This window comes from Ictidomys tridecemlineatus, chromosome Y (assembly GCF_052094955.1).
Source record: "Ictidomys tridecemlineatus isolate mIctTri1 chromosome Y, mIctTri1.hap1, whole genome shotgun sequence".
NCBI lineage: Eukaryota > Metazoa > Chordata > Mammalia > Rodentia > Sciuridae > Ictidomys > Ictidomys tridecemlineatus.
In genome coordinates this window covers 1,235,404-1,307,492 of record NC_135494.1, presented here as the reverse complement: position 1 = coordinate 1,307,492, position 72,089 = coordinate 1,235,404, and the positions used below count along the sequence as shown (strand labels likewise).

Sequence of the window (72,089 nt, the reverse complement as noted above, 5' to 3'; positions counted from 1 at the left end):
TTTTTTTTCTTTTTAAAGAGAGAGTGTGTGTGGGGAGAGAGAGAGAGAGAGAGAGAGAGAGAGAGAGAGAGAGAGAGAGAGACAGAATTTTCAATATTTATTTTTTAGTTCTCGGAGGACACAACATCTTTGTTGGTATGTGGTGCTGAGGATCGAACCTGGGCCGCACGCATGCCAGGCGAGTGCGCTACCGCTTGAGCCACATCCCCAGCCCATAAAATATCATTTGAGATTATGTCATCATATGGGAGAGTTAACTACAGATCAACAAATATAGAGAGAAAAATAAAATCTAACAAGAAGAGATATTTAACAGGGAGAAACATGTTGCTTTCACATCTTCATGCTGACACAATTCAGACATCTACTCCAGGGTGCATTCTCCTTACCTCTGAATAGAAAGAAATGAAGGCACACACCCTTTTTAAATTCCTACACTGGTTTTCTCAGAAAGAGAGGATTCTTGCTGAAGGGGCTGCATGACTATAATTCCACTGGAAAAGCAGGCTGAGGCAGGGGATCTCAAGTTCAAAGTCAACCTCAGCAACATAGTGAGAACCAAAGCAATTCAGTGAGACCATGTCTAAATATTTGAAAAAAAAAATAGAATGTGGCTCAGTAGTTAAGTGTCTCTGGGTTGAATCCCTGGTACCAAAAAAAAAAAAAAAAAAAAAAAAAAGGAAAAGAAATTAAAATAAAAATTCTCAAGAGTATGTAAGTCTGAATGGCTTTTCTCCAGAGTGCTTCCATGATGTTCAAAAAGAACATGGAAAAGTGAAAGTGTCATCACATTGTTTAAAGAACAGAAGGGTTATCCCTGATGTGAATCCCTTAATGTCTTTGAAGGAAACCATGAAAGCTGAATACTGCCCCACACGGCTTTTCCACAGGATTTTCCACAGTATGAGTCCTTTCTACAAGTGAACAAAACTGAAACACTTGAACACTTACTTGCATATGATTTATTCATTTTGGCATGAATCTTTCAAGAAAAGTCTTCCCAGAACTTATAAAAACTCGGAAAATTAGAAAACTTCCCACATTAATCACATTCTCAGGGCTTCTCTCTGTATTGTCATATATGGGAAGGAAAGCAGGACTGGGATGGGAAGCTGACAGAATGTACCCAATCTTCCACATTCTGAGGGTTTTTTTTCCTGTGTGAGTGAAATGACTTTGAAGGCAACAGGAAAAATGGAATGATTTTCCAAATTCTCCACATTTAATGCTTTATTCAGTTGGATCTAGTAGTGTTTGCCTTTAATCTCAGAGACTAGGGGTCTGAGGCAGAAGGATCACAAATGTGAAGCCAAACTCAGCACCTAAGCAAGGCCCTAAGGAACTCAGCAAGTCCCTATCTCAAAATAAAAAGGAAAAACGTTGTGGCTCAGTGATAGATGACCCCCAAACTAAATTCACAGTACTATTTATAGGTAGGTAGGTAGGTAGGTAGGTAAGTAGGTAGGTAGGTAGGTAGGTAGGTAGATAGATACATTTGGACATGTGAGCACTCTCTTCTCTTTGAATTTGACAAGAAATATTGATTTACCACATTTCACATTCAAAGAATTTTTCTACAGAAAACTTACTACATGTTAAAGAGTGAAACATTATTAACAGACGACTTTGCCAATTGGTTTCATGAGTACGATTTCTCTGCACTATGGGATCCTTCATGTAAGTGAAGCTGAGCAGATGTAACAAAGGCTTTTACACAGAGTTTACAACCATAGAGCTTCTCTCCAATATGTGTTCTCCCATGTCTTTGAAGGTCACTGGAACTAGCAAAGGCTTTGCCACATTGTTCACATTCATAGGAATTTTCTCCAGTATGAGATTTTTCAAGTTTGGGAAGGTAACTGGAACTAGCAAAGAAATTGCCACACTGCTTACATTCATAGGGCTTCTCCCCACGTATGTGTTCTTCTATGTCTGTGAAGCCCACTGGATGTAGCAAAGGCTTTGCCACACTGCTCACATGCATAAGGCCTCTCTCCAGTATGGATTCTTTTATGTAAGTAAAGGCCAGAGGAACGACTGAAGGCTTTGCCACACTGCTTACATGCATAAGGCTTCACCCCAGTATGAATTGTTTTATGTGAGTGAAGGCCAGAGAAACTACTGAAGGCTTTTCCACACTGCTTACACTCATAGGGCTTCTCTCCAGTATGCTTTCTTCCATGAATCTGAAGGAAACGGGATCTAACAAAGGCTTTCCCACACTGCTTACATTCATAGGGCTTTTCTCCAGTATGAGTTTTTTCATGTGAGTGAAGCTCACTGGATCTAGTAAAGGCTTTGCCACACTGCTTACATTCATAGGGCTTCTCCCCAGTATGTGTTCTTTCATGTCTGTGAAGGCTATAAGACCTAGGAAAGGCTTTGCCACACTGCTTGCATGCATAAGGCTTCTCTCCAGTATGAATTTTTTTATGTGAGTGAAGGCCAGAGAAACAAGTGAAGGCCTTTCCACACTGCTTACATTCATAGGGCTTCTCTCCAGTATGAATTCTTCCATGAATCTGAAGACAAGTGGATTTAGTAAAGGCTTTGCCACACTGCTTACATTCATAGGGCTTTGCTCCAGTATGAGTTTTTTCATGTGAGTGAAGGATACCGGATGTAGCAAAGGCTTTGCCACACTGCTTACATTCATAGGGCTTTTCTCCAGGATGAGTTTTTTCATGTCTCTGAAGTTCACTGGAATTTGCAAAAACTTTTCCACACTGCTTACATTTATAGGACTTCTCTCCAGTATGTGTTCTTCTATGCCTTTGAAGGTCACTAGAACTAGCAAAGGCTTTGCCATAAAGCCTACACTCATAGTACTTGTCTCTAGTATGAATTTTTTCATGTTGGTAAAGGCCAGAAACATTAGCGAAGACTTTTCCACACTGCTTACATTCATAGGGCTTCTCTCCAGTATGTGTTCTTCCATGTATTTGAAGGTAACTGGATGTAGAAAAGGCTTTTCCACACTGCTTACATTCGTAGGGCTTCTCTCCAGTATGTATTCTTCCATGAATCTGAAGGTAACTGGATGTAGAAAAGGCTTTTCTACACCACTTACATTCATAGGGCTTCTCTCCAGTATGTGTTCTCTGATGTCTTCTAAATAAACTGGGGTAAGCAAAGTCTTTCCCACATACCTTACATTTGAAGCATGCATTCCCCATGTGTGTGATCCTCTGCCTTTGAAGACTTGTGTGTAAAATAAAGGTTTCACGATCTTGTTTACATTCATAGAATTTCTCTCCATAATGAGTTCTTTTATGTCTTCTAAATAAAGAAGGGAAATGAAAGGCTTTCCCACATACCTCACATTGAAAAGGTTTACCTCCACTGTGTGTTCTCATGTGTCTTTGAACACGTGTGGAAGAAGATGAGGCTTCACCACATTGTTGATATTCATAGCGTTGCAACCCAGTATGAGTATATTCATGTCTTTGAATGTCACTAGAATAACTGAAGACGTACACGCATACTGTACTTTCATAAGGTCCCTCTCCAGTTTGTATTAACATTTGTGTGTGAACATTTTTTAGAGAAACCAGGGATTGCCCATAGTGTTTAAATTCATGTGGCTTCTCTTCACATTCCTCGTGGTTGTAGCATTTGTGTCCAAAGTGAGATGTGATGTGCCTATGGAGTAATGAAGGGCATATGAAGTCTTTGGCACACATATAATAACCACATGGATTTACTCTATTAAAATTTTTCTTTGTCCAGGTAAGAACTGGAATTTCATTGAAACTTTCCCCACACTATCTTCTTTTTTTTTTTTCCCACACTATCTTCTTGGCCATTGAAGTTTACCACATGGCTTCTTTGAAGAATGACCAGCACATTATCAATGCTTGATTCATTCATGATTTTATACTTATTTATAGGACCTAGGCTTACATTACTATCAACATCATAAGGTGAGGTTTCCTGATGTGTTTAAATTGCCTCAAAATCAAGAAATTGAAAGGAAACAATCCTTTGCAATGCAGCTTCCCTATGGTGATTATCCAAATAGTGATATTCACTTGCAATTTCATATACTTTTGGCATGCCAAGTACTTGGAAAAAAACTGAATATCTGTTACAGTTAAGTAAATATTTCTGGTAAAAAAATCTTATAAGAATAAATATATTTCAAATTGTGCATACTTCTTGAGTGGGTCTTTTTTAAAAATTATATGACCTTCTCAGATTCCCTCAAATACACCTCTTGTGGGTACAATTACCTTAGAATGCTCTCAGAATTTTTGATCTCATCTTCAATATTATTTTCATCCAATTTGTTTTCTAAAATGAGAAACCAGAACAATCTGTATGAGTTCTTAGAACACAGAACTGCTTTGCCAAATTGTAGGTGCCTTTTATGCTGCAGTAAATCAACAATGTATTCCCTGTTCATGTTGTATATAAATGACCAAAATAAACATGAGTTCTCTATTTGATTAATTTTAAAAACATCATTATTACCTATAGAAGCCAGGTTTCTGAGGACTTCTAGCATCACATCTCTGTAAAGGTTCTTCTGGGAAGGATCCAGCAATGCCCACTCCTCCTGGGTGAAGTTCACAGCCACATCCTCAAAGGTCACTGAGATCTAAAATATCCCACAAATGTTAACTAGAGGTCAGGAGAGATTGACAGCAGAAGAAATATGTACTCAACATGCTTGATGTCCACAGGATTCTATGAATTTTTATTAATTCCATGGTTTGGTCCATCAAATCCTTCCTGCACTCAATTCCTCACAAACATTTCAACGCTAGAATTGAGCCACTCAGAAGGCAAGCAACTAAGTGTTTTCCTCCCTTCCATTGGTGAGTTCACACGAAGTAAGGCAGTATCATGAGTCACGTTGTTGGTTACACCTCTATTACTTGTCCTAACAACCTTCTCTGCAGTGGAGAGCTAATATTAGGATCCCCAATAGTACTTACCCTTAGGAAAGAAAGCTGACTGAGTATGAAATTGTTGCAATCACAGAACTCAGCAATTGAGAGAGATTCTGCCAACCACAGTGGGTCACTGTGCCTGCACTCTTAATATAGACAACACTGCATCCACTGATCTCTTGATTCTTTCTGAAAGTCTATTGTTCCTTCTTTAAGGAAATGCCTAGAACATGACTTCTGAGCATGGATCACAAAGAAGATTCCCCTAGAGATAGCATATAGACAAATTGACACTCAGGTTGCCACAGTTTGTGAACTGGGGATTGTGTTATCTTGTGGGATTACATGAAGAGAAAACTAGATATTTGCAAGTGCATTTCTCCTCAACAAAATTAATAAAATAGAAAACATGTGAGGCAAGCAAAGCTGAAGACGAAACCAGAGGCCGAACTCGGGATCTGACAAGATGGCCAGGCTGCCCCGCAGGATCATCAAGGAAACCCAGAGTTTCCTGGCAGAACCAGTTCCTGACATTAAAGCAGAACCAGATGAGAGCAACGCCCGTTATTTTGATGTGGTCATTGCTGGCCCCCAGGATTCCCCCTTTGAGGGAGGGACTTTTAAACTTGAACTATTCCTTCCAGAAGAATACCTAATGGCAGCACCTACAGTACGTTTCATGACCAAAATTTATCATCCTAATGTAGACAAGTTGGGAATAATATGTTTAGATATATTGAAAGATAAGTGGTCCCCAGCACTGCAGATCCGCACAGTTCTGCTATTGATCCAGGCTTTGTTAAGTGCTCCTAATCCAGATGATCCATTGGCAAATGATGAAGTGGAGCAGTGGAAGACCAAGGAAGCCCAAGCCATAGAAACAGCTAGAGCATGGACTAGGCTATATGCCATGAATAATATTTAAATCGATCCGATCATCAAGTGTGCATCACTTCTCCTGTTCTGCCAAGATTTCTTCCTTTTTTGTTTGCATTTAATGGACATAGTCTTAATAGAAACATTACAGAATAAAAGCCCAGACATCTTCAGTCCTTTGGTGATTAAATGCACATTAGCAAATCTATGTCTTGTCCTGATTTACTGTTGTAAAGCATGAGCCAAGGCTAGAAATATCATTTGGATTGTTGCAAAACGTTTAAAGCAGTGGCTCTCTGCTTTTATTCATTTCCCCCATCATGGTTTAAGTATAAAGCACTATGAATGAAGGTAGTTGACAGGGTTAGCTGCCAGGGGTATGGGTGTGTTTATTTTTTACTTTATTTTTTTGAGGGGAAAGGTAGTTTTATTTTAATTTTATGGACTCCTTTCACTCCCCTTTATGGTGAGCTAATTGCATTGGTTAAAAGCAGCTAACCAGTTCTTTAGAATATGCTCTCTAGCTAAGTCTAACTTTATTTAGACTCTGTAGATGGACAAGCTTGATTGTGTGAATCAAAATGGGAACATTAAACAAACATCACAGCCCTCACTAATAACATTGTGACTTTGCTGTCAGGTGTAGATTTCCCCCCCCTTCAAAAAAAGAAAAAAAAGAAGAAAAAAAAAACTTGGGACCATTTTGTATGGCTTGTATGGAATTCTGTAAATCTTATGTTTTTTTTAAATATTTATTTTTAAATTATTGGCAGACACAAAATCTTTGTTTTGTATGTGGTGCTGGGGATTGAACCCGGGACGCATGCATGCCAGGTCAGCGTAGTACCGCTTGAGCCACATTCCCAACCAAATCTTATGTTTTAGTAGAATATTTTTTGTTATTTGAGTTTGCCTTTGTACAGTTTATTTTACTTTGTTTATTTCATTTCCCCAATGTGACAATCATATTTAAAAATTAAAAAACTCTGATGAAACATTCTGTTTTGGTCTTCACCATCTGACAAATTGAATGGCAAGAGATTTTGCCAGTTTCTTTTCATTGATTCAAACTAATATTAAGAATTACTGAATGGGGCTGGGGATGTGGCTCAAGCGGTAGCGCACTTGCCTGGCATGCGTGCGGCCCAGGTTCGATCCCCAGCACCACATACAAAACAAAGGTGTTGTGTCCGCCGATAACTAAAAAATAAATATCAAAATTCTCTCTCTCTCTCTCCCTCTTTAAAAAAGTTAAAAAAAAAGAATTACTGAATGGATTATTTCTAAATTGGCCCTGAGCATGCATAAAGCATCAGTATCTGACTTTTTTTTTAACCGCATAAAAATTAAAAATAAATGTTCGTTGTCTGACTTAGTTAGGCTATCATTCGTATTGCCACAATGTTTGACAAATTACTGTACAGGGATTGTCACAGCAAAGAAAGCATTAGTGACTGACATGTAGGACTTTCACATGTCGTGCCACATTTTTACCTCAGATGTGGAGTATGACCTTTCTCTTGGTTCCTGTCTTTAAACTGCCTATGTGGCCACTGGTGTGTGTTATTAGGAAACACCAATCTGGTATTCATTCGGGGTTTGCTGAGGCATTTGAGTCTTCCTTATAGACCTAAGAGTGTATCGCAAGCAACCAGCTTGCATAAGTGTCATCAGAAAGGTTTCTTCCTTTGAGAGCATCATTAGTTAATGTGCTTTCCCCTCCCTAGTATTTGCTTTGGAGCTCCTTTTATTCTTTAATTTGTTATTAGTAAATTTTTCTTCACTGACAGTTTCTTCCCTCACAAAACTGTTCTTTTCCACCTCTCTCCACATCCAATGCCTGATTCTTATTTTCAAGTCATAAATGTAGCCAGTCATAAATATGTAAATGTTAACCTTCACTTTGGAATCCTTTGTCTCTTGCAGTTTAAGGTAATGGATATTGTAGCCCCATCTGAATTTTCCTCACTTATTCTTATAATTTCTGGAGTTTCTTCAGAATGTGGTGTATTTTATTGTGCTCCTATGTAAGATGAAGAATTATCTATTAAAATTACGTTTTCAACAATCAGAAAAAAAGGAAACATGCACAATGATTAATAAACACAAAAATGTAATGATTTCTCAAGATTACTGACAAAGCAGAATGAGGTAAGTTGAAAGATGGAACATGTCTTACATATAACTCAATGACCCAAAGATGTCACCTTGTCCAAACAACAACATTGCAAAGTTTTATAAGTCTCAAAACATTTTTCTTAATGAACAGCAGACACGAATTTCTAAATCTCACAGCAACAGTGAATGTGCAAGGATTGTCAATAACCTACTGAAGAGCAGTCACTTCACTACCATAAGATCATGTTCCACAAAGCCATGTTCCACTCAAGGACACTTTGGTCAAGAGTGGGCCACATGTGCACTGGTGTCTGTTGTGAAAGAATTTCCTCCTGCCTGTAATGATGGTGGTCCAAACAAACCTAAGACAGAACATTTCCAGGGTGTGTAAAGCAACAGGGTTGCAACCCAGAATCCTCACCTATCTAACACAGTTTGGGTGTGAAACACGCCACTCCATGTATAATTATAACAATACTATGATGTCTGCTCCATGATGGAACAGCCAAAAATATCACCTACCAGAAGGTGTCCCTGCCACTGACATATAACCATTCTCAAGGACTTAAAACACGTGATATCCTAAGCAGCACAGTATCAGCAGAGGTGAGCAAGAGACCATGAGGAAGGCTTCAGGGGGCTGGCCTTCACAACATGGAAAGATGAGTGAGAGCAGGTGTCTTGGATACAGATTCCAATGATGGTCCAGGCAAACTGGAATCTGGGTGGCCAAAGGCACTATATCCTCAATTCTGTAGACAAAAATCCATTTACTATACATTCAAATGTAAAACACTAAAACATATTTAATGAGCTTACAAGAAATGTTATTTTATTTATTTATAGGGCACTTAATGCCCGAGCCACATCCCCAGCACATATGCCATTTTGACACAGTACTCAAAAACTTCCTCAGGGCCTTGTGAGAGGCTGAGGGTAGCATTTAAATTTATAATTCTTCTGCCTCATCCTTCAAGGCTGCTAGGAATACAATCATGCAGCATTGCACCTGTGGAAATTTAGATTTGTAGAAGAACATGTTATACAATTCCCTAATGATTAGAAGAAAGAAAAACAATTCAACACTCAGAGCAAATGACACATCAGGGAGCCTGGAACCATCTCAGTACAGCCATGAAATAGAACAGAAGTGGAAACCAAGCCAAACATCAGAACAACAATGTCATCATGCCCCAAAGCCCTGAAAGTTTCCCAAAAGCTCCGTGAAGCAGTCATATGGAAGAGTGCAGTGCAGCAACCATGGTTTGACCTTCATGATCCCTTCAGCCTGACCCTCTATGACTCCAGACTACACATGGCACATCTTCTTCAGTTTGGGGCAATTCATACTCAAATCACCATGAAAATGTATCTTTTTTAAATATTTTGTTTTTTAACTGTAATTGAACTCAATGCCTTTATTTATTCATTTATTGATTTTTCAATGTGGTACTGAGGATTGATGCATGGCCTCACATGTACTAGGTGAGTGTTCTACCACTGAGCCACAACCCCAGCTCAACCATGGAAATATATTAACGCCTAAAACCAACTCTCACTCTTCTACATCAGAAGTAATCACTATAAAAAATAGGCAGAAATTCCTTAAATGGATTTAAGTAAACAAACAGCCTGCATCTACCGAGAAAGCAAACTATTGTCTACCCACTCAACCATCACCTAAAATTTGACCAAGAAAGCTTCAGAGAGTTTCTTTTAAAAATCAGGTTTTAAAAACACCCAGGTTTAGGAAGCTGAGGCAGGAGGTTCTCAAGTTCAATGCCAGCCTTAGCAACTGAGTTAGGCCCTAAGCAGCTTGGCAAAATCCTGAATGAAAGTTAACAAAAATAAAAGTTAAGGGGGAAGGTGCTGCGGATTTGGTTCAGTGGTTAAGCACCCGAGGATTTACTCCACAGTATGCCCCCCAAATAAAACCACCGAGATATGCTGATGAAAGAAGGAAGTTCACACAGACTAGGAGGAAACATTAAAAAGAGGACCATGACCCACATGCTCAGCACTGGTTGCTCTCCAGGTGGGGATCTGCAGTGCAAAGACACAGCAGAGTTTTAAACAGCACCACTGTGTGTTAAAGCACAGGCCCCAGCACAACCACTCACAAAAACCAGACAAGTGAGGTTTTGCTGTTTCTACTGTTATTCTCTAGTTTCTGGTATATGGAAAAATGAGGCCAAGGGACACTGAGATCTGGCATCAACAGTCTATTAGTGGCACTACAGCCCAGAAAAATAATTCCCAAAGTGTGAGCCCAGAGAACATCAGAGCTTTTACTTTTATACATAAACAAGCTTTGAGGACATCAAGAAAGAAAACTGGGGCAATATATTGGAGAGTAAATTTTTTATTTCTTATATGGGAACAAGCTTGCCAATAGCCTAAAGACTCATACACATTTGGGACTTTTACTATGCTCAACCTGAAGAGGGGTTGTTCTTTCTCTGCTACTTTGTTGGCTGCATCTGCTACTGCATTATAGGTACCTGCAGCTGTGGCCAGCCCTCATGGTGAAATGTCAGACAGCACAGCTGCTGGGTGTCCGTCTGCAAATCCACCGCCTATCAGCTCTGAAATGGCTACAGTTTTTACTTTGTTGGATGATCTAGCATTCAGGGAAATTTTTCAAAGGAGCTGAATACAAAATAATTTGCTAAACATAGCTCAGACACCTAGTCTCTAGGCAAAGGCATGAAGCCTTCAACAAACAGAAACCACAGAATAGGAAAAAAGGAAGAAACACATTTTCTTTTTTAGTTGTTGATGGAACCTTTTTCAGTTGTATGTGTGTTGAGAATCAAACCCAGTGCCTCACACAGACTAGGCAAGCACGCTACTACTGAGCCACAACCCCAGCCCCAAGAAACATATTTCATTAACTTAAAAAAATATATAAAGAGTACTGAGGAACAGCAAAACATAACTCATGCATGGAAAATAACAGACGTGAGTTTGACCATGCCTGAGTAAGATAAGACTCCAGAATCCCTGGGATAAATTATGTTTCTATTCATTTATTCATTTGTTTGCTTATATTTTGTACCAAGAATTGAACCAAAGGGTGCATAACAAATAAGCCCACATTCACTGCCCTATTTTATTTTTAATTATTTCTATTTTTGAGAGAATTTCTCTAAGTCGTTCAGTGACTAACTTGATGAACCTTCCTTTGAAGTTGTGATCCTCCTGCCTATGAGTCCTGAACTGCTCGGATTAAAAGGATGCGGGGGCCCTAGGCTAAATTTTCAAGTAACTGTCTTGAATTATTAGTAGCATGCACCTGAAAAAAAGTCAAAATACATCAGGCAGAGACATACAAATGTCCCCAGGAGAAGGAAGAATAAACTGCTACATTGGGAGACCTCACCACAACACTGCTGGGTCTGTGATCACGTAGCAGAGCAACAGACAGGAGGGCTTCCCTGGCCATTAATCAAAGTAAAACACAGCCTTCTCAGGATCACAGTACCACCACCCTGAACAGGCCACATTCTGAGCCATGAGCCTCACCTCAACAAGTGTGCAATGCCAGTGAAATCCCAAGTAGGCTCAAAGAACATGGGAGTTAAAGCAGAAATCATATCAGAAGCAGCTGGAAAACCTCTAAGCAATGGGAGATGCAACACAGGGCTCTAAACAGACCCAGGAGGAAGAGGTGACTTAAGGGCAAATGTGACCATGTTGAGAAAAATGAAATATAAAAGTCCAACATGAAAAACCAGCACAGATGGTGCACTGAGGGTCTCTACAGCATCCAAAGCACATTCCAGGAAAGAAGAGATGAAAGCAATCATTGACCCTTGTACTTAAAAAAAGGAGAGAAAAAAGAGCAAGGTAACTATTCATTAAGCACAGGCGGGTAAGAGGGGGTGTTGGTGAAACCACAATCAAGAAATCAGCAGGGGCTGGTGCTGGGGCTAAGCTGTAGCTCACTCTCCTTGCATGTGTGAGGTACCGGGTTTCATTCTCAGCGCCACATATAAGTAAATAAAGATCTATGAACAATTTTGAAAAATTAAGATAAAACAATTAAAAAAGAGAAATCAGCAGTCAGCAAAACCAAGTTCTGCATGAACATCACCATCTCTGACAAACTAATATGTGGCTAAGGAAACAGAGGACAGGAGTGAGGTTATGGCTCAGTGTAGAGAGCTTGCCTACCACCAGTGAGACACTGGGTTGAATCCATACCAGCACATCAAAGTAAATAAATAGAAGAAAGGTATGAGAAATACAATAATATTCACAAATAAGAAACCCAAAGACACAGAAACTACTCATTAGAGTTAAAATAGCCACCATTACCATCCATGGGCTCGTCAATAATATCATGAACATGCACTTGACACAAATCTGATAACTTAGAGGAAGTAGCCCAATAATTTAGAGAGACCATCTCCTACAACGTACACAGAAGGACAAATACACAAAACACATGAGCCTGTGCCTACTGAAGAAACTGACTCAATAACTCATTACCATCAAAAAAGTGAAATGTAGGACTTTTAGACATCCTACAGGCTGCCACCAGACACTCCAGAACTGCCACCAATTTTCTACATTTCTTTTGAAAATGCAGAAGCAGAGAAAACACCTTCTAATTCCTTTGGAGGCATAGGTTACATTATTATCAAAATTAACTTGATAAAATGAGGAAGCTATAAATTACTCTCATGATCACAAATGCAAAATACCTCCACAAACATTACTTAACTGAATCTAAAAATAAATAAAAAGAATTGCATACCAAGTACAAGATGTTGAAAACACTAGAGACTATAAGCTAAAGAGAAGAGGTGTATCATACTATGAGTGATGGTTCACTTGAATGTTCACTTCGATGGAATTAAGAGACACTAATGATTAATAGGCTTCTGGGTGTGTCCATGAGGCTGTGTCTAGGAGTGATTGGCATGTGGGTTAGCAAACTAGAAAACCTCCCTAAGTGTGGGTAATGTCATCTAAATAGGATGGTGGCTTGCATGGAATAAAAGTTGCAAGAACATGGTAGCAGCTGCAGATGCAAGCTGGATTCTATACAGAGTTTTCCACTGCTGCTGTGATTGCCTGAGGATATCAACTTTTCCTTCTTTACTCTTCCAAAGCTGATTCTGCCAGTGATTCTCCAGGGAGTTTCCAGAAGCATTAGATCTCAGACTAGGGTAGCACCATTGATCCCTCTTGTTCAGAGGCTTCAGCATCTTGGGCGGCACAGCTACTACTTCTCCAGCTCCCCAGCCAGCAGACTGCCACAGAGGACTCCCCAGCTTCTAGTCACCTAGGACATCTAACAAATCCCCTTTTTGTATTCATTCTTCCTGTTGATTCTATTCCAATGGAGAACCCTAAAAAAATGTACTATATAAGACTACAATTGCTCTGAAAAATAAATTCAATAAAAAATGAATCAACTACCACACCATGGAAGATTCACAAATATATATAGAAGAAACAATATTACATACTGAATACCTTTTCCATAATAATGCAAGAGTAAAGGAAAGAGGAAGAGTTGTATATGCAAATTTCAAAACTATAAAGAAAAGCAAGGAAACTGATTTTCAATACTGTTTCCATTTTGAGAGAAATGGGTGAGTTATCTTTAAAAGTCATTATAACTCCTGGTTTGGTGGAGTCTACTTTAAATTTTGCAACTAGAAAAGTCAGGGAAGGAAGATGACAAGACTAAAGCCAGCCTCAGCAATGGAGCAAAACCATCAGGAACACAGTCAGACTTGGTCTTCATCAAAAATTACAATCAGGAAAAGAGGCTGTCACTCAGTGACAGAGCACATTTCTAGCATGTTTGAGGCACTTGGTTTGAAACTTAGAGCCACAAAAAAATCAACACAATTAAAGTATTCTGTCCATCTCAAACTATAACAAAATTTAAAATAAATTAAAAAATAAAAATAAAAAATGCTGGAGATGTGATCAGTGGTCAAGTGCCTCTGGGTTTAATCCCTAGGGAAACACACACCCACCATCAAAAAATGCTTTCAGCAACTTGAAAGTATTTTTTGAATGACAACAAGCAGGAGCAAGTCCCTGGCTTAAATCCCACCACTTAATACATAAGTAAATAAATCAATAATTGTCCACGTTCTTGGGCTGGGAAATAGCTCAACAGTAGAGCATTTGCCAAGCATGCATGAGGCCCTGGGTTCAATCTGAAGCAGGACACAAACACACACACTCTCATTCACACACACACACACACACACACACACACACACAAATATAACTCTACTAAACTACATCATATGAATGACAAAAAATTATTATAATAGGAAAGTTACAAAATGAGAGGCATAAAATACAATGAAATTAATACAAAGACAATATAATTTCTTACCAAGGAGATTAAGGAGACTGAACTTTCCCATGATCTACACTCTTTGAAAACCCCCTGAGCATTTTAATAAATCTGTGAAATCCAGGGACAGTTGTGCTGTGCTTCTTGGTGAACTTTAAAAAAAAAAAAACTATTTCTAATAATGGAAATAGGACACCATATTTCAGATCAGTCAAAATCTTGTTGTGATCACGGTGAGAGTACACAGAGTATTCATGTAACTCCCAAATTTCATAAGCTAACAGTCCAGCTCCCAAAGGGGTGGCCCAAGGATAAGGGACATTTTTTTTTTGTTTTTGATACCTTGGATTGAACCCAGAGGCAGTTGACCACTGAACCACATCCCCAGTATTTGAAGTCTCACCAAGTTGCAAAGGGTCTCGCTAAGTTGTTAAAGCTGTCCTCAAACTATAAATCCTCCTGCCTCAGCCTCTGGAGAAGCAAGAAGTTCAGCTCTGCACTTTGCCATAAACTAGGATGTTTACCAAATCGAAATGTAATTTGTGGGCTGGGGATGTGGCTCAAGCGGTAGCGCGCTCTCCTGGCATGCATTCGGCCCGGGTTCGATCCTCAGCATACACATACAAAGATGTTGTGTCCGCCGAAAACTAAAAAATAAATATTAAAAAATTCTCTCTCTCTCTCTCTCTCTCTTAAAAAAAAAAGAAATGTAATTAGGCTTCTTAAATCCACTTGTTTCTTCCCTCTTTCCTAATATTTCATCATATTTGGTTCTGAATAAATAAACTTGGGCCTCAGATAAGTGAGCCGATCATTTCACAGTGATAACCACAGATGGCTGGTGCTGAGGGAGCAAACATATCCGGCTCAAGAGGCAGGGAAGTTCCCCCTGCCAGCTGGGACATCCTCACACCTTGTCATACCCACTGAAACACTCCTTGATCACTCTCCCAGGAGACCTGAACCATGACACCAGCTTATGAGGCTTTTCAGGTTTGCACAGCACTGCACTGGGGTGTGTAGATCTTATCCTCTGTGAGCTTTTGCTCTTTCACACTGTGAGAGAATGCAAGGGTCAGGAATCACTGGTGACCTGGCCCCTTAGCACCAGCATCCACAGGCTGACTGAACACCTGTCTCCAAGGAGTGAGGACAGGGCTTGGGGAAAACAAGGTCCCATGAAGTTAGCTGTCTAGATGAGGCTTGTTCCAGGAGATTCCTTAGCCCCAAGACCTCAGGTGAGCCCCCAAGAGGCTGTACCTCACAACTTAGGCTGTTGTGTAAGAGGAGCTGACCCAGGGCCTAAATTTCCTTATACCATGCAGGGCACAGGACAGCTGTGGGCACATGGTAGCAACCCAGAAAAGGATAGTGGCTGGGGACATAGGACTCTGCAAGGTATCCAAAGAAAAAGTGCCTGAGAAATCTGATATGCTGTCTATACCTAAGAAAGATAAAAAGGGAAGCACAGGAAATTTGCAGGTGTGAAATGAAGTTCTCTAGGAACTTGCTCTATATCAATGAACCTTCAGACCACCTGACTTTGGGGAACTAGAACACCATGAGGGTAGTAAGACGGGGTTCTGGATGCATGGCAAAAATTCTCTTGGGTAATCTTAAGCCCTTTAAAGCCAATTACCTTAATTTCTGTATTAGTCCAAAATTCTCAAAACAAACTTCTCAAACTTACCTGACATATAATCACCATCTTCCAAAGCTAACAATGTAATAACTGAAGAAATTCCCCCCCCCTTTTTTTTTACTGTAGACACCCATCTGATGATCCTACCAATGCAATTAGTTAATATACTCATACATAACATTTTTACAAACCTTGTCAGCCAAGCACAGTGGGGCACAACTGTAATCCCAGCAGCTTGAGAGACTGGGCCAAGAGAACTGCAAAATTCAAAGTCAGTCTTAGCAACTTTGTGAGGCCCTAAGGACTGTAGTGAGATCATGTCTCAAAATAAAATATAAAAAAGGCTGTGGATATGGCTCAGTGTTTCAGTACCCCTGGGTTCAATCCCTGTTATCTAAAAAAAAAAATGTAATCTCTTCCAGAGTAGGACACATACATCATTCAGGATAAGTTAAATCCATGTTCCTGAGGATGGTCATTAATATTTGGGTCAAGATAAACTATTTTCCTCAAGTATGATGACCAATGCCTTTAATTCCAACAGCTTGAGAAGCTGAGGCAGGAGGATCAGATATTCCAGGTGAGGCTGGACAACAAAGCCAGATCCTGTCTGAAAATAAAATTTAAGAGAGCTGCAGGTGAAGGGCAAGAAAATAAATCAGACATTATTATCCTATTTGTATATATGACCACATGACCAGTGTGAATTAGGTACAACCAGAAAAAAAAGAGAAGTTACACTATTCATGTATGATGTGTCAAAATGCATTTTACTGTCATAGATAAGTAGTAAAAACCAAGTAAAATGAATAAATAACTTCTGCCAAAAACAAACAAACAATGAAACAAAAAAGGGCTGGGGATGTACACCAAGATTCTATATCCCTAGTACCAATAACCCACTGCCTTATTTCATTTAGAGGAGCTATTTTACCAGAACACAGGATGTGTCAAGTGACTATTCTTTCCCCTCAAGTATGATATTCAGAAACAAAACAAAAGTGTTATTCTTGCCAGGGACAGTGACACAGGCCTGTAATTCCATGGACTCAGGAGGCTGAGGCAAGAGGGTCACAAGTTGGAGGGCAGTGTCCAAAACAACTGAGATAGGATCTCATTTATTTTTTTTTTAATTGGGGGTTGGTACGCCTGAGGATTTCACTGATAAAGCTTCTCTAGTTTTGATCCCCATTACAAAAACAAAACATTCTTTCAATATATTATTAGAGGAAAAGTGAAAATTAATAGACTGTGTTCATTTGAAACTTAGGAGGAAGACCAGACATTTGAGAGTGATGGGAAGTGGAGAGGAAGATGGCATTTTAGAACGCAGCAGGCAACTGCAAATGAAGGACCTACAGCAGCCTTCAGAGACTCTGAACAGGGAAAAGATTTGGGATCCTGCTTCCTACACGTTTGGATGAGTGGGGGCGGGCCACCAGCAGGGAGGGGAGGGGAAGCCAGGGACCTGAGCCACTGTTCCACAATGGAAGCCAAGGGACAGGGCCCAAGGGCACCTGCCAGTGGAACTGGACCTCATGCTCCACAGCTGACCTTAGGGACCAGCCCAGCCCTCAGGCCCAGAGAGCAGAAGCGCAGGGCCATCCGCCATGGAGGATGAGGCTGGACCCTCTGCACCAACCTCTGGCACCCAGCACCCAGCTCACCCCGCGGGACAAGTGGACGGAGGCTTAGGGTCAGCCGCCAGGAGGTGACTTCAAGGTTGTACCATCCAGCCCAACCGCCAGGACTAGGACACAGAGACCCAGGGCAACCTCCAAAAGCGATTCCCCACGCTCTGCAGCTCACCCGTTTGCGGGGCCCCAAGGCAGGTGCTGACCACCGCGTACCTTCAGCCCTGGTCACATACCCACCATTTTTGTCTTCCTTGGGGACCTGGTGTTCTCTCCAGGAACTTCCAGGCACCAGAGATCTCGGGGACACAGGATGCTCAGAGTCACCTTGGCCTTTTGAGTAGAGCACATGGGGGCGGAAAGGGAGGAGCTGAGTTGATGAGAAAGAAAAAGCCCGCGAGATTGCAAAAGCCCGCCCTTCCGCTCTGTTCAGGAACGTGATTGGACAGCTCGACCCCAGCATCCGTAATGGGCCTCCTCCAGGAACTCCTCTGCCTTATGACTGACAGCTAATGTTATCCAATCACTTCCTAAAACTCCCTAGAGTGACAGATCCTTGGTCCCAGTCCTTTTCAGGTGGGGTGCCTTTGCTGGGCTGGAAAAAAATCCCAGTTAGAAGCCTTTGCTTGGAACTTGGTGAGGATGGGATTGAGCTATGGCTCTGGGAGACTGCTTTCCCAGCATGGGTGATGCCCTGGGTGTGAACTCCACCACAGAAAAAAAGAGCAATTTAAAAAAAGTTACTTAAGGAGGTTGAGGCAGGAGGAGCCCAAGGTTCAGGTCAGGATCTACACTGTTAACCTGTGTTTACTGTGACGGGTCCTTGCTTCCCCAAATGCTGAAGTATAACACAGAGAAGCACGTGGAGAGTGGAAAGTGGAAGGCTCAATTAAGGGAGAGCAGAAAAGATTCACCCCCACCCCCAGGAAGAAGGGGATCTGAAGGTAGGAATCCCTGGAAAAGGGAGATCTTCTCCCTTTTATACCTAAAGTTGTCTTTTGTCCTCCACATTCCTGTCCTTTATTTCTCTTTATTGTGCACACGATGGGGGCTGTAGTTGGGAAGGCCAAAGGGTGGGAAACTGGGGTACTGGTGGGGCTGGGAGCTGAGATTTGGGCAGGAACAGCCTAGGGTGGTTTGACTAGCTACTCCCTGTTGTACTGGGAGCTACTTCATTAACCCTTATTTAGGACCTGCCAGGGAGATCCTAGCTAAAAATAAATAAAGAAAGAAAGAAAGAAAGAGGGTTGGGGATGTAGCTCAGAGGTGGAGCCCCACAGGGATTATTCCATAGAACCTCAAAGAAAAAGATACCTATATACATATATAGTATCACCTGGTGTGACCTCAGACAACTTAGCAAGACAGTCTCAAAATTTTTGAAACAATATTTAAAAATGGCACATATATCACACATGTGTGATATTGTTACCGCTGTTGACCGGTGACGAGCCCTTGCTTCCCCGATGTTGAAGAATAACACCAAAGAAGCACGTCGAGGCAAGGTCAGAGTAGAGATAGGAGTTTATTAAAGGACAGCAGAAAAGACTTCTCCCGGAGGAAGAAGGGAACCCAGGAGGTGGAATCCAGTTATCAGGCAAATGTGTTCCTCTTTTTATAGTTTTGATGATGGAATGTAGGTTGGAGGGCCCGAGGGGTGGGACACAGGTGGACATAATTATCACCTTTTGGGATGGGATTATCACTTCTCTGGGATGGGCTATCTCCAAATCTGTTGGGGCTGTTGGTTAATACTTCTTCCAGGTGGACTTTGGCCTAGGGCCTTTTCGGGACTTCATTCACATTCCATGAGTTGTCCTGTGTTTTCCCTGAGTCATTCCCAGCATGGCCTCCATTTTAGATTTCACTGGATGTTAGACCCGATTTACCTAACTACACTGACTTCCTAACTTTAAATCTGGCTTCAATATCTAAAAATAAAAACAGTTTGACAATTATTTCTGTAATTCTCAACACCTTCTGCCCCCTGATCATTTCAGGAGATAGCCTGAGCTAAGGAAGTAAGCAATTGGTGTTGGTGATTTGGCCCAGTGCTCTGTCCCCAGCAGAACAGGAGAAAACGGAAAGGGGAGTGGATCCTCCAAGGCAGCAATGTGCACTGGAAATAAAATGGCTGCTTTGTGCTTAATGTCCATTGTCTAATTTCCACTATTAGGGGAGTTGTAGGAAGCGACCTGACTCTGGTGACCCCACCCATCAGGTCATCTTTTTACCCCAAATCCAAACAGAAAAGGTCATGATGAAAAGCAGAAAAGGAACTTTGATCAGTGAAGCTACACCAGGAAGACCAGGGCACCATGTCCTTAGCTGTCTCTTCAGGGCTGTCTAGGACTCTCAGGTTTTATAGAAAGGGCAGTCAGTCAAAGGCATGTGTGTAGAGGGCACACTGTATGTAAGTTTGGTGTCATCTGTGGTTTCAGGAATCTATGGGTCTCTTTAAATGTCTGTGAGCTCATGGTCACATGCCCCCTCAACACACTTCACCCCACTGCACAGGCTGACCTGAACTGACCTCTCAGGAAGGGCCCCCCTTCCTTGCGTTCGTTCCATGTCAGTGGTTCAGAGGCACCAACATTTTGAAGAAAAGCCACAAGCCCACCTGCTCCTGCCTGGTAAGCACCAAATCCCTAGCTGCTGACCCAGGGCTCTCACTTCCTGGGTTTCAACTGATAGTTAAACCAGAAAGAAACAATAACCCTGCTCAGCTGGGCCCATAAAGCCTGCATATGAAACCCCACTTGGGGCACATATGGCCTGTGGCATTGATACCACTGGGTACTGGGGAGGTTTATTAAAAAGAAGTAACATAGACTTTTCCCACAAGGGAGAAGGAGGCCACAGCTGGTACCCTGGTATCCCCAGAAGCCAGGTGTTTTGTCTTTTAATGAGTCCTGGGGTTTCTTGGTTCTCCATTACTTTTCTGCTTATCTTTCTCCTTCCTGCATACTTGATTGGGCCCAGGAGTGCTCTGTGGGTTGGCTCAAAGGTGAGAAACAGGTGGGCTGAAGGGGCAAGGGCAGGGTGGAGTAGACAAGGACACAGGAACAACCTTATAGCTCCCTGTAGGGAGGGGGAAATTCCTGGAGAGGCTACCTTGGCCACAGGTTGGAACAAGGGCAGGTTCTTCATCAGAGTGGAGGAAAGACTGAAGAAATTTACATTTTAATCCCTCAGGGACAGTCTCCAACTTGCCAGACTCACTCAAAATTGGCCTCCTTGATCTGACCTGATTCCATTTACGTATCTGTAAGGACTGCCTGTCTATTTCTGGCTTCAGTATCTACCCCTTCCTGGAAAGTAAATACAATTCTATTCTTTTCTCTTAAGTTGGACTTGGTGAAGTCTTTCACATCCTGCACACTGGCCCAAAGTCATTCTACTGAAAGGGTAAAGTTTCTAAGCTGGAAGGCTTGAATTAAAATTAGGTATTATTGAGTTCCTCTGTTACACCCAGATTCCTGAGATAGTTAAGACAACGCCCTACTGGCCATTTAGCCTAGGGCCCTGTGCAGTTTGTCACAGGGCCCGAACCAATCAGTTTGAATGTGTACCCCACTTAGGAATGACCAATCACCTCCGCCCGACCTGTTTCTGCCAATGAATGTGCCAATCACGTCTCAGAGTTGTTGTTCAATTTTCCCGTGCCTCATGATGATTTGTTCTGATGTATGCAAAGCCCCCTGCCCTCCCCAAAAAGTGTACTTAAGCTCTGCTTGACCTTTGCTCTGGGCTCTGGGCTGCTCTCCCTTCTTGAGTGGGCACAGAGTCTCAGCGCGCTGGAATGGATCCCCAATAAATCCCCTTTTGCCAATTGCATGGAACCAGTCTCTTGTGTGGTCTCTTTCTCCGACGTTCCGCCAGACCCTTACACTACCTAGGAATATCACACATGGACAATGTCGGGGTGGGGGGGGATAACAAATGCACAGTCATATTTTCACAAATGTGGAATAGTGGCCACATACCTTTTGAAGACTGAGGACACAACCCCAGGTGCTTTTTTTTCACCCTCTGGGCTGGGCATTGAATCCATGGCAGGAGCATAGTAATCCTGAGGAACACTCCCAGCCCCCTTTTTATTGTGGTACAAATAACGTGGGTGGGAGCATAAATGTGATAAATTTGAGAATAAAACTCTGATGACCCCAGCCTAATTCCATTTTAAGATTAGGAGCCATCTCATCATCAACTCAGGAAAAGTTAATTTCTGTTTTACTATGCTGCAATTTCTAAACTTGTTTGGAATCCCTACCCAGGGCTTCTACTCACCTATGCCTGGCTTTCCGTGACCAGATAACAATCCTCTCTAGAACCTTTGTGGTTCTTAATAAAGACTGCCTCCCACTGACCAAATACCAAATCTCTGTGAAACCTCAGTGGCACATCATATATTCTGAGGTTGAGATCTGAATTTATTCTCTACCTTGAAATGTTAAGCCATGTTGATTATTAAATTTGTATCTGCCTTTGTATTAGGCTTGTCCAATCCTGTGATCTGTAAGTTCTCAAGACATCCCATTTTACAACTTTTGTGCTATAAAATTGTGTTCCTAGAGAGCTGGGGTATCTTTAGCCTGGGGTTGGGGAGAGACAGACATGGCCAGCTCCTGGGAACATAAATATAAGTTTGCTTTAATTTCATACAAATCGGAGGCTGTGGTCTTTTCCTTGTGTTGTGGTTTTACAGTGCCAGGTCTCTAACAAGGCCATCTTTGGGTTTGGCCAAGGGAGCAAATTTCTCACACTTAACCATATCTCCAGGCCAATACATTAAAAAACTGAAAAAAATGATTGAATGCATTCTTTCTTAGAAAACAACAACTACAACAACAAAACAAAACTAGAGCAGTATCCTGGGATGGTGGTGCAAACCATGCCAGGGGAGGTCAAAAATTCTAGGCCAGCCTCTGAAACGTAGCTGCACCCTCTCAAAATACAACTTCAAAGAGGCAGGGAATGTAGTTCAGTGTTACAGCACCACTGGGCTCAATGGCCAGTTAAAATAAATAACACCCTGAAGAGGAACACAGGGAAAAAAAGACATAAGAAAATGAAAGAGTGTAAAAGGGCAGACATAAATCAAACTACATCAACAGTGACATTATATGGCAATTGACTGGACAATCCTATCCTAAGGTAGAGTTCAGCAGTCAGAATGAAAACAAGTTCCAATTCTGTGCTATGTGCAGGGGTTACTGCTGGGGTACAAATGGATAAAGAGTCTGAAAATAAGATAAGGGCTGGGGATGTGGCTCAAGTGGTAGCGCACTCTCCTGGCATGTGTGTGGACTGGGTTTCGATCCTCAGCACCACATACAAACAAAGGTGTTGTGTCTGCTGAAAACTAAAAAAAAATAAATGTTGAAATTCTCTTTCTCTCTCTCTTTAAAAATAACACATTTTTAAAAATTTAAATAAAGAAAATAAGAGGATGTGAGTCCTACACCATGAAAACAGACACCATGAGTGAGCTCTACTATACTACCTCCCCAACATCAGGCAAAATGTTTCAAAACCACAATTTATTGAGAAATAACAGCTGTGAGACATGGACACATGAGGTTAAGGAGTTCCTGAATGCTCCGTCTTCTTTCCCAATGCCAATTCAATAATGAGAGCGCAGCTGTGAGATTACAGGGGAAAAAATGGATTTGCTAGCAAAAGAGCAGCACAATGACTACTGTCCCAGAGACTGGGATTCTGCCAATCAGAAGAAACAGTTGGCTTTTTTTGCAGGGGGAGATGGGGGTGCCAGGGATTGAACTCAGGTGCACTCAGTGAGTCACATCCTCAGCCTCATTTTGTATTTTATTTAGAGCCAGGGTCTCTCTGAGTAGCTTAGCATATTGAGTTTGCTGGGGCTGCCTGTACACTCTTGATCCTCCTGCCTCAGCCTCCCTAGAGGCTAGGATTAAGGCATCACCACCACACCTGGCACAAAGCAAAATATTTCATTAATGAGATGGAAAGTTCTTAGTTTGAAGTCAATTAGAGTTTAGAATTTGGTTATTCTGGGTTTGTTTGGGTTGGCTGTTGAAGAAACCCAAAACACAGTCCAGGAGACACAAAAGCCTGTAGAGTCCACACAATGTTAGGTGATCCAACCTTGTAGCCTCCCTGGGACGTAAAGGCAACCTGTCTGCTCCTTTCACATTCTTACCTATATGAACCATTCCAGGGTCAGCTGAAAATGCAAGCTGATTTGGCACCTGAAAGAGGACCTCATGTTTAACAGAAGAGTCGGGTGTCATGAGGACAATGAGTGGGGAAGCAATGACAGAATGACAGACATGTCATTTTCCTCCCATGTGAAGGCTGAGTTCTGGAGGATGCTGCCATAGTCGAGCTGCAACAAAATAATGGGGGTGGGGGAGGTGGGGGGGGTGGGGGGTGATGAGCAACTTGTGTAGATTGATACAGCAGGAGTGGGAGCCTTTTATTGTAGGACAACAGAGGTATTTAACAGAGGTATTTATACATTCCACACAGCTTATCTTAATTAACATAAACTAGATACAGCAGTCAACCAATAAGAAATCTCCACACTTAATGGCTCCCTGGTGCCACCTCACAAACCACTCCCCCTGGCAAAATGCCAGGCACTATCCTGACTTGTTTACAGACTCTAACAGGCTGCTCCTGCCAAGGGGAGGGACACACACAGGTCTTGAACTGGGGATCAAGTCCCAGGCCACGTGGGTTGCAGATGTGATCTGGGGTCCTGCACAGACCTCTCAAAAACTCATTTCCAGGACAGTGACAATCCCAGGCCTAAGTCCCTCATCCTCATGATTCATCCGCCCTTGGGACCCAGAACAAGAAATATGGTGAGAAGTGGACCCAACTCTGCCCCAGATCTTCTTCCTGGCTGCTTGGGTGCATACAGCTTTGGACTCTGGCTTCTTCAAAGAATCGAGTAGGAAGGTGAGACCCAGACAGATGTCAGGTAGCCCTGCTATGACCAGCTTTCCATGCCAGGACAGCCACAGAGGGCTTGGGGTTGAGGTGGGGCTGTCCTCTGGCAGCAAGGGCAGCACAACAGCTGAGACACAGGGGTTTCCCTGGAGGGGGATTTGGAGTGGGAGGAGAGGACTGAGACTCTGCTGCCCACCCCAGTGCCAGCTCATTCATACTAGATACCTGGGCAGAAAAGCACCCCGACGAATCCTGTCATCCCCCTTTTTCTAGTTTTAAAGTGAAAATTAGAGGGACGTGCCGAAGTCTGGCTAGGCACAATTCAGGAGCCACTTGTCAAAAGAAACTAACTTTATTTTTAGAACTACAAACGCCAAACAAAACAGCTCCTCAGGGAAAAAACCCTCAGAGCCCAACTGCCATCACCGGCTTCCACAAGCCTCTCACCCCCACACCAGCCTCTCAACCTCCCACAATCCTCCTGCTCTTGAGGCCGATTGGCTGGGTTGCGTGGGCGGAGCCAAAGAAGTCCCCCAATGAGCAGCTCCGTGGAGGAACCAATCAGCTAGATGTTGCTGGGGCCACTGTGAGCCAATCATCAGCTGGCAGTCTGAAGGGCAGGGAAACAGCCCAATGAACATCACCGCAGAGGAGTCAATCAGCTAGATGTTGCTGGGGCCGCTGTGAGCCAATCATCAGCCTGCAGCTGGAAGTTTGCTGGCAGCTGGAAGTTTGCTGGGGCCCCTTTGGCTGTGGCTCTCAACATCTCCCCCTCTCTGTTTAAACAACAAGTATGTGGCTTAGGGACCCTGCCTGCCTTAGGTTGTCCAATACTACATATAGTCCTTACCCGTCTTCGGATGAGCTGACCTCAGGGCGTCAGCCTCCTGTCTTAGGTTGGTACCATTGTAATTGGATCTTACCCATCATTGACTACCGGTCCAGTATACAGCCACACCTGTGGAGAGGTCTTTGTACCAGCGGGGGGGTGAGGTTTTTTGCCTCACCTCTGTTGGCCCCCAAATTTTAGCTGAATGATCATGACAAGCAGAAAGGAGGAAGATACACCAAGCCAATTGACGCCTCTTGTTGGAAAAATTGTACCACCAATGACACCATCAGCAAAAATACCCCAACACTACCACAAGTTGATGCACTAACAGATAGTTCACAATGCATACAAGTGAGTTCACAATGCATACAAGTGACACATAGTCTAGGCAAGTTCTGCAAGCAGTTCAGTGATGGCTATTGCAGAAGCTGTAGATTAGTTTTATCTTTGTCTTCACTGGCACTAGGATGAAGATAGGAATTCTGGCAATAATGGCTAAAGAAAAAATTATGTAACATTCCAGAAGGCACTAAAAGAAAACAATTTTCTTAACAATTTACATTATCTTGAAGAGAATTATTAAATATAATGAAAAGGAAAGGTGAAAGTAAACAAACAGATCTGTTAACTTCCTTTTTTGTTTACATATTAAAACAATTCTTAACAGTTATTTACCCAATTTAAACCATTTAAATCACGTGAATAGGCCTGGGGATGTGGCTCAATTGGTAGCACACTTGCCTGGCATGCGTGCGGCCTGGGTTCGATCCTCAGCACCACATACCAACAAAGATGTTGTGTCCGCCGAGAACTAAAAAATAAATATTAAAAAAAATTCTCTCTCTCTCCTTTCTCACTCTTTCTTTAAAAAAAAATTTTAAAAATAAATAAATAAATAAATAAATCACGTGAATAAAAAAATATTTGCATCCATTTTTTTCATGAGTGCTCATCATATATGATATATGGACATATTTACGTTCAAACGTATAACACAAAACACAAGTGTGCACACATAATATAATACATACAACACATAACATAATAGTAAAGGCCTTATAACTTTTTAAAGGTAAAATCTCTATTGCAATGTTTAAAAACTCTATAGTCAAAAAAAAAAATAGAACTGATCAGCAAAATATTAACCTAGGTCAGTATGAGCTCAAAAAAAACAAAATAGAACTTCATGATATGGGAAAGGGCAATAATAAAATAGATATTGAAAAAGGCATCCTGGTTCTGTCGCAGATGTAAGGATAGCCAAATTGGAGTTTTGGATATCAGCTATTATGGATTTGAGCTAAATCATCTTCTTTTTGGTCTATAGAAATCGCTTTAGTTAATCTCTCTGGAATCCAAATTGGCTGCTGTTCTCCCTGTGGAAACACACAAACAGACCCCCGACTCCAGACAATCACTGGGTCAGGATTTTAGTTAATCTCTCCGGAATCCAAATCGGCTACTGTTCTTCCTGTGGAAACACATAAACAGGCCCCCGACTCCAGACAATTACTAGGTCAGAACCTTGGTTAATCTCTCTGGAATCCAAATCGGCTGTTGTTCTTCCTGAGAAAACACACAAACAGACCCCCGACTCCAGACAATTACTGGGTCAGGACCTTTCCATTGTCCTGTTAGAATATCTTTCAAAAGTACCTTGGGCTTATGTACATTTTTTGGACACATATGCCTTTCTGCAGCACTAAGTCCTGATGAATCCAAATTTTAAAAGTTTAGAGTAAAAAGGGTTATTTTAAGTTTATCTTTGGGGAATATATACCCCTTCCCAATTCCGTCTTTTTGCTTTAATAAGTACATTTTAATAGTTTGATGAGCTCTTTCAACTATGCCTTGTCCCTGTGGAATTGTATGGGATTCCTGTTATATGAGTAATGCCAAATGATGAGCAAAATTGTTTAAAAGAAGTAGACGTATAACCAGGGGCATTATCTGTTTTTAACTGTTTTGGAATGCCCACAGTGGCAAAATTTTGTAAGCAATGAGCTATAACATCTTTAGTTTTTTCTCCGGCATGAAGGGAGCCCATCAAAAATCCAGAAGAAGTATCAACTGTAACATGCAAATATTTTAATTTTCCAAATTCTGGCAAGTGTGATAGGTCCATCTGCCAAATATGATTAGGTATCAATCCTCTAGGATTGACTCCAAGATTAACTTGTGGTAAAAAGGTCACACAATTTTGACATTGTTTTATTATTTGTCTATCTTGTTCCTTAGTTATTTTAAAATGCTTTTGTAAAGTATTAGCATTGACATGGAATCTTTTATGAAAATTTATAGCTTCTTCTAGTGTAGAGAAAATATGTATGTCATGTGTAGTTTTATCTGCTAAATCATTGCCCATACTAAGGGCTCCAGGCAATCCTGTATGTGCCCTGATATGTCCTATAAAGAATGGATCTTTTCTGTCCCAGATTAGACTTTGTATAGTGGAAAACAAAGAGAAAACAGTAGAAGAAGGGGAAATCCTACCAGCATCTTCAAGGGATATTATAGCATTTAACTATATACTGACTATCAGAAAATAAATTAAATACCGAATCTTTAAACATCACAAAAGTTTGTAATACGATATTAAGCTCTACCTTTTGAGCTGATTGTTTGGGTACTAAAAATGTAAAAGTTTGATCAGGTGTAACTATTGCTGCTGTACCATTATTTGACCCATCAGTGAATATATTTGGAGCATTCATGATAGGTGTTTTTCTTGTCATTTTTGGAAAAATTACAGGATGCAATGACCAAAAAGACAATAAAGGATTAGATGGTAAGTGGTTATCAAATGAAACATTAGATTTGCACATGATTATTGCCCAAGTATTTAACTCATTAGCTAATTCATCAATTTGATTCATAGTATATGGAGTAATAATTTTATTGGGAGAAATTCCAAACACTCCCTTTGCTGCTTTTATTCCTTTGAGTATTAATTGTCCTACAGCCTCAGGATACCTAGTAAGAATAGTGTTAGGAGAATAAGATAAATGTATCCATAATAATGGACCTTTTTGCCAAAAATACTCCTGTAGGAATAAATTTTGTTGGTAGTACAATAAATAATAAAGGCAAACATATCAATTCTATCCAAATGCATATTTTCCATATATGTTTCAATGATTTTTAATGCCTTTCTTGCTTCAGGCATTAACATTCGGGGTGAATTTGGATCTGATGGACCTTTTAGGATATCAAATAAAGGTCCCAACTCTCCTGTTGGTATGCCTCGATAAGGCCTTATCCAATTTATGTCTCCTAATAACTTTTGAAAGTCATTAAGTGATTTGAGTTGATCTACTCATATTTGAATTTTTGGTGGACGGACCATGGTTGAGGATAATAGAACTCCTAAATAATTAATTGGAAAATTTAATTGTACTTTATCTATTGCTATATCTAGATTATAATTTTTTAATAAGTTTGTAAGTGTGGCATAACATTCTAGCAACGTGTTTTTAGCTTTGTGTGCTAATAATACATCATCCATATAATGAAATATTTGTAGTTCAGGATTTTGATTTCTAAGTGGCTGGATTACTTTGTTAACATAAATTTGACACATAGTTGGGCTGTTAGCCATCCCTTGAGGGAGTACTTTCCATTCATATCTCTGATCAGGACCTTCATGATTTAGTGCAGGGATAGTAAATGCAAAACGTGGACTATCTTCAGGATGAATTGGAATTGAAAAAAAACAATCTTTAATATCTATAACTAAAACATACCAAGTTTTTGGCAAAGCAGACAATTGAGGAATCCCCAATTGAGCAGGTCCCATAATGACCATTTCATTATTAATGGCTCTTAAATCTTGCAATAATCTCCATTTACCAGATTTCTTTTTGATGACAAAAAATGGGAGTATTATGGGGAGATACAGAAGGTTGTATATGTCCTTCCGCTAATTGTTGTTTGACCAGATCATGGGCTACTTGTATCTTTTCTTTAGTCAAGGGCCACTGAGGAACCCATACTGGTCTTTCTGATTTCCATGTAATTTTTATTGTCTCAGTGGCCCTTTGTGAAAATCCAACCCATGTCTGTCTGTTCCTTGATCTATTTGTCTTGGTGCTGCTATACCTTCTTGTTTTTCTAATCTTTTTCCTTTCCTAAAACCTTGTTTAGCCATAATAGTGGGTGCATTTTGATTGATATTATTTGTTAATGTCAAACCTAATTGATCTAGGACATCTCGTCCCCATAAATTTACGGGAAGATGATCCAATACATATGGCTGTATAGTTCCTTCACATCCTTCAGGATCCTTCCAATCTAATACCATTGCACTTCTATTGGTATTAGTCGCCACTCCTAGGCCTCGAAGCGTTTGAGTGGCTTGTTGTAATGGCCAATGTTTTGGCCATTCTTGACAAGAGATAATGCTAAGGTCTGCACCTGTATCCAGTAGCCCATTAAATTCATGTCCTTGAATATTTAGTTTTAGCATGAGGCGAGAATCTAAATTTAAAGAAAGCATAGCCCAATCTACACCTGTGGAGCCTAATCCCTTGGAACCTCTTTCTACAGCATGACTGAAAAATTTATCATGTAGGCTTGGTATTATTAGTAACTGTGCTATTCTATCTCCTGGTGAAATTATTGATATACCCTTTGGAGAACTGGCTATAGTTTTTATTTCACCTTCATAATCAGGATCAATTATCCCAGGACTTATCAAAGTCCTTTTAGAGTAGAAGAGCTGCGTCCCAATAATAGGCCTACTGTTCCTTTGGGAAGAAGTCCTTTTACCCCTGTGGGAATGATTTGAACTTCCATCTCTGGAGTTAGTACTGATTTGGCGGAGGCACAGATGTCCAACCCTGTGCTCCCTCCGGTTTGTCTGATGAGGGATCTGATGTCCTGGGCACTGCCCTGATGGGGTTGCTGGGTTCCTCCAGTGCTCCGTATATTTGTGGTTTGGGGCCTCGGAGCATTGGGGCCCCCCTGTCCATTTTTTGGCAATGGAGCCCGATGCCTTTGTCCACGATATTGTGGATAAACACCTTGTCCTTGTTCGTTTTTTGATAATGGAGTACCCTCTATGGTGGTTTGAGAACGGTATTCATTAGCCCAATGTAATGGAGTACCCTCTATGGTGGTTTGAGAATGGCATTCATTAGCCCAATGTCTCCCTCTACTGCATCGTGGGCAAATACCTGGTATTCTACTTGTTTGATACCTAGTTTTGTTAAACCCTCCTCCTATGGGGCAATTCCTTTTAAAATGTCCTGTTTGTTGACAATTGTAGCATGTTCTTGGCCTGGCATCTAAAGCCTGTTTGACTGCAGCTGCCACAATTTGCCCTTGTTCATTAATGTCTCTGGCATCTAAAGCCTGTTTTACTGCAGCTGCCATGACTTGCTCTTGTTCATTAATGTCTCTGGCATCTAAAGCCTGTTTTACTGCAGCTGCCATGACTTGCTCTTGTTCATTAATGTCTCTACATAATTTAATATATGTGTTTAAATCTTCCTGTTTCCATGGTCTAATGATATCTCTGCACCAACGATTCGCTTGGTCATAAGCCAGTTGTTTTATTAATGGCATTGCTTGTTCTGTATTCCCAAAAACTCTGGTAGCTGTTTGAATAAGCCTATCTACAAATTCAGCATAAGGTTCATTAGCTCCTTGTATTATCTTAGATAATTGACCTTGTAAACCTCCATGTCCTTGTAAAGTCTTCCATGCCGAAGTCTGGCTAGGCACATTTCAGGAGCCACTTGTCAAAAGAAACTAACTTTATTTTTAGAACTACAAATGCCAAACAAAACAGCTCCTCAGGGAAAAAACCCTCAGAGCCAAACTGCCACCACCGGCTTCCACAACCCTCTCACCCCCACACCAGCCTCTCAACCTCCCACAATCCTCCTGCTCTTGAGGCCGATTGGCTGGGGTGCGTGAGCAGAGCCAAAGAAGTCCCCCAATGAGCAGCTCCGTGGAGGATCCAATCAGCTAGATGTTGCTGGGGCCGCTGTGAGCCAATCATCAGCTGGCGGTCTGAAGGGCAAGGAAACAGCCCAATGAACATCACCGCAGAGGAGCCAATCAGCTAGATGTTGCTGGGGCCGCTGTGAGCCAATCATCAGCTGGCAGTCTGAAGGGCAGGGAAACAGCCCAATGAACATCACCGCAGAGGAGCCAATCAGCTAGATGTTGCTGGGGCCAGCAGGGACGGGTGCATGGGACCTGTCTTGGCCTGGAGGAAGCTCAGACTACATAGGGACTCGAGGAGTCAGACAGCTGGACAGGCTCCTGGCTCCATCAGTGGCCCTTGTGATGGGTGTGTCTCTCCAGAGGCTTGGTTTCCTTCTGTTTGAAGGGGCAGGGGTCAGAGGAGGAGGTGGTCACACACACGTTGCTGTGCTGCTCTGGCTGAGGACACCAGAACTGTGCAAATGACCATGCTCTGCCCAGGGTTGTCTCCTACCTTGGGCTTGGTCAGAGAGACTTGGATGGCTTCAGTCTCAGGCCTCCTGGTTTCCAAGCTAAATGACTTGTGGCCTCTTCCACTTGTTGGCAGGTGATGCTTGGGACCCTTTTCCACATAGAGGGTCACATGTGGTCACTGTTGAATGATGACAGCTGTAGAGCAATGAGTCGCGAGGATGAGGAAACTGGCCCATGGTTCTGAGGAAGGCCCTGTGAACACCCAACCTCCCTCACAGTCTCCTGGCCTGCAAGTCAAAGCCCTGTCAGTGGAAGAAGCTCCTCACACAAGGTCAGGTGCACCCTCTTCCACAGCAGCAGGTGAAGCTGGGGCTTAAGGAGCTCCAATGAGTCCTTCCAGCTCTGATGAGATGGGAAAACTGGGAGCCTCTTCCTGGGATCCCAGGAAGGTTATGAAAAGGGCACATGGCCCCATCCCTCAACCCTGACAGCCCTTTCCCAGATCCTCTCATTCTCATGAGCCAGGGAAACCTTTAATTTTCATAACTAGTTGATGCTGTAGTTGGACATGATACTAAAATGTGTCCTCTAGAGCTTTGGAGTTGTTCTGTAAGCTCACTTGCAGTGGAAGCAGAAATGAGAGTCAGACTCCATCCTTCCTCCTACATTAAAAAATCCTGCAGGAGGAGTGGGAAGGGCGCCCCCTGCCTGGCTCCTGTGGGATCAAACGACTGCTCTGCTCTCAGCATTCATGTTAGCCTCAGACTGTGTCACCTGAGCAGGGAGCAGAGATGGGACCCCAGATTCCCCAGGATTAAGAAGTGCTGGGTGTTTGCCCAGAGCATGTGGATAACCTCGGGAAAACAGGGGAGATAAAATAACACAGCCGGACTCAGTGAGACCTAGTCTGTGGGAGGCCAAACTATTATGTAGCTGTTTCTGTCTCCCCTCTGATGTGTGTGACATCATCATTGGTCACCCTGTGATCTGGTCGCCTATGTAACCCAAAGAATGACCAATCTTCAGGGTGGTGTGACGGTGTCCTCGTGCATGGGTGTGCCTTCCTATATCAACATGGGTGAAGCTATGCTCCTGTGTTCCTTTGTAGTATTACCTTTGCCCTCTTTGAAATAGAATGTTCCATGGAGATGCCTTTTGTGTGTCCCCTTCTCTTGCTCTCCCCTTAGGAGTGTTATTCCTGGATGTCAGTCAACCTGCTGACACAGACGTTGCCGAAGTCTGGCTAGGCACAATTCAGGAGCCACTTGTCAAAAGAAACTAACTTTATTTTTAGAACTACAAACGCCAAACAAGACAGCTCCTCAGGGAAAAAACCCTCAGAGCCCAACAGCCACCACCAGCTCCCACAAGCCTCTCACCCCCACACCAGCCTCTCAACCTCCCACAATCCTCCTGCTCTTGAGGCCAATTGGCTGGGTTGCGTGGGCAGAGCCAAAGAAGTCCCCCAATGAGCAGCTCCGTGGAGGAGCCAATCAGCTAGATGTTGCTGGGGCCGCTGTGAGCCAATCATCAGCCGGCAGCTGGAAGTTTGCTGGCAGCTGGATCATTAGCTGGGGCCCCTTTGGCTGTGGCTCTCAACAGACGTCAGGAAGCTAGACTCAGCCCCCTAAAACCTGACCCTTTGCCTCATTTGAATGACTTCTCCTTAATAAAATGGTTCAACACATTCTCTCTCTCTCTCTCTCATCATAAGGTCAGAGGAGCTCTCACAGCACCCCCATAGAAAAAGGTATTTCTGTCTCTATGTGGTTATTTTGCCCAGCCCAGTTAGCTCAGTTCTCCTGTAGCCAGACTCAGTGAGACCCAGTGTGTGGGAGGCCAAATTAGCATGTGACTCTGTCTCCCCTTCTGATTGGTGTGGCCTCATCATTGTTCACTCTATGATCTGGTTGCCTAACTAACCCAGATGATAGCGCCAATCTTTGGAGTCCTGTGGCTGTGTCCTCCTGCATAGGAGAGCCTTCCTACATCCCTGTGGGTCGAGCTATGCTCACCTGTCCCTTTGTGATATTACCCCTTGTCCTGTTTTGGATATGACTTTTGTGTGTCCCCTTCTCTTGCTCTGCCCTTGAGTGTGGCCTTACGAGATGTCAGCCAGCAAAAATTAACAATTAGCATTTTTGAAAATTATTCTCAGGAAACACCTTAAAGAGTAGCAGAAATATCTGAGGGGTTCAAAATTCAGAATTCATTTTTTAATTCCTCAATCATTTTATTATGGAGTCTTTAGAATTCCTTTTATAGTCTGTATACTAGGAAATGATTAAATATGTAATGTGAAATGTTTTCTCCTGCTAAGCAAGTTGTTTTTTAAAAAAAAAATAAATATTTTCACATGTATGGCTGCTAATCTTACTGGAGTGAGATGGTATCTTAGGGTGGTTTTGATTTCAATTTCTGGGGAGAAGATGGCAGTGAATAGAGTGCATCACCCCCTTGTACTTCATCACTGCACAGGTGAATAACGAGGTACAACGGCCAAAAGCTATCTTGTTAGGAAATTTCCATCAAAATTGGGGTGCACCGAAACCTAGAGGAAGGATTTCCATCACCGAGGACCGGTTACTGGGTCACAACCACAAGTGAACTGTGCGACCGGAGATCTAGTGTGATTTCTTAAATGCTGTTCAAAGGGACCTGGAAAGTTGAAAGTCTTACTACAATTTTTAAAGAGAGTAAAAGGATCTTCCCAGATATGAATTCGCTACATATTTGAGGACAACTCTGAAAGCTGAATACTGCCCCACATGGCTTATCCTCAGTATTTTCTACAGTATGCGTCCTTTCATACAACTGAACAAAACTAGAACAGCTAAACCCTTTATATTTCTTACTTGCATAGGATTTATACTTTTTATTCCAAAAGAATCTTCCCAGTCCTTAGTAAAATACTGAGAAAACTAGAAGATTTCCCACGTTTCTCACACTCACAGGGCTTCTCTCCGTGAGGGTTTTCATATATGAAAATGAAAACAGGGCTGGATGAAAAGCTGACAGGATGTACAAAATCCCTCACAAACTGTTTTTGTTTTTTTTTCAATGTGATTAAAATGGCTTTGAAGACAACAGGGGAAATGGAAAGATTTGTGATATTTTTTACATTTAAAGAGTTATTCAGTTGGATGTGGTGGTGTTTGCCTTTAATTACTGAGACTTGAGAGCCAGATTCTGAAGGATCAATGTTGGAGGACCTAAGGAAGACCCTAAGAAACTCAGCAAGTCCCTGTCTCAAAATAAAAAGTAACTAGAATGTAGCTCAGTGTAGACCACAACCAGACATAATCCCCAGTCTGTCTCTCTCTCTCTCCCTCTCCCTCTCTCTCTCTCTCTCTCTCTCTCTCTCTCTCTCTCTCTCTCTCTCTCTCTCTCACACACACACACACACACACACACTTTCAGCAGTGTGAGCCCTTTCTTGTCTTTGAGGATGACATGAAATATTGATTTACCAGGTTTTACATTCAAAGGATTTTTCTCCAATAACGTCCTACATGTATATGAGTGAAGCAGTAATAACAGAAAAGTTTACCAATTGTTTTCATGCATACAATTCCTCTGCAGTATCTGTTCTTTCACGTGTATGAAGCAGACAGGATGTGGCAAAAGCTTTTCCACATTGTTGACATTCATAGGGCTTTTCTCTGGTATGTATTCTTCCATGTCTGTGAAGATGAGAAGATCTAGCAAAGGCTTTGCCACACTGCTTACATTCATAGACCTTCTCTCCATTATGTGTTCTTCCATGAATCTGAAGGGAACTGGATGTAGCAAAGGCTTTGCCACACTGCTTACATTCATAGAGCTTCTCTCTAGTATGTATTATTTCATGTTTGTGAAGGTGAGAGGACTGAGTGAAGGCTTTCCCACACTGCTTACACTGATAGGGCTTCTCTCCAGTGTGCATTCTTCCATGAATCTGAAGGGAACGGGATGTAGAAAAGGCTTTGCCACACTGCTTACATGCATAGGGCTTCTCTCCAGTGTGCATTCTTCCATGAATCTGAAGGGAACCAGATGTAGCAAAGGCTTTGCCACACTGCTTACAATCATAGGGCTTCTCTCCAGTATGAGTTCGTTCATGTATCTGAAGGAAAGAGGCAGTAGTGAAGGCTTTGCCACACTGCTTACATTCATAGGGCTTCTCTCCAGTGTGCATTCTTCCATGAATCTGAAGGGAACGGGATGTAGAAAAGGCTTTGCCACACTGCTTACATGCATAGGGCTTCTCTCCAGTGTGCATTCTTCCATGAATCTGAAGGGAACCAGATGTAGCAAAGGCTTTGCCACACTGCTTACAATCATAGGGCTTCTCTCCAGTATGAGTTTTTTCATGTGATTGAAGGTGACTGTATCTAGAAAAGGCTTTCCCACACTGCTTACAATCATAGGGTTTTGCTCCAGTATGAATTTTCTCATGTGTGTGACGGCTAGAGGACCGAGTGAAGGCTTTCCCACACTGCTTACATTCATAGGGCTTCTCTCCAGTATGAGTCGTTTCATGTGCGTGAAGGTGACTGGATCTAGAAAAGGCTTTGCCACACTGCTTACAATCATAGGGTTTTGCTCCAGTATGAGTTTTTTCATGTGTGTGAAGCTTAGTGGACTTAGTGAAGGCTTCCCCACACTGCTTACATTCATAGGGCTTCTCTCTAGTATGTGTTCTTCCATGTCTGTGAAGGTGACTGGATCTAGAAAAGGTTTTTCCACACTGCTTACATGCATAGGGCTTCTCCTCAGTATGCATTCTCTGATGTATTTGAAGTAAACTGGGATAATCAAAGTTTTTCCCACATATCTTACATTTGAAATGTGCATCCCCTGTGTGTGTGATCCTGTGCCTTTGAAGACTTGTCTGTGAAATACAGGTCTGAACACCTTGTTGACATTCATAGAGTTTCTCTCCAGAATGAGTTCTTTCATGTCTTCTAAATAAAGAGGAGAAATGAAAGGCTTTCCCACATGTGTCCCATTGAAAAAGTTTACCTCCACTGTGTGTTATCATGTGTCTTTGAACACCAGTGGGATAAGAAGAGGCTTCACCACATTGTTGCCATTCATTGGATTGCTCCCCAGTATTAGTTTCTTCATGTCTTTCAATGTCATTGGAACAACTGATGACTTTCCCACATACTGTACTTTCATAAGATCCATCTACCCTTTGTATTAACATTTGTGTGTGAACGCTTTTGAGAGAAACCAGAGATTTCCTATATTGTTTCAATTCACATGGCTTCTCTTCACATACCTCATGCTTGTAGTATTTGTGTCCAGAGTGAGATGTGATCTGCCTATGAAGGAATGAAGGTCATATGAAGTCTTTTGCACACATAATGAAGTCACATAGATTTACTCTATTAAAACTTTTCTTTGTTCAATAAAGAATTGGAATTGATTTGAAGGTTTCCCCCACACTATTCTGTGCTTTTGAAGTTTACCATGACTTCTTTGAAGAAGTGACCAACACATAATCAATGCTTAATTCATTCACAATTTTGTATGTATTTATAGATCCTTACATTACTACCAACATCAGGTAAAGGCTAGGTTTTCTGAGTTGTTCAACTTGCCTGAAAATAAAGAGATTGAAAGAAAACAATCCTTTGCAACACAGCTTCTCTGTGGCTATTATCCAAATAGTGATATTCACATATGCAATTTTATAGTACTTTTTGCATGTCAAATACTTTGAAAAGACTGAATATCTGTTACAGCTAAGTATATATTTCTGGTAAAAATATTATAAGAATTAATACATTTCATATTATGCATACTTTTTCAGTTGGTTTGCTTTAAAAATTATATGACAGTTCTCAGATTCCCTCACGAATTCCTCTTGTGAGTACAGTTACCTTACAATGCTTCCAGAGTTTTCAATCTGATATTCAGTGGTCTTATCTTCCCACCTGTTTCCTAAAATGAGAGAACAGAACAATCTTTATGAATATTTAGGAGCTAGAAATGTTTTGCCAAATCCTAGGTGCCATTTATGCTGCAATAGTTCACCAACTGATTCCCTTTTCACCTTCTACATAAATGACCAAAATAAACATGAATTCTCTATTTGATTAATTTTAAAAACATCATTATTACCTATAGAAGCCAGGTTTCTGAGGACTTCCAGCATCACATCTCTGTAAAGGTTCTTCTGGGAAGGATCCAGCAAAGTCCACTCCTCCTGGGTGAAGTTCACTGCCACATCCTCAAAGGTAACTGAGATCTGAAATATCCCACAAATGTATAGTGGAGGTCAGGAGAGATTGACAGCATGAGAAATCTATACTCAACATGTGTGATGTTCACATGATTCCCTGGCCTCTTGATTCATTCCATGATTTAATCCAACAAATCTTTAATGTACTCAATTTTTTAACCCATTCCAACACTAGAAATTGGCTACTCAGAAGGCAAACATCCTTTTTCAGTGTTTTATACCCTTCCTTTGGTGAGTTCACAGGAAGTGAGACGGGCTCCCAGATCACTCCTAACTTCTTTATTGGTTGCACCTCTATTACATGTCCTAGAAACATCCTGTGTGGTACAGAGCTAATATAAGCAATTCAGATAGTACTTATCTTTAGAAAAAAAAGGTGATGAGTAGGAAATTGCAGGAATCATGAAACTAAGCATTTGAGAGAGATTCTGCAAACTACTGTGGCTCCCTGTACCTACAAGGTTAATATAAACAACATGGTACTTACTGATGTCTTGTTTCCTCTGAAAGTCTATCAGTCCATACTTAAAGAAATGCCTAGAACCAGCCCACACCCACACCCTCTGGTAAAAGGGTCAATAAGGAGATGCCTTCATAGACAACATTTAGACAACCTTTCACACAGGTTGTCACAATGTGGTAACTCTCTTTGAGTTCATCCTGTGTGATTATACAGAGAACAATTAGAACTTTGCAGGTGCTTTACTCAAGAACAAATTTAGTCAACTAGCTTACTATTAAGTGACAAAAACAAACATAAGTTCTCTATTTGATTAACTTATTTATTAATGAACACAACAATTTGATAATTTCCTGTGGTTACTGTCAAAGCAAAATGGGGTAAGTGCAAAGATGGCACATGTCTTAGAAATAACTCAATGACCCAAAAATGTCACCTTGTCCAAATAAGAATCTTACAAAGTTTTATATCTCTCAAAAAATCTTCTTAATAAACAGCAGGCACTACATTTCTAAGTCTCATAGTAAAAATAAATGTCCAATGATTGTCAAACTGTTCTTAACAGCAGCCAGTTCACTACTATAATGTACAGTCATGAGACACATGCCAATGCTCCGCTCAAGGACATTTTGATCACGGTTGGGTCACATGTGCAATGGTTGTCTGTTGTGAAAAAGATTCATGGTGCCTGAAGCAAAGGTGGTGCAAACAAACATAAAGCAAAAGCTCTTCCAGAGTGTGGTAAAGTAACAAGTTTGTAGCCCAGAATTCTAAACTATCCTACACAATCTGGGTGTAAAAAAGGCCACCATTCACATCTGTAAGCATGTTATTTTTTTTTAAACTTTTTTTTTTTTTTTTAGAGAGGAGAGAGAGGGAGAGAGAGAGAGAGAGAGAGAGATTTTTTTAATATTTATTTTTTAGTTCTCGGCAGATACAATATCTTTGTTGGTATGTGGTGCTGAGGCTCGAACCCAGGCCGCACGCATGCCAGCCAAGCACGCTACCGCTTGAGCCACATCCCCAGCCCTGTAAGCATGTTATGATGTCTGCACAGTGATGGAACTGGCAAAAAGAAAATGTCCCTGCCACTGACACAGAACCTTACTCAAGAACTGAAAACATACAGAACCGCCCAAAACAAGGAAGAATCCACAATTACACTTAGAGACATCAGCCCAACTCTGTCAGGACAATGATGCAGGCAGGAGGGCTTCATGGGTCTTCAAGCAAATGGGAAGCACACTGAGGTCTCAGGGTCACAGCAACACTGCACAGGACATAAACCACACCCCTACAAGTGCACCACCAGTGAAATCCCATGTATGCTCAAAAAACATGAGAGCTAAAGCAGAAATCAGATCAGAAGCAGCTGAAAAGCCTCCAGGGAAGGGGACGTGAAACACAAGACTCTAAACAGACACAGGACAAAGAGGGGACTCAAGAGAAAAGGTGACCATTTTGAAGGAAAAAATGTAAAAGTCCATCACAGGAAATTCTTAGAGAACACCAGAGGTGGTGCTGTATTGCTTTCTAAGTCATCCAATGCACATTTCAGAAAAGAAGAGCTAAAAGCAATCATTGAAACTGTCACTTCAGAAAAACAGACAAAGAAGGGCAAGGTAAACCTAAATTACCCACAGGAAGGTAACAGAAGGTGTGGATAAAACCACAACCTGGAAATCCGCAGTCTACAATATCAAGTTCTTCATGAACATCACCATCACTGATACACTGACATAAGGCTAAGAATACAGAAGACAGGGACTGGGGTTATGGCTCAGTGGAAGAGTGCTTGCCTACTGCTTAGGAGAAACTGGGTTCAATCCTCACTGACACATAAAAAGAAAAAAGTGTAAAATATACAATAACATTAAAGAAAAAATCAAAGAGGACTGAAAACCTAGTAACACATTTAAAAGTATCATCATCAACAATGCATTGGGACTTCAAGATTATCATAAACGTGCTTCGTACAAATTAGACAACTTGCAAAAACTGGATCATTTATTTGAGAGAGACAATTTCCTATAACTTACACACAAGGGGAAATACACAAAACAGATGAGCCCATGACTACTGAAAAAAACAGACTCAATAACTAATTATTACCCAAAAAGGCAAGGCAAGGGCCTTACATCTCAAACAGGCTTCCATGAGACACTTAAGAACTGCCACCAATTTTCTACTTTTTTTCCAGAACATAGAAGCTGAGTTAACACCTCCTAATTCATTCTGAGGCATGAGTTACCATATTATCCAAATTAAATAGATAAAGAAAAGTATTTTTTGAGAGAGAGAGAGAGAGAGAGAGAGAGAGAGAGAGAGAGAGAGAGAAAATGTACAATCATAAATGTAAAAAACTGTACACTCCAGGTGTCTATGCAAATGATGGGGAAATTATGGACACAGGAACACTGACTACAGTGACTACAGCAGCCATATCCAGAAGTGCCCAAAGCTAGATTCAAGGAAGATACACCTTGCAATACTGAATGGACAAGCTGCAGTTTACCCACACCAAAGAAAATCACCCAGAAAATGAGCTCTGCAGCCTGGAATGATACAGCACCCTTAAAGGCAGACTGGTAAGAGAGAGAAGCCAGTTTGAAATGGCAAAGTGCAGTAAGATTCCAAGTCAAAAACATTTGGAAAAGACAACATTATAGATGCACTAGCAGAACTGATGGGTACCAGGGACTCATGGAGCATAGAGGGAGGGAGCAATGAGGAGGAGTGATTGACAGGGGGAACACAAAATTCCCGGAGCAGTGAAACTCTTCTGTACGACATTATCTTGTAAACTACGTAACACACACAATCACATCACACAGAGGAGGAACACTAAGGTAAAGAATGAACTTTGGCTTATCATAACATGTTGCTTCATCCATTCTCCTTATCAAATGTTCAACAATGGTTTAGTAACCAACAAACACCCTACACCAAAGCAATATGTTGAAAACAGTGGAGACTATCAGCTGGAGAGAAGGGGTATTCGATTCTATGAGTAATGCCACATTTAATTGTCACTTTGATTGGATTAAAAGATGCCAATGATTAATGACCTTATGGTTGTGTCTATAAATGATTGGCATGTGGAACAGTGAACCAAACTGGAGATCCTCCTTAAGCTAGGCAGCACCATCTAATAGGACGGTGGCTTGGGTGAACAAAAGTTGGAAGAAGAAGGAAGCAGCAGCAGAGCAAGCTCCTTTCTTCTCCAATTTGTTCTTGATGGCTGCTGCAGTGGCCTGAGGATATCAGACTCTGCCTCCTTCAGTCTCCCAAAGTGGACTCTGCCAGTGATTCTCCAGGGAGTTTCCAGAACCTGTGGTCTGGACCAGAGCAGCACCATTGATCCCTCTTGTTCTGCGGCTTCAGCCTCTTGGACTCTGCAGCCAGCACTCCTAAAACTCTCCAGCTGCAGATGGCCACTGTGGACATCCAGCTTTGGGTCAAGTAGGCCAATCTAAAAGTCCCCTTTCATAATCATACTTCCTCTTGATGCTGTTTCTCTAGAGAACACTGACTAATATACTATGTAAGTCAAAAATTGCTCTGAAAAAAAATAAAGTTTATATCATAAAGAAGTGAATAAACTACCAAGCCATGAAGTTTTACAAACATATACATGAGAAACAATTTTATATGCTAAATACCATTTTCATAATAATGCAAAAATAAAGCAAAGAGGAAGAGTCAGAGTAACAAATTTCAAAACTATGTACAAAAGCAAGGAAACTGATTTTCAATACTATTACCATCTTGAAAGAAATTGGATGATAAGTCTTCAAAAGTCATTGTGTGGTCACATACACAAAGTGTTAAGTTTTGCTATGCTTAGCAAAAACAAAGGGGTACTGTGAGAAACTATGAACTCTTTGAACTGTGTGCTTGTTGCCATCTTAAGAAGATAAAAGAATGTTCTGCCAAGTTTAAAATATATATATTTTTGTGCTTGCCAGGAAATAACTAACTACAAGTAGTATAATAAGAAGTATAGAGCACTGTGACCAATAACAAAGTTATGCTGAGAATGTTTATCCATGCTGGAAAAGATTAAGCTGCCAAGAGGATGTGTTTCTTTTTTGCTATATAAAAGAAGAAGGGAAAAAAATAAAGAGGTGCTCATTCCTACTGTGTGTGTGTATGTGTGTGTGTGTGTGTGTGTGTGTCTTTCAGCATCTCTGCTGTTACCGCCTGATCAGGAACTACAGATTGTCAGCAGGGTCTGACAAGTCATTCCAACTGCTGGTGTGGTGGTGTGCACCTGTAACTTCAGCCAATAGGGAGGTCAAGGCAGGGAAATGGAAAGTTGGAGGCCAGTCTCACCAACTTAGCAAGACACTCAGAAATTTAGTGAGACTGGTCTTCATTAAAAATTAAAAGAGGGTACTGGGATTGGAGCTGAGTGGCAGAGCACTTGCTAGCATGTTGTGAGGAAAGGGGTATGATCCTCAGCACCACAGAAAAATTAAAAAAAAAAAAGGTATTCTGTCCATCTATATCTATACAAAATATAAAAAAATAATAAATACAAGGCTGAGGATGTGCTCAGTGGAAGTGACTGTAGATTTATTACCCAGTAAAACACCTGCCCACCACCAGAACGCTGCTCACAAATTGAAATTCATTTCTGGAGGAGAACTAAGCATGAGCAAGTCCATGGCATCAATCCCCAGCACTCAATAAGTAAGCAAATAAATAAAAAACAGTCTACAACACTAATTCTCTTGGGCTGGAGAGTAGCTCGGTAGTAGAAAACTTGCCAAGCATGTATGTGGCCCTCGGATCAATCTCCAGCAGGCCACACACACACACACACACACACACAAAAAAAAAAAAAAACTAAAATACATGTAATGAGAGATAAAAATGATTATAATACAAAAGGTACACAATTAGAGGCATAAAATACAACAAAATCAATGGAAAGACAACACACTTTCTCACAAGGGAGATTGAATGTTTCCATAATCTACACTCTCTAAAAAAACACTGAGCATTTCAATAAATTCTGTGAAATTTAGGGCATGGTTTACTGTATTTTGGAGGTAAACATAAGAAAAACTACATCTAAAAATAAAAATAGTATTGTTGGGGGCTGGGGATGTGGCTCAAGCGGTAGTCCGCTTGCCTGGCATGTGTGCGGCCTGGGTTTGATCCTCAGCACCACGTACAAACAAAGTTGTTGTGTCCACCGAAAACTGAAATATTAAAAACACTCTCTCTCTCTCTCTCTTAAAAAAAAAAAAAAAACAATAGTAGGGTTGGGATTTTGGATCAGCAGTAGAGTGCTTACCTAGCACATGAGAGGGCCTAGGTTTGATCTGTTAAGGTCGGGTGAGCGTCAGAGGAAGAGACCACCAAGAGACTGTCTCATGCAACAGCAGAGGGTTTATTGGGGGTCCAGCATGCTGGGGCTCAGAGCTCACTTGAGAGGAGCTGAGAGCCCCAAGAACAACTTAAGAAGAGCTTATATACATTGTTTGAACTGGGGAGTCCATGTGTATACAGGTCAGGGAATGCGGGAGGGGTTGTTTGTACAGAGCAACCAGATGGTCAGGAGACTTTTCTCAACATACATTTAACGGTTTTTCCGGGAATTGTTTTGACACCCACATAAATTTCAGGTTTCAGGAAAACAGAACTTCAACCAAGAAAACAAACTTAACCTTTACATTCTTAACCTTTCAGATCCTCAGCACCACATAAAAATAAATAAATAGGCATTTTGTCAGACTACAGCAACAACAAAAAAATAGTTTTCAAAAAATTGAAAATAATAGACTGTATCTAAGACCAGCCAAAATGTTGTACAGGACAGAGAGAGTAGAGAGGGCATTTATGCTGATCCCAAATTTCATAAGATAAAAGGCCAGCTCCCAAAGGGTTGGCCCTAGGAGGAGGCACTTAGGAGGGAACAGGAATCAGGTGACATACTGGGAGTGCTCTTGAGGGGATCAGCACCCTTATTTAGACAGACGTATTGCTCCTTTCCAGAAAACGAGTGTCATTTACTATTTCACTAATATTCAGCGATTAAATGATCATAATTGGGTATTTCAGGTATTGTCAAAATTGTCCTTAAATTTTACAATGACGAGGGAGTGATGGTGCACACCTGTAACCCAGCGGTTCACGAGTCTGAGGCACTAGGCGATGTAGCGAGACTCTGTACCAAAACAAAGAATGTAAAAGGGGCTGGTGGATAAGCAACTCTGGGTTCCATTCTTTTTTTTTTTTTATGTTGGAAGTATATAACTTGATCATTTTGTTTTGTTTTGTTTTTAATTTTTGCCTTTAGTCTCAGAGGAGACTTTGGATTTGGACTTTGTAGCAAATCTGCTACCACTAAGACTAAGGGGACACTTGTAGATAGACTAAATGCATTTCTTTCTTTTTTTTTTTTTTTGAGAGTGAGAGAGGGGAGAGAGAGAGAGAGAGAGAGAATTTTTAATATTTATTTTTTAGTTCTCGGCAGACACAACATCTTTGTTGGTATGTGGTGCTGAGGATCGAACCCGGGCCGCACGCATGCCAGGCGAGTGCGCTACCGCTTGAGCCACATCCCCAGCCCCTGGGTTCCATTCTTGATACCAAAAAACCACACAGTTAACATGAACCTGCCAAGTCCAGATAACAACAGTGAAAAAATGTCATCCTTTGTCAAATTCATCACCTTGTGAAGGACAGTTTTCATGAAATCACATTCATAAATTTATCCACCACTATTTTTGTAGTATTGGACTCAAATTCTGCAGCAATAATGCAAAACAGAGTTTCTCTGTATCTTACGTGGCATTTTGGAATCTAGGGTTGAATTTCAATTTGAAATCACTGAAAAGACAAGACTGAATCTTACAAACTTTCTATACATACTCAGGGGTAGCAAAAGGTAAATTAGGTAATTAGGTGTTTTCTTTTTCTTTTCTTTCTTTTTTTTTTGATAGCCCTGAGATGAAAACCAGGGACATTTTACTACAGATCCACATCCCCAGTCATTTTTATACTTTATTTTGAGACCGAGTCTCACCAGGTTGCATAAGGCCTGGATAAGTTCCTAAGGCTGTCCTCAAATTTGCAACACTCCTGTCTGAACCTCTGGAGAAGAAATGATCAAAGGTGTGCACCACTGTACCTGGCTGTAAGTTGGGATTTTTAACAATGGAAATGCAACCAGACTTTTAAAAAATCCACTTCTTTCTTGCCTCTTTAATATTAGTCCATCCCATGTGACTCTGAATAAATAAACCTGGGCCTCAGATAAGTGAGCACATGGGCTGGGGATGTGGCTCAAGCGGTAGCGCTCTCGCCTAGCATGCGTGCGGCCCGGGTTCGATCCTCAGCAGCACCACATACCAACAAAGATGTTCTGTCCACCGAGAACTAAGAAAAAATAAATAAATGTTAAAATTCTCTCTCTGTGTGTCCCCCTCTCTCTCTCACTCTCTCTTTAAAAAAAAAAAAAAGTGAGCACATCATTTCAAAGTGATACACAGAGAGCTTTGGTGCTGAGGGAGCACACATGTCAGGCTCAAGGGGCAGGGAAGGTCCCTGATGGCTGAGACATGCTCCCTCCTGGTCTTGCACCCTGAAAGCTCCCAGGATCACCCTCCAAGAGATCTGGACCATGACTCCAGTCTAGGAGGCTTTTCAGGTTTGCACAGCTCTGCACTGGGGTGGGTGTTGCTTATGCTCTGGGAGAGGTTTCGCTCCTTCACACTGTGAGACTAAAAGGGCAGGAGTCACTGCTGACCTGGCCCCTCAGCACCAGCATCCACAGGCTAACTGTCCACCTGTCTTCAAGGAATGGGAACAGAGCATGGAAAAAACAAGTTTCCAAGGAAGTAGCTGTCTAGATGAGGCCTGTTCCAGGAGATTCCTCAGCCCAGAGCCCCCAGCAGCTTCCCTGAGAGGCTGTACCCCACACCTCAGGCTGTCCTCTAGGAGGAACTGACCCAGGGCCTGAAGTTCTGTTCACCCTGCAGGGACCAGGGCAGCTGTGGGCACCTTGTGGCAGCTCCAGGAGAGGATAGTGGCTGAGGACATGGGACCCTGTGAGGCATCCAAAAGGAACCTCTGCCCAAGAAATCTGACATGGTGTCTATGCCTAAGGAAGATAAAAGGAGAAGCTGTGAACTCAAGTTCTCTATACAGTTGCATCTACATCAAAGAACCTTCAGAGTACTTGACTTTGGCCAACCAGACCACCATGATGGTGCAAAGGCAGGGTTCTGTATGGAGAACAAAAATTATCTTGGGCTATCTTAAGTCCTTTCATAGCCAATTATCTTAATTTCTGTATCAGACCACAATTCTCAAAACTTCTCAGAATATACCACTAACCTTACCAGATGCCTAGTCTCAAAAATCTACCAAAGCTCAGAATGCAATAACAGACATACAGAAAAAATTTTCTTTATTTTTTTTCTGTACCCCATTAATCTGATGTTCCTACCAATGCAATTGGTTAATGTAGTGATACACAAGTTTCTTTTATAAAAGTTCATGTAGGCCAGACACAGTGGCACACAACTGTAATCCCAGCAGCTTGAGAGGCTAAGGTAGGAGGATTGCTAAATTCAAAGGCAGCCTCAGCAACTTAGTGAGACTATAAGGAACTTGGTGAGATCACATCTGAAAATACAATGTAAAAAGGGCTGGGGATATGGGCTGGGGATGTGGCTCAAGCGGTAGCCCACCCGCCTGGCATGCATGCAGCCCAGGTTCGATCCTCAGCACCACATACAAACAAAGATGTTGCGTCCACCGAGAACTAAAAGAAAAAAAAAAAAGGGCTGGGGATGTGGGTCAATGTTTAAGTGTTCCTGTGTTCAATCTCTGGTATATTAAAAAAGGAAGAAAGGAAGGAATGAAGGAAGGAAGGAAGGAAGAAAGAAAGAAAGAAAGAAAGAAAGAAAGAAAGAAAGAAAGAAAGAAAGAAAGAAAGAAAGAAAGAGAGAGAGAGAAGAAAAGAAAAGAAAAAAGAAAAGAGGAACACATACATCATTCAGGGTAACTTGAATCCATGTTCCTTAGTATGGTCATTAATATTTGGGTTAAAATCAAGTATGTTTTGTAGCTGGGGTTGTCAATGCCTTTAATCCCAACAGCTTGAGAAGCTGAGGCAGGAGGATCACAACTTTCAGGCCAGGCTGGGCAATGTAGCCAGATCCTTTCTGAAAATCATATTGAAAAGAGCTAGGGATGAAGGACAGTACATGAATCAGACATTATTGTAGTGGCATCCCCTTCCTTCACAGAAAATTTTAACTGGGTTTCTCCAGAAATTTTCACCATGGGCTAATTTTAGGACTGTCAACAAGAGAATGTCCACAAAAAAGTTCAGTGTAGATAAACTTCCTATTTTCGTGTTGCCCTATTTTCGGGTGGCTAGTATGGGAGAAATTAGCACTCCAAGTGCTGGACTCGAACTCCCCTTACTAGTTTTTTACACACTTGTATGCAGTATAGTAGTTTGTAGAAATGTGCAAACAAGGCCTCTGGCCTTGAGCTGGGATTCACAGAGAAATCACCAACTGGGCACCTTGGAAACAGCTGGTGGGGGAGGAAAGAAAGGGGAGAAGAAGCTCTCCCCTTCTCAGGTGCTGTCCTTGAAGGGTTAACGTGGCTAGAACAGTGAAAGAAAAAGCTGCTTTTATGTGTGTGATGTGACAACTTGACTATGGTGACTCCATTTTGTGAACTCAGCCATGACACTCAAAAAGGTCATGACTGGGGAAGTTTGCATTCTTTTGTTCATGAAAATCCCCCAAGAACACAGAATGATCTATGTGCCAACCAGAGACTAACTGACCACAACTTTCCGGCTTGCTGGCATTGCCTGAACCTCCAAATGTCCCTTTTGTGCTTAAATATGGAGCCAAGTTAAGGCAGGGGCCCCACTCTGACAACCTCATTCTTTCAAGAGCAGAGTGTCTGCCACTGGCCAGCAATAAAGGCTTAACTGGAATGAGACTGTGTGGACTGAGAGTTATTTGTGGGTCTCAGTATTATAATGTGAACTTCTGAGTCCCTCCCCTTACATGCTGGGTATAAGATTCTGAAACCACCTGAACTCGGGGTTCAGGGGATAAATTGATTGATTACAGCAAAAGCAGTGCCCTCTGAGACCGGCTGCAGCCAGATAAAACTGTTTCTGGCTATCTTCAGTGCCTTGCCTCCCTTGTCCCTACATCATCATTTCCCTGTGTGCCTACATGACTGCACGACTGGGGTGACTCTACATCATGGACTATCAGAAAGGGGAGCAGTTATCCTCCATTGATGCAGCCCAGGATTCCATATCCCTGGGATCTATAAACAACCTCTTAATTCCCTTTAAAGCAGTTATTTTGACCAAACACAAGGAAGTGTTAAGTGATAATTCTTTCCCCTCAAGTATAACATTCACAAATAGAAAACAAATGCTTTCAAAAGTGTCCTTCTTGCCAGGGACAGTGGCCCAGGCCTGTCATTCCAGATATGTGGGAGGCTGAAGCAGGAGGATCACAAGTTATGGCTGAGGGAGGGAGGGAGAAAAGGAGGGAGGGAGAGAGGGAGGAAAAAAGGGAGGGAGGGAGGAAAGGAAGGAGGGAAGGAGGGAGGAAGATTTTTTCCAATATTTCACTAGATGAAAAGTGACAATTAGCGGACGGTGTGCATTTGGACCGAGTGGGAAGAACGGACGTCTGGCCGAGCTGTGAGGTGGAGGGAAGGTGGGTTTTAGAGGCAGGAGGCGCCTGCAATTTGGGGGACCTACAGCAGCCTCCGGAGGAGCTCCCCTGGGAGGAGGAAGGTGCATTTGTGGCCCTGCTTCCTCCACGTTGGGAAGAGTGGGTCGGGCCACCAGTAGGGAGCAAAGGGGACACCAGGGCCCTGAGCCGCCCTTCCAAACCCAGGGAACCAGAGGACAGGGCCCAGGGCCACTTGACAGCGTGGAATCCGCCGCCCTCTGCAGCTCACCCCTGCGCCGGGCCCCAACTCCGCACCTTCAGCCCCGGTCGCAAACTCACCATTTTTGGCTTCCGTGGTGACCCGGCGTCGTCTGGAGGAACTTCCGGGCCCCGAGATCCCCGGGAACACCGGCAGCGGCAGAGTCAACTGGGTCACTGGAACAGAAACTCGGCCAGAGAAGGAGTAGCCCGGTGGGTGCGGAAGAAAGCCCGCAATGTTGCGGAAGCCCGCCCTTCCACTTCCTCTGCGCACTGATTGGACAATTCCCCCAGCATCCCGGATGGATGGGCTCCAGGCCCGCCTCTGCATCGTGACTGACAGGTAACATCATCCAATCACTGCCTGAAATTGGGTAGAGTGACAGATTCTTGGCCCCAGCCCTTTTCAGGAGGAGCTTCATGGCTGTGCTGGGAACTAATCCAGGTGAAAAGCCTTGGCTTTGCCTCTGGTACGGAGGTGACACCTGGCGCTGCTTTCGGAGCTTGGCAAGGCCCTGGGTTTAACCTCAACACAAAAACAAAGCGCAGCTTCTCGGGGAGGCTCAGGCTGGAGGAGCCCAAGGTCAGAGAGACCCTCTCTTAAAATAAAAGGAAAAGGGTGGGATGTAGCTCAGAGGTCCAGGTTAAGCCCATTGGGTTTATTCCCCAGTACCTTTAAAACGAAAGAACGATATTGCATCTATACATATATTTTTTCACTCAGCTGATGCGACCTCAAGCGACTTAGAAAGACCAAGTCTCCAAATTTCTGAAACACTATTTAAAGATATCATATATATGACCCATACATAATATCTAAAAATGAGAACAATTTGAAAACTATTTTAGTAATTCTCATCACCTCCCGGCCTCTGTGGCTTTGAGGAGGCAGCCTGAGCTATGAAAGGAAGCCATTGGGGTTGGCTCTGATGCTCAGGGTTCCATCCACAGCAGAGAGCCTGGGCGAGGAAGGAAGGCAATCCTCCAGGGCAGCAATGTGCGGTGGAAATTAAATGGGTGCCTTGTGCTTAGTGTAGATGTTCTACTTCGACTGTTAGGAAGTCTTGTGCAGAGACCTGACTCTGGGGATCCCACAGGTCTGGTCAGGTGTATGCCCCAATATCAAACAGAAAAGGTCATGATGCAAAGCAGGAAAGGAACTTTGACCAGTGCAGCTACACCAGGAAGACAAGGAAACCCTGCCCTTATGCTGTCTTCAGGTGCTGACAAGGACTTTGAGGTTTTATAGAAAAATAATCATAGGCTGTATGCACAGGGGAAATTGTATCTAGGATTTAGTATTATCTGTAGGATTTAAGCTTCAGGCATCTGTTCTTATAACATGTCTGTGAGCTCACGCTCACTTGCCCCCTTGACACATGTCACTCTATTGCACAGACTGGAGAGAGAGAGAGAGAGAGAGAGAGAGAGAGAGAGAGAGAATTTTTTAAGTTTTAAATTTTTTTTTTATAAATTTCTTTTTTTTTTAATATTTTACTTTTTAGTTCTCAGCGGACACAACATCTTTTGTTGGTATGTGGAACTGAGGATCCAACCCGGGCCGCACGCATGCCAGACGAGCGCGCTTGAGCCACATCCCCAGCCCGAGAGAGAATTTTTTAATATTTATTTTTTTAGTTTTCGGTAGACACACATCTTTGTTTGTATGTGGTGCCGAGGATGGACCCCGGGCCGCACACATGCCAGGTGAGTGAGCTACCCATTGAGCCACCTCCCCAGCCCTTCCTTAATATTTGAAGGCAATTGGGAAATTATATCTTTGCATCACTGGATTCTTGGTCTGAGGTCATCATGATCTGCTATTGAAACACAAAAGGCATTAGTAGAAAACATACTATCTCAGGGACATAACCAACTTGGAAGATCCAGGTTATTAATATTATTATTCTGCCAAACACTCATCAGAAGACTCTTCATCTTTTCTTGATTTATTGGGAAGCCTTGCACTTGGCAATGGTAGTATGGACATGTTCATTTGGCGTGGTGCTTCAGCCTTTCCACAAACCATGGAGCAGATGGCTCAGTCACAATATTTATTACAGTGGCTTTTTAGAGCATCTTAACTCAGTTCTAAGTTTTGCATCAGCATTTATCTGATTATGAAAGATCTTGGAAGTAATTTAAGTCAAGCATTAAGAAAATCCACATGTTGTAAGTTTGAAACAGAGCCATAAAGACTGTACCACAGAAGCAAGGAATAATATTTAAAGTAGTCACTTCAAAGATCATGAGACCGGAGCTCGGCTAGGTCTGGTTCATTGGCATGCACCTGTTTCAGGCCCCAACATGAACTTCAGCAGAGTGCAGCTCTGAAATACCAGCCGGCAATAACTAGCCATGCCATAAGGTGAGTTGTATTCATACAGGCTACAGGATATCATCATCCTTTCTCTTAATTCCCATATTTAAGGCGTCTGTTAGGTGCTGAGAGCCATTGCCAAGTAGAAATGACGCATCAATATTTCCTTGCCAGCGTACCCCATGTTGCTTAGAGGAAGGACTCATGGAAATAGATTTGCCTTGGACATTCGCTGTGACATTGCATGTATGTTTGAGAAAGGTGACCCTGCTCAAGGAGCAGGGTGGATCCAGGTTTAGGGTGTATCCTGCAGGTTTTAGGAAGTATCTTGCTCCTTGGGATTAGGGCGTTCCTGGTTTAGGACAATCTGGGTTTAGGGCAGTTCCAGGTTTAAGGTTATTCCTGCTGGGAATAGGGCGGGGTATCCTGCTGCCTGAGTTCCCCTTGAGTTCTCCTGGAATTCAGAAAGTTTTGGGGATTAAAAGCCTGGTGGAGTACGTGAATGGGGCCCAGAACTGGGATTCCCCCAGAACGTGTTTGTAGAGGGCCAGTGTGAGTTCGGGAATAAAGAGTTGCTGTTTGAATCTACAAAGCTGTGAGTGGCTTGTGATCTTGTGCCCAGCCAGACTGCGGCAGTTAGGTCAATCAGTGATGTAAATATTCTGAAGGCAGAAGACAAACATCCTTTTGGGTGCCATCTCACTGAGGGTTAGGGTATTACCAATCAATCTCCAGGTGCCAGGCATCCTCCTGTAATTGCTCTTGTCCATTCTAGGAGACCAGCCTAAAATGCATCCCCTATTTCTAGACCTCTTGTGTTGTACTGACCAGACATTTGCATAATACTTAGGAATACCCAGGAAGAATACTTAGGAAAGGTGCCAGTTTCTATTGTTGAATGATCAGGGCAACCATGCATTAGTGCATACCTTATGTAAACACCTGGCCTTTATAGAAAAATTCTATTTCCACAAGCTTTCTATTTGGACAGTTGTCCAGATACATAGTCTTAATTTCAAAGGGTCAGCATGATTGTCTGGTTTAGGTTTCTCATATGCTGTGTTTTCCTCAAATATAATCCCAGACAACCTGTTTACCACAGGATCAACATATAACTGACCACTACAGTCAGCATGATTAATCTAGTTTCATTGGTGGACTTTCCAGTCCACACCACAATGGACATTAAAAATGGATCTGAGGGCTGCGGTTGTGGCTCCGTGGTGGATCGCTCACCTAGCATGTGCGAGGCCCTGGGTTTCATCCTCGATACCACATAAAAAAATAAACAAAATAAAAGAATTGTTTCCATCAACAACTAAAAAATAAATTTTAAAAAATAGATCTGAGAAATGGGTCCATAGAAGTCTCTTCATACTTTTTACTTATCTGGCAAGCTCATGAAGCTGCATGGTTGTAAACTCTGCAGTTGGAAGGTTTACCTTCCTGTGTCAGGTTTTTCAGTCATGATGACCAGTTTAAATTCTATCTTTTCAAATATGATTTAATTTACTGAATCATGTTCAGCAGCAGTGAACATGATTCAGTAAATTCAGCAGCAGTCTCAATTTTTTTTTCTTTTTTTGGTGGTGATGCTGGGGATTGAACGCTGGGCCTTGTGCATGTGAGAAAAGCACTCTACCAACTGAGATATATCCCCTGAGATTCTCAATATTACAATTAAAAAAATATATATATTTTGTAAGATCTAGTGTGTACCTCTGGGGTCCTGTATTCCCCCTTTTCTTTATTTAATAAAACTGAGTAAAGGCTTGGCATAAGCCATAGTATCATCAGTTTAAGTTATAGATAGTAGTAAAGTATTTAAATGATTAGATTTACCTTGTGTTAATTATTGTAATTTCTCAATATATACTAGTTGATATATCCTAACAATTTAAAAGGAATCCTCAATTTCTTTCTGAGAGAAGGTCTCACAATACCTTTATGTCTCAGAATATTATCCTTTAAATAGATGTCTCTCAATTGTCTTTTTAAAAATATGATTAAGCACTATATAAATCCTACCATATTCCTATGAATAATAGGTCCAGTGAGAGAACTTCTATAATGTCAATGAATTTTCAACAAGGTTTGCAACTTTTATTGCTCAAAACTAACATACAACTTTAATTTAGAGAACCTCCATCCTAAAAAAATTCCCAGATCTCAAAATTATTCAACAAACAAAATATGCAAGAATGAACAGTCTGTGAATCAATCAAACTTAGTGTCCAAGGAGAATTGTGAAAATTGGAATCTAAGTCAGCAGTTTAATATATTTAGTGTTTAAACAAGGATGTGAATTTATTCACCAAAATTAATCCTTGCTTTAAACAATAAGAATCACTAGGCAATAAAGACCTTGCTTAGAGGAGTTAAACTTGACATTTTAATAGGTCTTTATCATGTCAAAATATGAACCAAAATATTAGCTCACTTCACTATCAGCATAGATAGCGAAATCAGGGAAATGGCCTGAAATATCCTTGAATTAATCGGTCAAAATTTTTAGTCAGTCCAGTGCATATAAATATTTTTTTACATTTATCTATTATCTGTCTAATTAATAATATAAAAATATTTCTATTTAGGAAAATATTTTTATCATTAAAATCTAGAATATACAGATCTTGGTTTACCCAAAGATGATTTCTTTCTTCTTAGGACCTCCAATGTGTGCTTCTCCTCTGTTGAAATTCCTTTTAGAATTTTTCCTGGTTATACTTTGAAATAACTTCTGAAAACCTTAGAATCTTTGTACCTTGATAAAAAGAAATATCAATGAGGACTGGGGTTGGGGCTCAGTGGTAGCATGCTTGCCTGGCATGCATGAGGCACTGGCTTTGATTCTCGACACTACATACAAATAAATTTAAAAAGTAAAGGTCCATCAACAACTTTAAAAAATATATTTTAAAAAAAGGAAAGAAATATCAATGAAAATATAGTTAAAGTCCTTGGATATTTCTGTAGATAGTTAATACAATATACATAACCTATAATTAATACAATATAATTGATTAACTTTATGTAACCACGTGGATCTTAAGATATGTTGGATCCATTTCAATTTGTTCTCAACTAGGACTGCACGCTTGCATGTGATGTCACGTGATGTGGCTGATGATCCTTGTGTATACATTTACTTATTTCTTGTAATTACACAGTCAGGAACAAGAATAAGGATTTGGGGGTCATCCCAGGAACATGGCTAGCTTTGTTTCTGCGACAAGCAAATGCATCCCCATAACTTTCAAAATCAAAAGCCAAGTGTGAGACAGCAACATTTAGCAACATGACCATAGAGAGGAAAAGGGAGGGTCCCAAGGGAAGCTGCTGAGGGGTAAGAAATCAAGTTATTTGGCCTTGAGAGCAAGTCCGGCTTAGGGCTGCAACGAACAAAAATGTGGAATTAGATTTTGTCTGCAAAAGATCTTTTGATTTAACACTTACAGATAGGTGTTCTTAAAAATGCAGGCTCTGGGCAGCTCCAGGTAGCAGGTCTGAAACAGGAAGTACAGGTTAGCAGCTAGAAGGTGGAACCAGAAGTCCTGTGTGAGTGACAGTTGGAAGGACCAATGGGAAGCCTGTTGAAATGCAGGAGGCAGGACCAGGAAGCCAGCTGAGCAGCCAGGCTTGGGCGGTTACCATGATGATGGAAACAGCTTGGAGCCCGCTGCCCTAGAGCTTCCCTATCTGGTGGCATTCCATTTGGTTTGTCTGCATTCCCCAGGCCTGGGAGGGATCCCATGGCTGACCTGCACTTGCAGCTTGTGTCTTCCTGCCTTTGCACTTTCCCTAGCAGCACGTGGGACTTTAAAAGTGAGCTTTAATAGCAGACACCAGCGTTACTATCAGATGTTAAGGCAGTCTCTGGATTCAGCCATCAGACCCAGTAGGGGTTCAGTACAAACTGAGTGTTCACAAAAAAAAAAAAAAAAAACAGAAAAATAAAACTTACTTCTCTATGGGAAAAGAATCCCTGTGTTGAGTCTCATCACAACATTTTCCTTCCCTGTTTTCTCACTCTCCAAGCGCTGAGTTCTAGCACACTCACCCAAGAAGTCTTTATCTGATATTTTAAAACATAAAGATTCATACAAACAATCTAAAAAAGTCCACAAAAGCACTTTCCTCATGGGAGAGGACTCAGCAACATATCCCACTAATCATCTTAGTAACTCATTACATTTATTTAGAGTCTCTAGAATTATTTAAAAAAAATTGCTAAAGACAAAATATTCCCAGATAGTAAAAAGTTTAACCTCACAGATTTTTCTTCTGTCTAATTTACTTACTTTCTACAATTCGGTCCATGATACTCTACAATCCTAAGCGCTCTTAGCTTCTGGAGAGAAATTCCAAACGAACTGAATTTTTAAAACTCACCCTGGAGTCACCATATGGGCAACCAATTGTCGCATTCCTCATGACTAAAACACTCAGGGTCACTCCAGGTGAACTGAGCTGCATGAAATAATCACACAAAAGACAAAGACAGAGACACCTTTTCCTTTGGGTGTTGTGATGGCTGCTCGGATCTCAGGGATCCATGGAAAGAGAGAGAGAGAGAGAGAACACACACACACACACACACACACACACACACACACACACATGCTGAACTCTTTTATTGGGGAGAAGCCATTCAAGTGAGGCAAGGGGTCAGGATTCAGGGGGCTGAGTCTAGCTTTCTGTTGTCTGCTGCCAGCAGGTTGATTGACATCTAGGGAGGCCACACCCAAAGGCCCAGCAAGAGAAGGGAACACACAAAGGGAGTTTCCAAGGAACATTTTATCCCAAACAGGCCAAAGGGGTAGGATTACAATAGAACAGGTGAGTGTCGCTCAACCCCATTGGTGACTCATCTACATCTGAAGACATGCCTTTTACTTCTTGAGCTGTGGCAATGCCCGAGTGATTGATTGGAGCTTCTTGCTTCAGGACTGGAAGGTGTGGGTCATTCAGAGTGATTCCCACAAATGGCCCCTGTGATGAGTGGGTCTCACAAGAGGCTTAGTTTCCTCCTGTGTGAAGGGGACAATGCTGTGATCCTCTACATATGTCTACCTGAGAAGATGAGGTGCAGTGGGCAAGGGTGTTGGGAAAAGTATAAAGGGCACATGGGAACAGAGTTGATCTGGGTCAAAACAAAGATGATCCCCAGCAGAAGGCAATTCTGCCACCTAGAGTCTGTGCTCTGGGATCAGCATCCTCGTCATCCGGGTCTCTAGATCATTAAGGAAAACACTAGAGGAGGACAGAAGAGGAGCAAACAGTACCTGTGGCTGTGTGGCCCTGGCTGAGGACAGCACAGGGTTTGCTGGTGGGCGGTCACTTGTGTCCCGAACTATAAAGGAGAACTGTGCTAAAGACTAGGCCCTTCAGGGGCTGTCCTCTGTCTTGGGCTATGTTAGAATGACCTGGATGGCTTCAGTCTCCGGCTTCCTGATTCTCCAAGCTCACGGATTTTGTGACCTCTTTCACTTGTTTCGTGTGATGCTTGGGACACTTTTGTACATGACAGGCTCACGTGTGCACTTTTGTGTGATAATAGCTGGATCACACTGGGCATCGGGAGTGAGGGGACTGGCACACGGTTCTGAGGGAGGCCTCATGGAGACCCAGCCTCCCTTGCAGTCTCCTGGCCTGCGGGTCAAAGCCCTGTCAGTGGAAGAGGCTCCTCACACAAGGTCAGGTGCACCCACTTCCTCAGCAGCAGGTGAAGCTGAGGCCCACCGAGATCCAATCAGCATCTCCAGCTCTGAGGAGCCAGGAATACTGGCCAGTGTCTTCTGAGATTCCAGGAAGATTATGGAAAGAGATGTCTACTCTCCTCCTGACAATGCTTTCCCAGCTCCTATTATGCTGGTTTGGGAGGGAGGCTTTTATTTTTTTATGATTAGTTAATGCTAGAGTTGAACATGATGCTAACTCTATCCTTTACAGCTTTGGAGTGGTTCTGTATCTTCACTTGCAGTGAAAGCATAAATGAGAGTCAGACCCCATCATTCCTCCTCCAATTAAAAAAATCCTGCAGGAGAAGGGTGAAGTGTGTGGGAAGGGCGCCCCCTGCTGGGCTCTTGCAGGAACACATGGCTGCAGAGTTGTTAGGGTCCCTGTTAGCCTCAGATTGTGTCACCTGAGCAGCAAGTGGAGACCTACTCTAAGATCCCCCAGATTTCAGAGGTGGGGGTATTTGCACAGAGCATATCAATAACCTTTGGAAAAACAGGTGAGTTAAAATACCACTGCAGGAACCCTGTTCTGATCCAGGATAGGGGTGGCCTTACTGTAGAATCATCCCAATGTTCGGGACCGAAGGTTGACGATTGCCATTTTGAACTTCATCCTCAGGGAACATCATGAAACCAGCAGCCATATTCAGGGTTTCACAATTCTGAACTCATTTTTTAATTGGCCAACCATGATTTAATTATGAACTCACTAGAGTTTGCTATAATCTAGACACTAGAAAGAAACTAATCAAATATATAAGCTGTTCAGCAGCTTCTTTTTAAAAATATTTTCACATTAGAATTATTTGTATAATTGTAACTTAAAACATTAGTTAGTAAAATAATGATATATTGATGTATGCATAGATTTTGGAATGCTTAAATCTAGAGACTGTTTTCACATTCTTTATGGTGTTTGAAGAGAAAATTCTTATAAATTCGATGAGGTAGTCTTTATCAAATTTTCTGTTCTTGCTGGTGTAGTGGTTCATGCCTGTAATTCCAGCGGCTCAGGAGGCTGGCGCAGGAGGATTGCGAGTTTAAAACCAGCCTTGGCAACTTAGTGAGGCCTGAAGCATCTTTGTCTCTAAATAAAATATAAAGAAGAGCTGGGCATGTGGATCAGTGGTTAAGTGCACATAGGTTCAATCCTCCATACCAAGAAAATAAAATAAAAAATAAAAAATAAATTAAAAGTTGTTCCTGATTGTACCTTCAGTATAATTCTAAGACATATTTCCTCTCACAAGATCAACCAAATTCCCTCTTGTTCTTGCCCTGATAATTTTAGTAATTTCAGTATTTGCATTTCTGTGTGTTCCATGACACTAGAGTATATTTTGACACATTATACATACATGGAGAGTAACTTATTCTGATTAAGACCCCAGTCTTTTGGTTGTACATTATGTGGAGTTACCCTGGTTTGTAGTCATATATGAACATAGGAATGTGTCCCATCCAGTCTACTCACTTTCCTATACCCTCCCTCCCCCTTCCCATAATTTCTCTTTGTCTAATTCAATAGACTTTTATTTTTTCTCCCCACACTCCATGTGTGTGCTTGTGTGTGTATGTGTGTGTGTCACATTTTCTTTATCCATTCATCTGCTGAAGAGCACCTGAGGAACCAGCCTCTACCTCAGAGCAAAGCCTGTCCAAGGAAGGGGGCATGACCCTTGTCTTTGGAAATACCCACACAGAACTCCTAGGCACAAATCCATCCTGCTGAGTTGTTTATCTGCAAATAACAGGAGAGATCTGCTGCACCAGATGTCCCTGATTCAATCAGGGACCATGCCTGCCTTAGGTTGTCTAATACTACATATGGTCCTTACCCATAATTGGATGGGCTGACCTGAAGGCATCAGCCTCCTGCCTTAGGTTGGTACCATTGCAATAGGATCTTACCTGTCATTGACTACTGGTCCAGCATACAGCCACACCTGTGGATAGGCCTTTGTACCAGCAGGGGGATGGGTTCTTTGCCTCAACTCTGTTGGCCCCTAAATTGTAGCTGAACAACCATCACAAGCAGAAGGGAGAAGGATACACCAAGCCAATTGACAGCTCCTTTTGGAAAAATTGTACCACGGATGACACCATCAGCAAAAATACCCCAACACTGCCACAAGTTGCTGCACCAACAGATAGTTCACAATGCATACAAGTGATATATAGTCCAGGCAAATTCTGCAAGCAGTTCAGTGATAGCTATTGCAGAAGCTGTAGATTGGTTTTATCTTTGTCTTCACCGGCACTGGGATGAAGATAGGAATTCTGGCAATAATGGCTAAAGAAAAAATTATGTAACATTCAGAAGGCACTAAAAGAAAACAATTTTCTGAACAATTTACATTATCCTGAACAGAATTATTAAATATAATGAAAAGGAAAGGTGAAAGTAAACAAACAGATCTGTTAACCTCCTTTTTTGTTCACATATTAAAACAATCCTCAACAGCTGTTTACCCAATTTAAATTAAACCATTTAAATCATGTGAATAAGAAAAAAAAATATTTGGATCCATTTTTTCATAAGCGCTCATCATATATGATATATGGATATATGTACATACAAACATACAACACAAAACACAAATGTGCACACATAATATAACACATACAACACATAACATAATACTAAAGGCCTTATAACTTTTTACAGGTGAAATCTCCATTGCAATGTTTAAAAACTCTGTAGTCAAAAAATAGAACTGATCAGCAAAACATTAACCTAGGTCTGTATGAGCTCAAAAAACAAAATAGAACTTCATGATGTGGGAAAGGGCAATAATAAAATAGATATTGAAAAAACCATCCTTGTTCTGTCACAGATGTAAGGGTAGCTAAACTGGAGTTCTCGATATCAGCTGTTATGGATTTGAGCCAAATCATCTTCTTTTGGTCTGTAGAAATCGCTTTCGTTAATCTCTCTGGAATCCAAATCGGCTGCTGTTCTCCCTGTGGAAACACACAAACAGACCCCCGACTCCAGACAATTACTGGGTCAGGACCTTTCAATTGTCCTCTTAGAATGCCCATCCAAAGTACCTTGGGCTTATGTACATTTTTTGGATACATATGCCTTTCCACAGCACTAAGCCCTGATGAATCCAAATTTAGAAAGTTTAGAGTAAAAAGGATTATTTTAAGTTTATCTTCGGGGAATATATACCCCATCCAAATTCCCTATTTTTACTTTAATAAGTACATTTTAATAGTTTGATGAGCTCTTTAAACTATGCCTTGTCCCTGTGGATTGTATAGAATTCCTGTTATATGAGTAATGCCAAATGATGAGCAAAATTGATTAAAAGAGGTAGAAGAATAACCAGGGGGCATTATCTGTTTTTAACTGTTTTGAAATGCCCACAGTGGCAAAATTTTGTAAGCAATGAGCTATACTATTATTAGTTTTTTTTCTGGCATGAAGGGAGCCCATCAAAAATCCAGAAGAAGTAACTGTAACATGCAAATATTTTAATTTTCCAAATTCTGGCAAGTGTGTGATGTCCATCTGCCAAATATGGTTAGGTATCAATCCTCTAGGATTGACTCCAAGATTAACTTGTGGTAAAAAGGTCACACAATTTTGACATTGTTTTATTATTTGTCTAGATTGTTCCTTAGTTATTTTAAAATGCTTTTGTAAAGTATTAGCATTGAAATGGAACGTTTTATGAAAATTTGCAGCTTCTTCTAGTGTAGAGAAAATATGTATATCATGTGTAGTTTTATCTGCTAAATCATTGCCCAAACTAAGGGCTCCAGGCAATCCTGTATGTGCCCTGATACGACCTATAAAGAATGGATCTTTTCTGTCCCAGATTAGACTTAGTATAGTGGAAAACAAAGAGAAAACAGTAGAGGAAGGGGAAATCCTACCAGCATCTTCAAGAAATACTATAGCATAAACTATATACTGACTATCAGAAAATAAATTAAATACCGAATCTTTAAACATCACAAAAGCTTGTAATACTGCATTAAGCTCTAACATTTGAGCTGATTGTTTGGCTACTAAAAAATGTAAAAGTTTGATCAGGTGTAACTACTGCTGCTGTACCGTTATTTGACCCATCAGTGAATATATTTGGAGCATTCATGATAGGTGTTTTTCTTGTCATTTTTGCAAAAATTACAGGATGCAATGACCAAAAAGACAATAAAGGATTAGATGGTAAGTGGTTATCAAATGAAACATTAGATTTGCACATGATTACTGCCCAAGTATTTAACTCATTAGCTAATTCATCAATTTGATTCATAGTATATGGAGTAATAATTTTATTGGGAGAAATTCCAAACACTCCCTTTGCTGCTTTTATTCCTTTGAGTATTAATTGTCCTACAGCCTCAGGATACCTAGTAAGAATAGTGTTAGGAGAATAAGATAAATGTATCCATAATAATGGACCTTCTTGCCAAAAATACTCCTGTAGGAATATATTTTGTTGGTAGTACAATAAATAATAAAGGCAAACATATCAATTCTATCCAAATGCATATTTTCCATATATGTTTCAATGATTTTTAATGCCTTTCTTGCTTCAGGCGTTAACATTCGGGGTGAATTTGGATCTGATGGACCTTTTTGGATATCAAATAAAGGTCCCAATTCTCCTGTTGGAATACCTAGATAAGGCCTTATCCAATTTATGTCTCCTAATAACTTTTGAAAGTCATTAAGTGATTTGAGTTGATCTACTTGTATTTGAATTTTTGGTGGACGGACCATGGTTGAGGATAATAGAACTCCTAAATAATTAATTGGAAAATTTAATTGTACTTTATCTATTGCTATCTCTAGATTATAATTTTTTAATAAGTTTGTAAGTGTGGCATAACATTCTAGCAACATGTTTTTAGCTTTGTGTGCTAATAATACATCATCCATATAATGAAATATTTGTAGTTCAGGATTTTGATTTCTAAGTGGCTGGATTACTTTGTTAACATAAATTTGACACATAGTTGGGCTGTTAGCCATCCCTTGAGGGAGTACTTTCCATTCATATCTCTGATCAGGACCTTCATGATTTAGTGCAGGGATAGTAAATGCAAAACGTGGACTATCTTCAGGATGAATTGGAATTGAAAAAAACCAATCTTTAATATCTATAACTAAAACATACCAAGTTTTTGGCAAAGCAGACAATTGAGGAATCCCCGATTGAGCAGGTCCCATAATGACCATTTCATTATTAATGGCTCTTAAATCTTGCAATAATCTCCATTTACCAGATTTCTTTTTGATGACAAAAATGGGAGTATTATGGGGAGATACAGAAGGTTGTATATGTCCTTCCGCTAACTGTTGTTTCACCAGGTCATGGGCTACTTGTATCTTTTCTTTAGTCAAGGGCCACTGAGGAACCCATACTGGTCTTTCTGATTTCCATGTAATTTTTATTGTCTCAGTGGCCCTTTGTGAAAATCCAACCCATGTATGTCTGTTCCTTGATCTATTTGTATTGGTGCTGCTATACCTTGTTCTTGATTTTCTAATCTTTTTCCTTTCCTAAAACCTTGTCTAGCCATAATAGTGGGTGAATTTTTTTTTTTTAAAGAGAGAGTGAGAGAGAGGGGGGGACAGAGAGAGAGAGAGAGAGAGAGAATTTTAACATTTATTTATTTTTTTCTTAGTTCTCGGCGGACACAACATCTTTGTTGGTATGTGGTGCTGCTGAGGATCGAACCCGGGCCGCACGCATGCTAGGCGAGCGCGCTACCGCTTGAGCCACATCCCCAGCCCCCAGTGGGTGAATTTTGATTGATATTATTTGTTAATGTCAAACCTAATTGATCTAGGACATCTCGTCCCCATAAATTTACGGGAAGATGATCCAATACATATGGCTGTATAGTTCCTTCACATCCTTCAGGATCCTTCCAATCTAATACCATTGCACTTCTATCGGGATTAGTCGCCACTCCTAGGCCTCGAAGCGTTTGAGTGGCTTGGTGTAATGGCCAATGTTTTGGCCATTCTTGACAAGAGATAATGCTAAGGTCTGCACCTGTATCCAGTAGCCCATTAAATTCATGTCCTTGAATATTTAGTTTTAGCATGAGGCGAGAATCTAAATTTAAAGAAAGCATAGCCCAATCTACACCTGTGGAGCCTAATCCCTTGGAACCTCTTTCTACAGCATGACTGAAAAATTTATCATGTAGGCTTAGTATTATTAGTAACTGTGCTATTCTATCTCCTGGTGAAATTATTGATATACCCTTTGGAGAACTGGCTATAATTTTTATTTCACCTTCATAATTGGGATCAATTACCCCAGGACTTATCATAAGTCCTTTTAGAGTAGAAGAGCTGCGTCCCAATAACAAGCCTACTGTTCCTTTGGGAAGAGGTCCTTTTACCCCTGTGGGAATGATTTGAACTCACATTTCTGGAGTTAGTACTGATTTGGCGGAGGTGCAGATGTCCAACCCTGTGTTCCCTCTGGTTTGTCTGATGAGGGATCTGATGTCCTGGGCACTGCCTTGATGGGGTTGCTGGGGTCCTCTAGTGCTCCATATATTTGTGGTTTGGGGCCCCGGAGCATTGGGGCCCCCTGTCCATTTTTTGGCAAAAAAGCCCGATGCCTTTGTACATGATATTGTGGACAAACACCTTGTCCTTGTTCATTTTTTGATAATGGAGTACCCTCTATGGTGGTTTGAGAACGGCATTCATTAGCCCAATGTCTCCCTCTACGGCATCGTGGGCAAATACCCGGTATTCTACTCCTTTGATACCTAGTTTTGTTAAACCCTCCTCCTATGGGGCAATTCCTTAATATCTATAACTAAAACATGTTGAGAGCCACAGCCAAAGGGGCCCCAGCAAACTTCCAGCTGCCGGCTGATGATCCAGCTGCCAGCACCCTTTCCCAGATCCTCTCATTCCCATGAGCCAGGGAAACCTTAATTTTCATAACCTGTTGTTGCTGTAGTTGGACATTATACTAAAATGTGTCCTCTACACCTTTTGAGTTGTTCTGTAACCTCACTTGCAGTGGAAGCATAAATGAGAGTCAGTCTCAATCATTCCTCCTGCATTAAGAAATTCTGCAGGGCTGGGGATATGGCTCAGGCGGTAGCATGCTCACCTGGCATGTGTGCGGCCTGGGTTTGATTCTTAGCACCACATACAAAGATGTTGTGTCAGCCGAAATATAAATATTGAAATTCTCTACTCTCTCTCTCTCTCTTAAAAAAAAAAAAGAAAGAAATCCTGCAGTAGGAGTGGAAGTGTGTGGGAAGGGCGCACCCTGCCAGGCTCCTGCGGGATCACACAGCTGCCCTGCTCTCAGCATTCATGTTAACCTTAGACTGTGTCACCTGAGCAGGGAGTAGAGATGGGACCTCAGATTCCCCAGACTTCAGAGGTGCTGGGTGTTTGCACAGAGCATGTGGATAACCTCGGGAAAATAGAGGAGATAAAATAACACAGCAGGACTCAGTGAGACCCATTTGGTGGGAGGCCAAACTACCATGTGACTCTGTCTCCCTTTCTGATTGGTGTGCCATCATCATTATTCACTCTGTGATCTGGTTGCCTAAGTAACCAAGATGATAGCACCAATCACTGGGGTCCTGTGACTGTGTCCTCTTGCATAGGCGAGCCTTCCTACATCCCTGTGACTCCATCCCTGTGGGTCGAGCTATGCTCACCTGTCCCTTTGTGATATGACTTTTGCGTGTCCCCTTCTCTTGCTCTGCCCTTTTGTGTGGCCTTCCTAGATGTCACTCAACCTGCAAAATTAACAATTAGCATTTTTAAAACCATTCTTAGGAAACACCATAAAGAGTAGCAGAAATATCTCAGGAGTTCACAATTCAGAATTCAATTTGAATTTGTCAATCATTTTATTATGGATACACTAGAGTTCCTTTTATAGTCTGGATACTAGGAAATAATTAAATATGTAATGTGAAATGTTTTCTCCTGCTCAGCAACTTGTTTTTTCTTTTTTTAAAAAATATTTTCACATGTATGATCTTTTGAACAGCCACAACAATGTTTATAGCAAGGTCAATTTGCAATAAGCTAGACTATGGACCAACCTAGGTGTCACTCCAAAGATGAATGGATAAAGAAAATGTGGTGTATATAATTAATGGAATATCAGTCAGGTTGAAAGTAGACTAAAATTATGGCATTTGCTAGTAAACGGTTGGAGTTGGAGAATATCATGCTAAGTGAAATAAGACAATCCCACAAAAAAAGAGGAATGTTTTCTCTAATGTGCAGATGCTAATTCAGGAGTGATGGGGCACTAGGGCAGAATAGTTTTACCTTAGATTAGGTTGAGGGAAGTGATGGGAGGAAGGGGAGAGGGATATGGGGACAGGAAAGATAGTAGTAGAATGAAACAGACATCATTACTGTATTATATATTTGATTATGTGACTAATATGATTCTGCAACATGTACATGCAGAATAAAGAGAAATGATATCCCATCCACGTATGATATATCAAAGTTTATATATGCACTCTGATGTCATGTACAACTAATTAAACAAATAAAAAATTATATTTTTTTCACAAAAATTTGTATGTATAATAACTAAAATGATGTATTAATTATATTTTGATGTATACATACATTTTGGGATGGTTAAATATAGAAACTGTTCTCATGTTCTTTTAAAAATTGGAGGAGATATTCTTTATGTCAAATTTCCTGTTCTTACTGGTGAGGTGGTACATGCCCATAATTCTAGTGGCTCAGGAGGCTGGACCAGGAAGACTGTGAGTTCAAAGTCAGTCTCTGCAATTTAGCGAGGCCCTGAGCAACACCGTGAGTGAGACCCTGTCTCTGAATAAAATATAAAGAATAGCAGGAGATATGGCTTAGTGCTTAAATGCCCATGGGTTTAATCTTCATTAAAAAAGAGAAAAAAAAGAAGAAAAGAAAAAAAGAAAGAAAGAAAGAAAGAAAATGAAAGAAAAAGTATTCATAATTTGTTTTCTTTGTTTGGTTTAATGCAATTTCAAAGGCATGTTATTCTCTTTCAAGAGCATCAACATTTCCTCTCATTTTTGCCCTGAGAATTCTAGTATATTCAGCATTTTGATTTCTGAATGCTCCATGAGTGTATTTTTTCACTTTTTAATTTCTTCTCTTTTGATACACATGATACTAGAGTGTATTCTGACCTTTTATGCATAAATAGGCTATAACTTATTCTAAGTAGGATCCCTGTTTTGTGGATGAACATGATGTGGTTACCTTGGTTGTGTATTCAAAAAGAAACATAGGAAACTGATGACCCATAAAATCTGCTTTCTTCACTCTTCCCCTTCTGCCTTCCCTTCTTTCTCTTTAGTCTAAAGCAATAGACTTCTATTTTTTGTGTCCTCACCTTCCATGGTTGTGTGTAACCACCCACATATATGTAGAAACATTCAGCCTTTGGTTTTGGGGGGTTGGCTTCTTTGTTTGCATGATAGACTCCACTTTCATCCATTTACCAGTCAAGGCCATATTTCATTCTTATTTAGAGTTGAGTAATATTCTAATATGTGTGTGTGTGTGTGTGTGTGTTTTCTCCATTATTCTGTTCAAGGGCATCTAGGCTGATTGCATACTTTAGGTATTGTCAATTCAGTTGCTATAAATATTTAAGTGCCTGCATCACTGAACGATGCTATTTTTAATTTTGGGGGGTATAAGCTGAGGAGTGGGATAACTGGGTCAAATGGTAGCTCCATTCCAAGTTTTCTTAGGAATCTCCCTATTGCTTTGCAGAGTCCATGCACCAATTTTCAGTCTGACCAACAATTTATGAGTTTGGCTTTTCCTCCCCATTCTTATTTATATTTACTTGTGTTCCTGATAATTGTCATCCTTACTGGAGTGAGATAGAACCTCAGTGTAGTTTTCACTTGTATTTCTCTAATTCCTAGAGATGGCAAAGTTTTATTCACATATTTGTTGATCGTAGATGACTGTGTGCTTAATGTGTGACTGATGCTGGGGCTCCAGGTTCATCCTATTGCAGATGAACATTTAACTTTCCTAGAAACCTTTTAGAAAACACTTCTTTCCTCATTGATGGTTGCAATCCGACTGCTAAAATGAATTACTCACAAATGTGTTCATCATCCAATCTTCAAATATTTCCATTTGTTTATAGGAATCTGTTCTCATGCTACAGCTCCATGGCTTGATCACTGTAGTTTTTTAGTGAACATTGATGTCACTGTGTTAATGTTGAACCAGGATGAAATGAAAATATCACCAACTCCAATTTTAAATCAAACTAAAGCAAGCTTGTATTGTGTACACAAAAGCAGTACACAAGTGGCTGTCTCTCCCAAAACTAGGATACAGATCAGCACCCCAGCTCTTCAGGTGAAAGGTTTTATAGCTCCAAATGTTACAATGGTGGAGGAGTGCCTTGGGAATTTACAGCTAATAGAATTTTGGCAAGCATAATAATAGAATTCTGGAAAGCATAATACAAAGGCAGATAGCAGGTTAATAATCTACATGGCTTAATATTTCATGGTAGGGAGTAAATTGAGATTCCAACATCAGAATTTATGAGGTGCTCCTGGGGTTTTAGGGAGGGTTGTTACCTTGTCAAAAACAGACAAGTATGGGTGAGTTCAAAGCCCAGGCAGGAATTTCAAACAAGTTTAAACAGGCTGTGAGGCCAAATAGAAATCTTAGTATTTTTTAGCAAAACAGAAATGAATTTTTCTTAACTCTTTCAAGAGATGACTCCCAATCCGAAAAAGAATGGAATTTCATTTGGTTCATCATTAAACCACAGAATTTTCTCATGAATTTTAAAAATAAAATATAAATAAATAAAATATAATAAAATAAATATATAATAAAATAAATAATATAATATATAAATAATATATAATATATAATATAATATATAAATAATATAATAAAATAAAATATATAATAAAATAAATAAAATAAAATATAAATAAAATATAAAAAATAAATGTTAAAAAATTCAAAAAATAAATCCATTATATACAATAAGATTTAAGAAAAAAGCCTGAGTACTGATGCTCATTCCATTTAGCTGGAAACATATTGCTTCATCCTAATTCTCCCTAGACTTGAGCACTGATAATTCAGTGAGAAATAAACATTCATCAAGCTGAGGCTTGAATGTGAGTCCACATGAAGTGAGGCCTCCAAGAAGTGAAAAAAAAGGGGTGTCTTCAGTTCATGTCTGTCTACAATCTGATATGGATTCATTCCTTCATCAACAAAAGTAAAAATAATAATGCTTACCTTGAAACAGGTAGCAAGGCTGAGAGAAAATGCAGCTCAGTGGTAATGAACCCAATGCCCAGTACTGCAACAAACAGATGCATAGAAAAGGCACTTGTTGTGGCTCACATCTATAATGCTAGAGACTCAGGAGCCTGAGTCAGGAAGATCTTTCGTTTCAGGTCAGCCCCAGAAATTTAGTGAAACCCTGTATCAAAAAAGAAAAAGCACCAGGTGCAGTGGAATGTGTCTGTAATTCCACTGGCCCAAGAGGGTTAGACAGGAGGATTATGGGTTTAAATACAGTCTCAGAAATTTAGCGATGGCCTAAGCAACACACCAAGACACTGTCTCTAAATGAAATATAACGGTGCATCTGGGGATGTGGCCTAGTGATTAAGAACCCCTTGTCTGGGCTGCAGATGTGTCTCAAGCAGCAGAACGCTCACCTGGCATGAGCAGGGTGCTGGGTTCCATTCTCAGCACTGTTGGGACCTCTGCTGACCATGGAAGTGCAATTGCTGGGAAAAAAGAAATCCACAGTCTTGTGTTTCTGGTTTTATGATTCTCCATGTACATGGCAGAGCTTGAGAAATGGCTTCCATATATGTGCCTGAAGGGCCCCAAGATATGGCTTCCACAAACACAAAGAATAACTCCCCAGCAACAGGGCACACATATCTAATTGGGTATTGTTTCTGCAACTTAGGGTAACGGGGCTCTGTTTCTGTAACTGGGGTACCTAGGCTACCCCAACCTGGGGGACTCTCTGATCTCTGATTAGCCCCTGCCTTTGCCCCCACCTCCCTTCTCTTCTCTCTATATAAGTCCTCTCCCTCCACAATAAACTGAGTTGCTGCGCCATCTTAGCTGACTCAACTCCTGACTTGGTGTGATTTTTGCCAGGCAGGGTCGGGACACTCGCCCTCTCGCTCAGCCTGGAGACTCTCACTAGCTGGTCTAGTGATTCTCCCCAACCTCTGTCGGAGGGAGGTCCGACACAGCACCACATAAAAAAATTTAAAAATAAAGATGTTGTGTCCACTCAAAACCAAAAAATAAATATTAAAAATTCTCTGTATATATATATATATATATAAATTTCTTCTTTAAGAAAGATCCCGTTGTACTAAAAAGAGAGTGATAGAGAGAAAATAGAAAGACAAATCAGAAAGTAGGGGCTGAGGATGTGGCTCAAGTGGTAGCTTGCTCGCCTGGCATGCGTGCGGCCCGGGTTCGATCCTCAGCACCACATACAAATGAAGATGTTGTGTCCACCGAAAGCTTAAAAAATAAATATTGAATTCTCTCTCTCTCTCCTCTCTCTTAAAAAAAATCAGAAAGTAGATTGTATTCACACAATTCCAACAAGTTCCTCATGGGCCCCACTCTCACTACCAAGTACTTAGGGTCTGTGTGATATTGGTACTCTGTGAAAATTTGAAGAAAAATGTTTTTTCATAATATCTAGAGACAGAAAAAAAGGGACTTGAAAATTTCTACCAGGCTTGGTAGAATGGGTTTGGAAACAGTAGTCACAACATATATAACTAAGTTAAACTGTCATTACTTTAACTTAATCACTTCAACTGAGTTTCCTGCAAATGTGACTGCCATTGGGGTAAAGGTTCAGAGACCACATTGCTCGGGTTGTAGATTAGTGTGAGGTCAGCTTGGGCAACAGAGTCCAACACTGTCTCTAGGAAAAAAATGAAGGTAATTTTGGTGAGGGTGTAGCTCAGTGGTAAAGCAGACATGGGTTCTATCCCCTGTGGAAACCAGTGACAGTGATTGGGAGACAAGTGTCTGAGATTGGGGTCTCTGATGAGTTCATGGCAGTTCCACGCTCAGTGACTGGGAAGGTTTCCATGCAAAAGTATAGGATGCCTGGTTGCTGTGGTAATGCTCTCCATGGGGGTAACTCTGTTGTGAAAGTCTTCTCAGCTTTGAACATATTCTCAGGCACACACCTCCTGGGAATAAAGGAACTTCCTGGCTAAGACAACCACAATGTTTCACCAGTTGTGCTGCTCCTGGATCTGCCCAGAAATTAGTAACCTTAAATGATGGACTTTCTTAAGAGCTGCACAGTGCTCATAACATTGTGCATTTCAACTGTGGAATGTAACTGAGGAAATAGCTGCATACTGTTGCTAACTGTGTAACTTTCATGAATACAAAGAATAATGCTTGCATAGTCTTTAATCTGATTAATGAGATATATATAATAAAGATTGCTGGTGTAATACTTTAGACCTGCTGCTCCATTAGAGAGGAGTGCTCCACCTGATCCCGGCTGTTCTATCTTCAAGTTCTGCGTGTGTTACTCTTTATTTCTTCCAATCTCCCATCAGCCTTGCCAGAACCTGCAACTTTGGCCACACTGGTCGCAGCAATGCCAAGTAACAAAAATAAATGAATAAAGTAAACACGATCAATTTACAATTAAATTACTTCATATGTTTTTTGATACGTTAAAACAAAATGTATGGAAACTAACATTTACAATAAAATGGGATGGGCTTCTCAGGATATTTAATAGTCTAATATTTTTCAATTTGCTAAATATTGAAAAACCAGAATTATATCTAGGCATCCTGAAATCTTTAAACACAGTCACTGATAATCATAGAGAATCAATGAAATGCCAACTACAGAAACACAGATATTCTCTATCTCAACTTTTGCCTGGGGTACATTACTGCTGATTGGATGTGGCTCCATGTCTAAGTATTCATGCTCAATACCAAATATAATGAAAATTACTAATCCTATCTAATTAACAACTGGTATATATTTTGGCCTCAGATTTGGCTAATATCTTCTGTTTTCTCTATTTTAATAGCATTCTAATGCAAATTGCCCTTATCACTAACAGCACCAAATAAATTTTCAGACTACTCATCAGCTTTTCACAAGTGACCTGAGCAGAGACTCACAGCATCACGTTTTTGCAAGAGTACATCCTAAATTGCTGACTTCCACCTCCAAGGGTCCTTGATACACTTCTTAAAGACAAGAATATCTGACTCTCTTAGACTGCATGGGACCATGTTGCAATGTATTCCTCATTTATCAGTTTCACTTGAGCTCCCCAATGACATCTTCTAAAAATCAGAGACCTCCATATGGAATTCCTCCACCAACTCTCTGAAAACACAGGCACTTTTAGCACATTCAGAAACTCCTGCACAACAAAAGCTTCCACAAACTCTATGATAAGGACATTATGGCCACTTGTGATGACTACCAATTACTAAGGGTTCCTAGAGCAGGATGCTGCCCCTTATGGACCTTGCCTTATTATTTTATTTAAATCATAGACTTGCTTTTTATTGAATTTTACAGAGTTCCTAAATTAGTAAACCATGCCTGAGAACCCAAAGAAGAAAACAGTATAATGGACAAGCCCCTCCATCCATAATACAGTTTATCAAATATTGGTTCCTAATGTATTTTTCTTGGAGGTACTGGGA

At 41.2% G+C, this 72,089-nt stretch overlaps 2 protein-coding genes, 1 long non-coding RNA gene and 1 pseudogene across 6 annotated transcripts; 2 read left to right on the top strand and 2 right to left on the bottom strand.

Moving 5' to 3' along the window:
- Positions 1-947: 947 nt before the first annotated feature.
- Positions 948-5,778, bottom strand: LOC144371961 (uncharacterized). The gene is given in 4 exon segments (XM_078035322.1): positions 948-1,912; positions 1,914-3,642; positions 4,233-4,293; positions 4,474-5,778. Coding segments are annotated over 4 exon segments (2,097 nt in total). The 5' UTR covers positions 4,508-5,778; the 3' UTR covers positions 948-1,639.
- On the top strand, positions 5,326-5,979 carry LOC144371965 (ubiquitin-conjugating enzyme E2 N pseudogene; annotated as a pseudogene).
- A 25,023-nt stretch (positions 5,980-31,002) lies between these two features.
- Positions 31,003-55,160, bottom strand: LOC144371962 (zinc finger protein 124-like). 4 transcript variants are annotated; one of them, XM_078035324.1, is made up of 6 exons: positions 55,078-55,160; positions 54,264-54,385; positions 49,383-49,665; positions 37,781-37,907; positions 37,540-37,600; positions 31,003-36,978 (listed from the first exon to the last, which is right to left on the bottom strand). In XM_078035324.1, the coding sequence occupies exons 3-6, from the start codon at positions 49,383-49,385 to the stop codon at positions 35,229-35,231; spliced, it is 1,941 nt and encodes a 646-aa protein (XP_077891450.1). In that variant the 5' UTR covers positions 49,386-49,665; positions 54,264-54,385; positions 55,078-55,160; the 3' UTR covers positions 31,003-35,228. The 4 variants fall into 4 exon arrangements, with proteins under 4 accessions (XP_077891450.1, XP_077891449.1, XP_077891451.1 ...); XM_078035323.1 differs by lacking the exon at positions 55,078-55,160 and having other exon boundaries at positions 54,264-54,513; XM_078035325.1 differs by lacking the exons at positions 54,264-54,385; positions 55,078-55,160 and having other exon boundaries at positions 31,003-31,864; positions 35,220-36,978; positions 49,383-49,523.
- On the top strand, positions 49,744-51,233 carry LOC144371967 (uncharacterized). Its single transcript, XR_013432025.1, has 2 exons — positions 49,744-49,884; positions 50,807-51,233. It is a non-coding gene; the product is annotated as an uncharacterized LOC144371967 (long non-coding RNA).
- Positions 55,161-72,089: the final 16,929 nt, after the last annotated feature.

Excerpts from the sequence above, each read along its gene's own strand:
- LOC144371962 (XM_078035324.1), bottom strand. Across the intron at positions 37,601-37,780 it reads CAGAAACCTGGCTTCTATAG|GAAACAGGTGGGAAGATAAG; the intron begins GTAATAATGATG and ends CTCTCATTTTAG. Across the intron at positions 36,979-37,539 it reads AACTCTGGAAGCATTGTAAG|GCAGATCACATCTCACTCTG; the intron begins GTAACTGTACTC and ends ATTCCTTCATAG.